Source organism: Rhincodon typus, chromosome 47 (assembly GCF_021869965.1).
Source record: "Rhincodon typus isolate 14 chromosome 47, sRhiTyp1.1, whole genome shotgun sequence".
NCBI lineage: Eukaryota > Metazoa > Chordata > Chondrichthyes > Orectolobiformes > Rhincodontidae > Rhincodon > Rhincodon typus.
In genome coordinates, this window is record NC_063378.1 from 5713237 (window position 1) to 5785325 (window position 72089).

At 43.9% G+C, this 72089-nt stretch overlaps 2 protein-coding genes and 1 long non-coding RNA gene across 3 annotated transcripts; 1 reads left to right on the forward strand and 2 right to left on the reverse strand.

Moving 5' to 3' along the window:
• Positions 1-10582: 10582 nt before the first annotated feature.
• On the reverse strand, positions 10583-24299 carry LOC125487901. The gene is made up of 4 exons (XR_007266149.1): positions 24193-24299; positions 18158-18286; positions 15150-15208; positions 10583-10743 (listed from the first exon to the last, which is right to left on the reverse strand). It is a non-coding gene; the product is annotated as an uncharacterized LOC125487901 (long non-coding RNA).
• A 3072-nt stretch (positions 24300-27371) lies between these two features.
• On the reverse strand, positions 27372-36525 carry LOC125487925 (carcinoembryonic antigen-related cell adhesion molecule 8-like). Its single transcript, XM_048620574.1, has 4 exons — positions 36474-36525; positions 35981-36298; positions 31194-31508; positions 27372-27694 (listed from the first exon to the last, which is right to left on the reverse strand). The coding sequence occupies exons 1-4, from the start codon at positions 36523-36525 to the stop codon at positions 27372-27374; spliced, it is 1008 nt and encodes a 335-aa protein (XP_048476531.1).
• Positions 36526-57259: 20734 nt separating this feature from the next.
• LOC125487926 (probable G-protein coupled receptor 139) lies at positions 57260-59804 on the forward strand. The gene is made up of 3 exons (XM_048620575.1): positions 57260-57322; positions 57742-57748; positions 58885-59804. Exons 1-3 carry the CDS (start codon positions 57260-57262, stop codon positions 59802-59804), a joined length of 990 nt encoding a protein of 329 aa, XP_048476532.1.
• Positions 59805-72089: the final 12285 nt, after the last annotated feature.

Genomic DNA, 72089 nt, shown 5'->3' on the forward strand with positions numbered 1-72089 from the left:
GGTACTTTACTCAGAGAGTAGTAAGGGCGTGGAATGCCCTGCCTGCAAAAGTAGTAGACTCGCCAACTTTAAGGGCATGTATATGGTCATTGGATAAACATATGGATGATAATGGAATAGTGTAGGTTAGATGGGCTTCAGATTGGTTTCTCAGGTCGGCGCAACATCGAGGGCCGAAGGGCCTGTACTGCGCTGTAATGTTCTATGGTCTACGTTCTATAAGTGTTGGATGTGATGATGACCAAGTCATGGTACAGTTTTTCCAGCATTAGTTCCAAAAATTTTGGCTCGGACGCTGGAGTGAACTCCCTTTTTTCTTTCAGTGCAGCACTTCCTTAACCATGGCACTGAAACACCAGCTCTGAGGTTTGGCTGCAGACTTGAGCCCAGTACTGTTTGACTCAGAAGTGAGAGAGTGCGCCCCATGTCGGAATGGCCTGCTCTGTCAGTTCAGTGCTAAAATGTGCTAAAAGAGTTAAATGGATTGAATTGGAAGCCCTGTCTTGCTGGGTTGAGGCCTGGAGGGCTACCTGTTTATAATGTGCCTTTCAGAAGAAGCGCGGTGTGTGAGAGAGAGAGAGAGAGAGGGGAAATGTGAGTGTGGGAAATGTACTCCATGTACTTGATCGTGGCTGCAGTCAATGAGCAGATCCTGTGCTGCTATTGACAAACATCCTCTGAGAGTTTGCAGGGTAATTCCTGTGAGAGTGCCACAAGGTCAAGTCGAGGTCCTGCATTATTGTTCTGGATGTACTCTGCAATCCAGCCCCTGCGTCCCTCCCTTCACTCTCAGGGATTGGCACCGAGCAATTGTGCTGGCTAGTCGCTGCCCCAGTGCCCCATTCAGATGTCCAACTGCCAATTGCGAGCCTTAACCAAGTCAGGCAGAATTACACTGGAGGAGAGGGCATGTTGGCAGGCCATCTCAGCCAGTCAGAGGAACTTTACAGTGAATGCAGATGGGTTGGATGACCAGGAGAGTGGCTGCAACTAAGCTGAGGAACATCGAGGGGCCGTGGATACTGACCATGGGCACCAGTCATAGAGAGTTGCACAGAACGAAAACAGACCCTTCAGTCCGACTTGTCCATGCGGAAAACATATTCTAAATTAAGCTGGTCCCATTTGACCTTCTGAGGAAGGGTCACTCAACCTGAAATGTTAACTGTGATTTCTTTTCACATATGCTGCCAACACTTGTTGAGCTTTTCTAGTAATTTCTAATTTTGTTTCCCATTTGACCCATATCCCTCTGAACACCTCCTATTCATGTACCCATCCAGGTGCCTTTTAAATGTTGTATCAGCCTCCACTACTTCCTCTGGCAGCTCGTTCTACACATGCACCACCCTCTGTGTGAAAAAGTTGCCCTTCAGTTCCCTTTTAAATCTTACCCCTCTCACCCTAAACCTATGCCCTCTGGTTTTGGACTCCCCTACTCTGGGAAAAAGACCTTAGCTATTCACCCTATCCATGCCCCTCATAATTTTATAAACCTCTATAAGGTCACCCCTCAGTCTCTGATGCTGCAAGGAAAACAGCCCCAGCTTATTCAGCCTGTCCCTATAACTCAAACCCTCTGAGTCCCACAATATCTTTGTAAATTTTTTATGAACCCTTTCAAGTTTCACCACATCTTTCCTGCAGCAGTATGACTAGAATTGAATGCAGTATTCAAAAAGTGGCCTAACCAATGTCCTGTACAGCCACAATATGGCATCCCAACTCCTACACTCAATGCACTGACTAATAAAGGCAAGTGCACCAAACACTGTCTTCACTACCCTATCCACCTGCGACTCCATTTTCAAGGAATTACGAACCTGCACCCCAAGGTCTCTTTGTTCAGCAACACTCCCCAGGACATTACCATTAAGTCCTGTCCTGATTTGCCATACCAAGATGCAACACCTCACATTTGTTCATATTTATCTAAATTAAATTCTGTCTCCCACTCTGCAGCCCATTTGATCAAAGTCACAAAAGGGCGATTCATGCTGGCCATATTATTAGATACTGCAAAGCAGACTGGGGCAGATATAAACAGCTCAGTGCCAAAGGAGTTCACCCCACTTTGGTTTTGGCTGGGAAGAGATGCTATGCTCCATCTGAACTCTCCTAAGTGTTGGGTGGGGGGGCTTGCTGGGATTGGGAGAGGAATCTAAATCAATAAACTAATCAGCGCAGCAGTGATCGCTGAACTACTTGCACACGAGGGAAGTACAAGATAAATCCTGTAAATGACTGACACCTCCTGGCAATGATCTCCAAACAACTGACACTCACCACCACAGCCCTGTGAGGGGCATGGATAAGGTGAATAGGCAAGGTCTTTTTCCCAGGGATGGGGAGTCCAAAACTAGAGGGCATAGGTTTAAGGTGAGAGGGGAAAGATTTATAACGGAAGTGAGGGGCAACTTTTTCACACAAAGCGTGGTGCGTGTATGGAATAAGTTGCCAGAGGAAGTGGTGGAGGCTGGTACAATTACAACATTTAAAAGACATCTGGATGGGTATATGAATAGGAAGGGTTTACAGGGATATGGACCAAATGCTGGCAAATGGGACTAGATTCATTTAGGACATCTGGTCGGCATGGATGAGTTGGACCGAAGGGTCTGGTTCCATGCTGTACAACTGCTCGACTCTATGGCAGGGTGAGGGAGATGTATAGACAGTTGAAGCAGGTAGAGTTTTAGTTGAATCCTTTTCAGACAAGACAGAATTTTCTCTGTCTGTAGTTTTGGAAGAGGGAAATGCTATATCCGACAGCCGCAGTCCACATCTACAGCCTCTGAAGAGATTGCTTTGTTCCCCAAACAAAAGACGACCTCTAATTTATTATGGACCATTTCTCACATCCTCTTCAGAAAGTGAAGCTCAGTTTCACTGACAGAAATGAATACACCAGCTTGCTGCATTTAAACCTTGCAAACAACCCGACATTATTCAAGAATGGGCTCTTAGATTGTCATGTCGAGCACAGATTTCTTCAAGCTCATTCGTCTTCAGAAGTGTTTTTGCAGTCAAGGGAATGTCATGTGAGGTTTTTTGTTATTAAGCTGAGCTTGGGGGAAGCTGACTTTTGAAAAATAATTGCTTCAGTGATGGTGTCAGCACTTTGCAAACCGTGCTGAGCTGGCAGTGGGGAAGGAGCTGTGAAAACCGCCAGCAAAGGCCAATGCTAATGCTCCCATTAGCGATCAGTAAGAATGACAGGAAGAGCCTTGTCGAGTGGAGATAGTGAGAGTGGCAAAAGATTGAGAGCCATCTCCAAAGATGTGAGCAAGGAACAAAGAAGCTTTCTAAAAGGGCACCGCAGTCTGTGAAAGGCAGAGTTTGAAGCTTTTGATCCTCAAATACAGGGGTTTTGGGGGAACAAAATGAGATTTCGTGCAGGGTCAGTGGGGGACGGGTGCGTAGGTAGAGTTAGGAGCCGAACCCCTTGGTCTGTACCTGATTTGTAAATTCCCGAATCCTGACTGGAAATGTTTTGGTGGGAGGAGGTGGTGCAATGGAGTCATTGCTTTTAAAACACGGTCTCAGGATAAGGCTCGATAATTTAGAATAGAACAGCAAATTATTGTCATGTGTATTTTTACAAAAACAGTCAGAAATTTTATAAATCACCATACCCATGGTGCCTAAATTAATGACAGAAGTCATAAATGAGAAGAAAGAAAAAGTAAAAGTTGGTCACAGTTCAAATAATGACTCCTGGGTTTGAGGCATGCTGGAAGACCAGGCCGAGACCACCATGCCATGCCAAAACAAGACCTCCATGCCGGGGCTAGACTTCCGCACGGGGCTGTTGAAAGACCCTGAAACCACTTCCAAAGCAAAGATGAGGCCTTCGCGCAGATACTAGGCCTTCACATCAGGCTACTCGAATACCCAGAAGCTGCCTCCAAAGCAATGGACGAGACTCCACGCCAGGCCGAGACCACCCCTCCTGGACGAGACCGCCACACTGGGAAACCGCCACACTGGGAGACTCCCTGGCCAGGCCTACACTGCCATTCTGTGCCGTTGGAAGCCACTAGGCCTGGGCCCGAAGAAGCTGCCTTCCACCAACGTCATTAAAAGAAGCTAAGGTACCACAATAAATGGAAACATTTTAAAAGTATAGAAAAAAAAAGTAAAGTGGATGGAGTAGATGGGATCCAGGCTGAGGAGCCCACACGTTGTACTGCTACTGTGCTGCCATCTTGAAAAAAGTTTAGGACCACTTGAGGATAAATGGCCACTCAAAGGAGTGAATCTTTAGAACTTTTATTCCAAATTTCTGGTTGAGGATGTTCCCTTGTTGATTGTTTCTCAGGCTGGTCAGGAAGACTTATAGTATCTGAGGGAATTGAAGAATACTGGGAGCAGACAGTGAACTATCTTTCTAATCAATGTTCACCAATGTTGTGACGAATCTCTGGAGCAGGTAGAACTGGAACCCAGGTCTCATGGCTCAGAGATACGGACATTACTGCTGAACCATGAGAGCCTCTCGCAGAGTAGAGATATTTTCTCATTAATCTGTTTGTAAATCTTTTGGCACAACTTCAGAGCAGTTGGGACTTGAAACCAGGCCCCCTGGCTCAGAGATAGGGACACTACCGCTGCACCATAATAGCCTGCGCAGTAAAATGGAGTAGATTTTTTTTTGTGTGAACCTACTCTGGCATGCTGCAACCAAAATGGAGTCAAAGTCTCTTACATCTTGTGAAGTGAGCTTGTTAAAAAAAAAACTGACAGAGACAATTTTGCAGGATTATGGGGTAAGAGAAGGAAATCAATAGTCCTTTCACAGTCACGATGAATGGAACAAGTCCTCCAGTCCTGGTTGATAATAAGATTGGAATGTACAGGGTTCAGAAATGCTTCAGAGGTTCAGGTACACTCACTTCCACCTTCACTAACTGCTTTAATTCAAATCAAACCACTTCTGCATGAGATTTTGCTTTGTAATAACCCTGTTAAGATTGACAAATAACTGCATCAAATTGCCCCAATCCAGATGGAAGATTAAAAGCTTTTGCACCATAGAGGAATTTTGCATTGGCACATGATTAGATGTTTTTCACTGAAGTATTTCTGAGTGCTCGTCACAAGATAACCAGTGCGAATGAGGAAATAATTGTCTTGGTATCATTAACCTCCACGTGCCACCCGTCTCTCAGAGAATTATGCACGTGAACCCTGAGGTCATAGAGTCATGCAGCAGGGACACAGACCCTTTGGTCCAACTCATCTGCACAAACCGGACATCCCAATCTGACCTGGCCCCACTTGCCAGCATTTGGCCCATATCCCTCTAAACTCTTCCTGTTCATGTACCCATCAAAACGCCTTTTAAATGTTATAATTGTACCAACATCAACCACTTCCTCTGGCAGCTCATTCCATACACACATCACCCTCTGGGTGAAAACGTTGTGCCTCAGGTCCCTTTTAAATCTTTCCCCTCTCACCTTAAATCTATGCCCTCTACTTTTGGATTTTCCCACCCTAGGTAAAAGACTTTGACTATTCACATTATCCATGCCTGTCATGATTTTATAAAACCTCTATAAAGTCACCCTTCAGCCTCCGATGCTCCAGGGAAGAAAGCCTCAGTCTCCCTGTAAGTCAAACCCTCCAACCCTGGCAACATGCTTTTCAATCTTTTCTCAACCTTTCTGAGTTGACCCACATTTTTCCTATAACAGGGAGACGAGAATTGAATGCGGTATTCCAAAAGTGGCCTGTACAGCCACAACATGACCTCCCAACTCCCATATCCAATGTTCTGGCCAAAGAAGTCAAGGGTGTGTATTGCACACAGATTCCTGCATGCTCTGAATATCCCTCTCCATCGTTTCCATTTCCTCTGTCACCCCAGCTGCCAACAGCAGAACGGCTTGCTTTGATCCATGTGCAGTAGTGTTTGTGACAGTGACTGCTTTGTCCTCAGATGTGAGGAGGGGTGTTATAGAGAGGGAGAGAGAGAGAAAGAAAATATAATAAACCCTCTGCTCCTGTACTCTCTTCAAAGTTGTACCATTGAGTCTGCGTTATCTCTGAGTTGCTTATGCCAAAATGCATCACCTTGCATTTCTGTACACTGAAACCCATCTGTCAGGCATAAGCCCATTTGGCCAACTTGTCAACCTCTCTCACTGTCATCCTCACAATTCACTATTCTTTCTAGCTTAGTATCATCTGAAAATTTGGAGATCCTGCCCTCAACACCCATCTCCAATTCATTTATATAAATCAGGGTCCCAACACTGATCCCTGGAAACACCAATTCCAACTCATCTCCAATCTGAGAATGCTGCCAAGCAACCCATCAATCCCAACCATTTCTAATTTGCTAACCACCTGCCATGTGGCACCATATCAAACGCTTTCTGAAAGTCCAACATCCACAATTTTACTCTCATTCACTGCCTGTCACCTCATCAAAGATCTAGTGAAATTTGAATGAGAAGTGAGATACCTGAGTTTGGTGGCCAGTAGGCAAGGTTGTGTATTAAGTTCATAGAATCCCTACAATGTGGAAGCAGGCTATTCGGCCCATTGAGTCCACACCAATCCTCCCTACTACTCTATAACCTTGTATTTCCCATGGCTAATCTTCCTAGCCTGCACCTCCCTGGATATTATGGGTCAATTTAACATTTCCAATCCACCTAACCTGCACATCATTGTGACTGTGGGAGGAAACTGAAGCATCCAGAGGAAACCCGGACAGGCATGGAAAGTGTGCAAACTACATCCAGACAGTTGCCCGAGGCTGGAATCGAATCCAGGTCCCTGGTGCTGTGAGGCGGCAGTGCTGACCACTAAGCCACCGCGCTGCCCAAATCCACTTCCTGAATTATTGTCTGTAGTTGATAAGGTTGACTTAGTCGATATGGTTTGAGATGGTTGGAGAACTCGGCCCCATAGAATGCTCCTCCTGCGATAGGTGGGAAATCAGGGGCACTTCCAGTCTCCATGGTGACCACGTATGCAGGAGTGTGTTCAGCTACGGTTCCTGATTTGCTGCAAGGAGCGTCAGGAGCTGTGATGGATTCACTATGGAACATTCATGAGCTTGAGAAGATCATGGATAGCACATACAGTGAGCTGCTCGCAATACCAGTAAGGTCTACACGGGCAGAGATGAATTGGGTGGCCACCAGGAAAATGGTTAAGTGTGAGCAAGCAGTCTGCTTTGACCATTTCCCCTCTCAAACAGGAATACCATTTTGTGAACAAAACAGAACGTAAGAAGTGCGAACACAGGAAATCCAAAGCAAAAGGAGAAATTGCTGGGAAAACTCAGCAGGTCTGGCAGCTTCTGCAGAGCGAATGCCCAGCCAACGTTTCAGGCCCAGCGACCAGTTCTGAAGAAGTGTCACTGGACCCGAAACGTCAGCTCCACCAACCCACCCCCCAAACAGATGCTGCCAGACCTGCTGAGCTTTACCAGCAATTTCTGTTTTGCATAGTATCGGGAGAAATCGCCTCTCAGGAGAAGGCAGCAGCAGTTGCCAGGTCACTGACCCTGTTGTACACCAGGAGGGGTCGACGTGTAGGCAGACAGTAGTGATAGTGGACTCTACACTCAGGGCACAGAGAGGCAAGTGAGATTCCAAGATTGTGTGTTACCTGCCCGGTGCCAGGGTGAAGGATGCCTTCCAGCAAACACTGGATATTCTGAAGGGGGAGGGTGAGCAGCTAGAGGTTGTGGTCCATAAAGACGTAGGCAGAAAGAGAAATGAGGTCCTGCAAAGGAAATTCAAGGAGTTAGGTAGGAAAGTAGGACCTCTAGGGTTATAATCTTGGGATTACTTCCTGTGCCATGTTCCAGTGAGGTTAGGAACAGAAAGATTATACACTTAAATACGTGGTTAAAGAGCTGGGAGAGAGGGTTTCAGGTATGTGGAACATTGGGATGTCTTCAGGGGCAGAGATAGTGAAACCTGTAAAAGAAGGACAGGATGCACTTAAACTAGACGGGCAACAATATCCTGGGACGGAGGTTTGCTAGTGCCACTCTGGAAGGTTGAAACTAGTGCCGCAGTGAGGTGGGAACCACAGCACTAGGTCAGCAAGTAAATGACTAACGAGGAGTCAGAGACTAAGGCCAGTAAGACTAAGAGGAAGAACAGACAAGGAAAGATTATTGAAGATGGCAGAACTAGGGGTCTGAGGTGTGTTTGTTTTAATGAAAGGAATATGAGGTAAGGCAGATGAACTTGGTCCATGGATTAAACATACAACTATAACATTGTAGCTATTACAGAGAGTTGGTTGAGAGAGGGACAAGACCAGCAGCTTAATGTTCCGGGATTTAAAAGTTTCAGGCAAGATAGAGTGTTGTAAAAGAGGTGGGGAAGTTACATTAGAGATGAGGGAGAATATCACAGCTGAACTGAATGAGGACACCTTAGAGGGTTCATCCAGCAACGTCATATGGGTAGAGCTCAGGAAAAGGAAAGGTGCAATTACTTTGATGGGATTGTACTACAGGCCTCCCAACAGCCAGCGGGTGATCGAGGAATAGATATGTGGACAGACTATGGGAAAATGTAAAAACAACAGGTTCGTTGTGGTGGGGGATTTTAACTTTCCCAAGATTGACTAGGACTCACTTAGTGCCAAGGGATTAGATTGTGGACAATTTATTATGTGTGTCCAGGACAGTTTTTTTCAAGCAATTTATACATAGTACAAATAGGGAAGGGGCTATACTAGACTTAGTACTGGGTGATGAGCCTGGTCAAGTGATCAAAGTTTCAGTGGGGGAGCATCTCGGGAACAGTGACCATAATTCTGTAAGTTTTAAGTTACTTATGGATAAGGATAAGAGCAGTCCCAGGTGAAAGTATGAAGTTGGAGAAGGATAACTGTGACAATATTAGGCAGGATCTGGGGAATGTAGATTGGGGATGGCTGTTTGACGGCAAATTCCCATCTGGCATGGGGGAGTCTTTTAAAGGTCATTTGATCAGTGTTCAGGACCAGCATGTTCCTGTGAAATCAAAGGATAAGGATGGCAAGATTCAGGAACCTTGGATGACAAGACAAATTGAGAGATTAGTCAAAAAGGAAAGGGCATACGTAAGGTTTAATAAACTGAAGACAGACACAAGAAGAATACAAAGAAAGCTGGAAAGAACTCAAACAAGGAATTAGGAGGGCTTAAAGTGGCCATGCAATGTCCCCAGAAAACAGCATTAAGAGAAACCCCAAGGCATTTCACTGGAGCAAGGGGACAACCAGGGAAAGGCAGGCTCACCCAGGCACACACTTGTGTGTGGAGCCAGAGGAAGTGAACAAAGCTTCCAATGAATAGCCTGCACTGGCAGCCACAAAGGAGAAAGTTATGTTGGATGGTGAGTTCTAACAGAGAGATGTTCATACTCTAGGGCATGTCAACATAAAAAAGGAAGTGGTGTTGGGTGTCCTGAAAAGCCAAGACAGACAAGTCCCTGGGATCCCTCCCAGAATGCTGAGGGGCAGGTGAGAAAACCGCTGGGGCTTCTTTCTTGTCAGAAATCCCTGCATCCTCCCCAGTCACAGGAGAGGCACCAGTGGACCGGAGAATAGCCAACACTGCCCTCTCCCCCACTCTATTCAAGAAGGGCAAATATGGACAATCCTACATCAGCAGTAGGGAAACTACTGGAGAAGACCCTTTGCGACAGGATCTACCCCAACCCCGAAAAGCATGACCCTACTAGTGATAGGCAGACCAGCTCTGCCTGGGGGAAGCCAGACCCCCAAGAACCTGACTGAGTTCCCTGGGGAAATAACAAAGACAAGGGCAGGGCAAAAATGCTGTCCACATGGACCCTAGCAAGGCCCTTGACAATTCACAGAATCCTTATAGTGGGAAAACAGGCCATTCAGCCTGATCCTCCAAAGAGCAGCCCACCAGACCCAAGCTGCTACCCTATCCCTGTAACCATACATTTCTCATCATTAATCTACCAAGCCTGCTAATCTCTGGGCACTATGGGACAATTTAGCATGGCCAATCCATCTAACCTGCACATCTTTGGACTTTAGGAGGAAACCAGAGCACCTGGTGGAAACCCATGAAGAGAATGTGCAAACTCTGCACAGACAGTCACCTGAGGGTGGAATTGAACCTGGGTCCCTGGCACTATGAGGCAGCAGTGCTAACCACTGTGCCACCTCAGGGCAAGCTAAAACCACAAAAGGTGAAGTCACATGGGATCCATGGTGCCATATTGATTCCATCAGACCCTCTCTGCAATTGGACAGAGGCAATTGTTCAAAAAAACCTTGACTGGCAAAACCCTTCTTAGTTTGATACCTCTCTGGCTTGTCCAAGTTTGGAATCCAGAGGTGTCCAGTGGATTAGGGTGAAGACGTGGCCACAGGTAAGCCGCTGGACAATTGGAGAATGGGGCAATAAATGCTGGCCTAACTAACAATGCCACTCCCTGGGAACGAATCATGAATTTAGGTTAAAGTACCAGGAAATCTCAATTGCACCAGCTCTTTTCCAAACAGACACTCCATTGTAATTAACTTGATCAGGTCTTGGCTGTGATTCCATTAGACTTTAATAATCGAGTGGTCCCCACAAGTTTGTAAAAAGATGAAAATTGAATCATGCTTTAAGATGTTGTGTGAAGGGAAATAATACTGTCGGGTAGAACAGATGGTTGTGCATTTTCTGTCAGTTCCGGTATAGATTCTGGCTTGTTTGGGGTACGGAGATGCGTTGGTAAAGCCATCAGCGTCCCTCTGAATGAAAACAAATAGGAGGTTAGCATTCTTGGCATGAAATGTACAATGCCTTAGTGAAGCTACATTAACCCTACAGTTACAGTGCTCTGTCAACACTCAAATAAAGAAAGCTAAAAAAAACACAAACACTTATCTCATCCAAAAGACAAACACTTATCTCATCCAAAATTGATGCAAAAGACTTGAGGAATGTTAGAATCACCTCAAAGAAGTGAATACAAGAAGCATTGGGACTTATATGGAATTTAATCACAGCCCTCTGGACTGCTGTTTTCTCTCTGGAACACTGCACCAGAGGAAGAATATATTGGCTTTTGAGAGGTTACAACACAGATTCATGATAATGATAACTTAAGGCAATAATTACAAATACCAATGACTGAAACATGGTTTAAACATGGCTTCTGGATGAGTGCAGCTCCAACAACGCTCAAGAAGCTTGACACCATCCAGGCCAAAGCAGCCCACTTGATTGGCACCACATCCACAAGCACCCACTCCCTCCACCTCTGACGCTCAGTAGCAGCAGCGTGTACGATCTACAAGATGTATTGCAGAAATTCAACAAAGATCCTTAGACAGCCAAACCCATGACCTCCGCCATCTGGAAGGGCAAGGGCAGCAGATACATGGGAACACCACCCCCTGAAGTTTCTGTCCAAGCCCCTCACCATCCTGACTTGGAAATATGTTGCCATTTCTTCAGCATTGCTGGGTCAAAATCCTGGAATTCCCTCCCTAAGTGGCTTTGTGGATTTACTTATAGCACTTGGACTGCAACGATGCAAAAAGGCAGCTCACCACCACCTTCTCAAGGGTTAACTACAGATGAATGATAAATGCTGGCCCAGCCAGGGACAGCCCTGTTCCATGAGTGAATTAAAAGAAAACGCTTTGAGTTGAGAAGTGTGGAGGGTGATCAAACTGAGCTGATTATAAATGATGAACATTGAGCCTCAGAAGTTAACATGCACAGTGAAGGTGTCCAAGGATAAGGGGTTCTGAATCTCATTTAGTCATTCATGGGTAAATCAGATGACAAGAAGGTGCTGAGATGTGGTTTGGAGGAACCAGAAACTGTGTCTTTTGGCTGGAAGGAGTAAATGGTAAAATGAGAATGTGGGAGCAGCTTTGCCTCTTCATGATGAGTAAGAATCTGGTGATCAGATATGAGCCACTCTCCCTGTTGATGTTAATAGCTTGAATCTGGCCCAGTCCTCATTCCTGCATGTGGTGAATACCAGGCCCAGTTTATCTGGAGGTGGAAAATGGATTGCATTTGCAGGGACACAATGTAAAACAAAAACTTCTAGATTAAGCTGGGGGTGGAAGAGGTAGTATGTAGCCAGCGTTACCTGATATCCAGCTTTGTCAACTATGCATAGACTATTACCAGTGTTGGGTTTGGTTCTATTAGATTAAGTTTGATTTAAGGCCTTTCTTAACAGCTTGTATGGGCTTTCTTTTTATTTTGTGCTTTCTCAAAAACAAAATTTTGAACTGAAGTGAAAAAGACGTGTTTTAAACAACAGCATTAGAAAGGGTGGCTGCGGGTATGGGAAAGCAAGTAACCACCCACCCATGCCAATTGTTTGAACAAGCAGTAATTGAAGAATTGATTTGGGTAAGGATGGCATGCACAGGCAACTCTGGCAACAGGAAGTTGATTTGTCTATGGACTACTGGTCAGTTATCAGTAAGAGATTTATTTTGCCTGCCAACACCTGTGTGATTGGTTTGCAGGTAGCTGAGCAGCTTTGAGCTGTGAATAAGTTACAGAGAGAGAGAGAAAAAAAAAAGTTCCATTCTTCCCCAGCTCAGGCGTCGTCTCTCTGTTCTCTGCAGTCAAAACTCACGGTAAGCCTGAAGAAAACCAGTTTATCTTTCCTGCAACAGTTGTTGTAAGCTGTGACTTTTAACATGTAAATCAGTGACTTTTTAATCAGAGAACTGACCATTTTGAGTTTCTCACCAACCAATAGAAGAAACTGGAGTATGACTGCAGGTTCTTTGAGGACTTGACAGAGTAGGTGTAGTGAGGTTTATTCCCCTTGTCGAAGAGTCTAGAACCAAAGGGCATAAGCTAAGAATAAGACAGAGGAAGAATATAAACTCCCAGAGGGCAGTAAATCTCTGGAATTCTTCAGCATAGTGACCTGTTGAGGCTCGGTTGTTGAGTATAAGCAAGACTGCAATAGAGAGATTTTAATCAATAAGGGAATCAAGAGTTATGGTGTGAAGGGCAGGAAAGTGGAGCTGAAGACTATCAGATCAGCCATGATCTCATTGAATGACAGAGCAGAATCAATGGGCTGAATGGCCTATTTCTGCCCCTGTAACTTATGATCTAAAGTACTGAAGAAATGTGATGGCCAGGAGAAAGTCATAGCAGGTCATAAAAAGTCATTGCAACAATAGAGTCTGGGAACAAAAACTAATGAAATATCCTTCCAGTGTTTCCCCCCTAAACCATAACCTGTTTTATTCTCAATAAAAACTGAAAGAACTGTGGATGCTGTAAATCAGGAGCAAAAACAGAAGTTGTTGGAAAAGCTCAGAACATCGGGCAGCATCTGTGAAGAAAAAAATCAGAGTTGGCGTTTCGAGTCTGGTGACCCTTCCTCAGAACTGCTGTTTTATCCTGTCAGGACCTATTTTCTTGTGTGTGTGTGTGTGTGTGTGTGTGTGTGTGTGTGTGTGTGTGTGCGCGCGCACACACACGTGTGCATGCACATGCATGTGTGACAGAGAAAGAGAAAGGGGAAGCTCATAAGGTGCTGTATTGATGCATTTTTTGCTGGCAACACAAAGTTGATAGTCTATGCACGAGTGACCTGTCGTCGATTACAGAGACCTTTTCCACCTGCCAACAAGTGTGTGATTGGTCCTCAGGCAACTGAACAGCATGGAGCTTGGGGAACAAGTTATAGACAGAGAGACAGAGAGAAAAGTGTTCTGTTCTTTCCCAGCTCAGAAGTGGTCTTTCTGCTCTCCACACTCAAAACCAACTTTAAACCTAAAGATAACCAGGTTAATCCTTTCTTCAGTCGTCGTTGTAAGCTGTGACATTTAACTGCTAAGCCAGAGACCTTTTAGAAGACACAGCCATCTGTGTCGCTTACCAAACAATGGAAGCATCCAGAGAAAGAGCATTGAACCAACGCATTAGCCAGCAGGAGAGTCGTAAGGATCATTTCAATAACAGTGCCTGGCAACAATTCTATTCAATCAGAGATAGTAGGAACTGCAGATGCTGGAGAATCCGAGACAACAAGGTGCAGGGCTGGATGAACACAGCAGGCCAAGCAGCATCATAGGAGCAGAGAGGCTGACGTTTCGGGCCTAGACCCTTCATCAGAAAAGGGGGAGGGGAAGGGGGTTCTGAAATAAATAGGGAGAGAGTGGGAGGCGGATAGAAGATGGATAGAGGAGAGGATAGGTGGAGAGGAAATAGACAGTTCGAAGAGGCAGGGATAAGCCAGTAAAGGTGAGTGTAGGTGGGGAGTTAGGAAGGGGATAGGTCAGTCCAGGGAGGACGGACAGGTCAAGGGGCTCATATTCCGCTTGGGAACCCTGCAGCCCAATGGTATCAATGTGGATTTCACAAGTTTCAAAATCTCCCCTCCCCCGACCGCATCCCAAAACCAGTCCAGCTCGTCCCTGCCTCCCTAACCTGTTCTTCCTCCCACCTATCCCCTCCTCCCACCTCAAGCCGGACCTCCATCTCCTACCGACCAACCTCATCCCGCCCCCTTGACCTGTCCGTCCTCCCTGGACTGACCTATCCCCTTCCTAACTCCCCACCTACACTCACCTTTACTGGCTTATCCCTGCCTCTTCGAACTGTCTATTTCCTCTCCACCTATCCTCTCCTCTATCCATCTTCTATCCGCCTCCCACTCTCTCCCTATTTATTTCAGAACCCCCTTCCCCTCCCCCTTTTCTGATGAAGGGTCTAGGCCCGAAACGTCAGCCTCTCTGCTCCTATGATGCTGCTTGGCCTGCTGTGTTCATCCAGCCCTGCACCTTGTTGTCAACTCTATTGAACTGTATTTCCTGCATTTTCCCTCTGCCAACAGTCTATGTTATGTCTGTCAGCGTGTAAGTGAAAGTTTATAAGAGGATTGAAGTTTTGATTAATTGTGTATGCGCCAATGGTTTATGACTCTTTAATTATAGCAAGAGTCCAATTATTTGTAACAAATAGTGATTCCTATTCCGTTCAGAAACCTGGTCCATGCTTTCTATCAGTCTGAAAGGCTTTGAAAGGCAAGTAGATTGGAAACCTTTTAAACTTTTGTGATAACTTCGGGAATCAAAGGGCTGAATTTCTAGTGTACTCCTCCGTGAGTTGTCATAAGTCGAAGACTTGTCTTACCCCTTGGTATGGTTCAGACACTCACCTATTAAAGGGCCCATGTCGAAGTATCTGGATAAAACTATTCAGCAATAAAGTCTAGAGCTGCAACAGGACAGAGAAAAAACATAAACTTAGTCTTAATCATTTTGATGAGGCTTCAATATCCTTAAATTATTTATGTTGATTCATGTACATACATTCAGAATGCAACACAATGACCGTCTATCCATACAGTATCCAAAAAATATCCTTGCATGTTCATCATCTCAAAAATAGTACTGTCCATTTGTTACATGTCTGAGTCAGTCATAAATTTCAATGTCCATCCATCAATGTAAACTATAGGGTAGTGAAGACGATGTTTGGTACATTTGTCTTTATTGGCCAGTGCATTGAGTTTAGAATTTGTGGCTGTACAGGACATTGGTTAGGCCACTCTTGGAATATTGCGTTCAATCCTGGTCTCTCTGCTTTAAGAAAGATGTTGTGAAACTTGAAAGGGTTCAGAAGAGATTTACAAGAACATTGCCGGGGTTGGAGGGTTTGAGCTACAGAGAGAAGCTGAATAGGCTGGGGCTATTTTCCCTGGAGCATCGGAGGCTGAGGAATGGCCTTATAAAGGTTTCTAAAATCATGAGGTACATGGATAAAGGTGAATAGCTAAGGTCTTTTCCCCAGTGTGGGGAGTCCAAAACTAGAGAGCACAGGTTAAGCTGAGAGGGGAAAAATTTAAAAGGGACCTAAGAAGCAACTATTTCACACATGTGTATGGAATGAGCTGCCAGAAGAGGTGGTAGAGGCTGGTACAATTACAACATTTAAAGGGCATCTGGTTGGGAATATGAATAGGAAGGGTTTGGTGTAATATGGGCCAAATGCTGGCAAATCAGACTAGATTAATCTAGGATATCTGGTTGGCATGAACGAGTTGGACCGAAGAGTCTGTTTCCATGCTGCACAACTCTATGACTATGTAGTATGCTTATACCCTCACATAGGAACACGAGGAGGCCATTCATGCCCACGTGCCAGTTTCATTATTTGCTGGGACTCAGAATAATACATACTCTTATTTCTCTCTATCTGACTTGGCTGCATATCTTTAAATACACTGACCTTGCAAAGATTGTTCAATCCTTAGCTCTTGAGTTCTCATAAAAGTGCTGGAAAGTGGGGCTACTGTAGATTTAAAGCAGTTTCTGATGTGATGAGCTGAAGGGCCTCTTCTGCACTATATGATTGTATAATTGAGTTACTACTTTTTGTGGATGAAGTTTCCATATAACTGCTACTCATTATGTGAAGATGTGTTCCTCCAAACCTGGAGATTTGGGGTAATTCTGATGTGGGGGTTACACCCTTCCTCCTCGTCTCTGTCACCCACACTAAATCTGTCCCTATCCACTTTTTATTTTCCTTTAAAACGTTCTGCTGTATTTTTGTGCTGCTTCTATCAATCCCATGTAGATTGACCTGATCAGTGGGCTGTGTATTACTGGCCATAGCGTGCGATATGACAGATGAATGAGCAGTCAGACCCTGGATGTACCGAGGATCAGAGGGGCCTTGGCATGCTGTACTCTGGTCCCTTAAGGTAGCAGAACAGTTGGATAAAGTGGGTTAAGAAGGCAATGTGAGATACTTGGCATATGAGGCAGAGAGTTTAAGAACAGGGAGGTGATGCTGGAACCATATAAATCATCGATTAGGCCACAGTGAGAGTATTGTGTGCGGTTCTGGAATCCACACTTTAGGAAGGACGTGATAACACTGCAGACGGTGCAGGGAAATTTGCCAGGATGTTGCCTGGGCTGGAGAGGTTTGGTTATGAAGAGTGATTGGACAGACTGGGATTGTTTTTCTTAGAGCAGAGGAATTGTAGGGAGAACATGTTTGAGATGTATAAAATGATGAGGGGCATAGACAAGTAGACAGGAAGAAACATTTCACCTTAATAGAGGGATCAGTGACCAGAGGGATAGATTGAAGGTAAGGAACAGGAGGTTTAAAGGAGATGTAAGGATAAAAAATATTCACCCAGAGGCTGGTGGGAATCTGGAACCTACTGCATGTAAGGGTGGTAGAGACAGAAACTCTCATCACATTGAAGAAGTACTTCGATGTGCACTTGTGATTCCAAGGCGAACAAGGCTATGGGCCAAGCTGTCTTTTATGTTTAATAACTATCTTTTAACATAAGTTTCAGATACCCTCTAATTGCAGCTGTAGCTGAGTGATTGATTGTCTTTACTGTCACAGGTAGACAGTGGTAAAGAAGGCATCTGGCATGCTTGCCTGCATTGTTCAGACCATTGAGTATAGGAATTGGGACATAATGTTATGGTTGTACAGGACATTGGTGAGGCCACTTTTGGAGTACAGTGTACAGTTCTGGTCAACCTGCTACATGAAGGATATTATTAAATTGAAGAGGGTGCAGGAAAGATTTACAAGATGTTATCAAGGCAGGAGGATTCGATTTATATGGAGAGGTTGGAGAGGTTGGATAGGCTGGGACGTTTTCCACTGGGGTGTCGGAGTTTGAACCTTGTAAAGGTTTATAAAATCAGAGGCATAGACAAGGTGAATAGCAAAGGTCTTTTCCCTAGGGTGAGGGATTTCAAAACTAGAGGACATATTTTTAAGGTGAGAGGAGAAATCCCTATGAGGGATAATGTTTTCACACACAGGGTGGCTCCTATGTTGAATGAACTGTCAGAGGAAGTGATACATGTGGGTACAGTTACAACATTTAAAAGACATTTGGATAGATACACGGATAGGAAAGGTTGAGAGTGATATGGACCAAATGCAGGCAAATGGGACTAGTTTAGTTTGGGAAACTTGGTCCGCATGGACGAGTTGAACCAGAAGGCCTGTTTCCATGCTGTATGACTTCAAGTGCTGGAAAGCTGGATTTGAATAATTAAGTGATTCTTTCTGACAGGTAAAATGAGCCTAAGGGTGTTTCTCTGTGCTGTAGCCATCAATGATTCTATGAATGTAATGTTACTACCTTTGGGAATGACAATGTTGAATGAAGCATCTTACCTGGCCGGGTTCTGGGGCTGCACCAATGCTTGTGTATTATGATGGAAAAGGCAATGATGAAGCAGAATGCCAAGGACATCATTAACGTCAGGCCGGCCCTATATCCTTTACAGAATATAGTCAGGAGATCTGGAAGATAGAAATCAGGCATGCAAATGATGGTTTGCCCAGTGAAAGACACCTTTATTCCCTCTGCCCAAAACTTGCTGGTATTTGAGTGCAAGGACTTATCCTTGATTGAGTGTTGCAGACTGGTACATTCCAAAGTCCAACAGGACTGCATGCTGAGTGACGCATTAATGTTTGGGGGCATCTGGTGCAGAGGAACAATGGGAAAATATCACTGTCTAAGGCAGTTGCTCCCAAACTTTCTAGCACATGTTAAAGATGTATAGGATCCATGGTGACTTGGCCGCTAGGATTCAGAATTGGCTTGACCATAGAAGGCAGTGGGTAGTGGTGGAAGGATGTTCTTCTGGCTTGAGGTCAGTGACTAGTGGTGTTCCTCAGGGATCCGTGCTGGGACATCTTTTTGATGTACATAACTGACAACATGGTCGGGTGGCTTAGAAAGTTCATAGACGATACGAAGATTGGTGGAGTTGTGGGTAGTGTAGAAGGTCACAGCGGGATATAGATCAGTTGCAGATATGGGCGGAGAAATGGCAGATGGAGTTTAATCTGAGTAAGTGTGAGGTGCTGCACTTTGGGAGATCAAATGTTAAGATAAAGTATACAGTTAATGGCAGGATCCTGAACAGCATTGATATACAGAGTGATCTTGGGGTCCGAGTCCACAGGTCCCTAAAAGTGGCCACACAATCAGATAGGGTGGTAAGGAAGGCATATGGCATGCTTGCCTTTATTGGACAGGGAATCGAGTACAAGAGTCAGGATGTCATGTTGCTACTTTATAAGACTTTGTTTAGTTCATACTTGGAGTATTGCATTCAATTCTGTTCGCCACAATACAGGAAGGATGTGGAGGCTTTGGAAAGGGTGCAGAAGAGGTTTTCCAGGATGCTGCCTGGATTAATGGGTTCGAGCTATAAGGAGAGTCTAGAAAAACTTAGGTATTTTTTATCTGGAGCGGCACTAGATGAGGGGAGTCTTGATAGAGGCCTATAAAATTATGAGATGCACAGATTGGGTTGACAGTCAGAATCATTTTCCCGGAGTTGAAATGTCTAATACTAGGGGGCATGCATTTAAGGTGTTGGCGGGGGGCATGTTCAAAGGAGATGTGAGGGGCAAATATTTTACAGAGAGAGTGGTAGGAGTCTAGAATATGCTGGCAGGTGGTGGAGGAGGCAAATACAATAGGACTGTCAAAGGAACTTTTAGATAAGCACATGAATATGCAAGGAATGGAGGGATATGGACCAAGGACTGGCAGATTAGTTAAATTTGGCGTCATGTTCGGCGCAACATTGTGAGCCAAAGGGCCCAATCCTGTGCTGTACTGTTCTAAGGTGGATTGTTTGTTCATAAATGTTTCATCTACTTGCATTTAGTTACGGTCTTACTGGAGAGGTTTGCAACATAATTCACACAACAAGCTAAAGAAGGATCAAATGCATTTGTGCCCTAATAACTACCGAATAGAATATTGCTTAAGATATATTTAAGGTAGGACTGGTATTGGTGGGGGAGGGCACAGTCTCAGAGTAAAGTGGTGCAAATTTAAGATTGAGACAAGGTGTAATTTCATCTCTCAGAGGGTTGAGAGTCTTTGGAACTCCTTGCCACAAAGAGCTGTGGGGGCAGAGTCCTTGTGTATATTTAAGGCTGAGATAGACAGATTCTTGATCAGCTGGGGAATCAAGCATTACCGGGAAAAGGTGGGCAAGTGGACGTGAGAAATGTCAGATCAGCCACGATTCTATTGAATGGCAGAAGAGGCTTGAGGGACCAAGCAGCGAAAATAACATTCAAATAAGATAACACTGAACGGGACAACATTAAATGAGAGCGATTGGTAGTCAGGACCTCTTATTCTCCCATTCTTTCTCCCTCTCAGTAGTGCATTTAACTATTAATGACTGCCTCACCCTGTTTCATTCTCCCATCTGTTCTCAAATTGCCATGAGCACCAGTCATTTTACAAATAGACTGAAGTGACATGTTTGGGTATCTGCACATTAACGTGCAGGTGAAATGGAAGAAATCTCGGGATCAGGAGCTTGGTGAGTGAAGACTAGTCCCAGAAACTTGGAGGATTGTAAATATAACCCAGCTATTTAAAAAAATGGGAGGGATGGAAGAAACCAAGACTGGTTAGCCTAACTCCTGTACTGGGAAAAATGGTGGAGTTTATCGTAAAGGATGTGACAACAGTGCACTGAGAAAAATATCAATAGTATTATACAAAGTCGACACAGATTTACTAAAAGGAAATCATTTTTCATAGAACTCATACAGTGTGGAAGCAGGCCATTCAGCCCATTGAGTCCGCACTGACCCTTTGAAGAGCATCCCACCCAGACCCAACCTCTACCCTACATATCCCATCGCCAATCCACCTAACCTGCACATCTTTGGACTGTGGGAGGAAACCGGAGCACCCAAAGGAAACCCACACAGACAAGTGGGGGAATGTGCAACTCCACACAGACAGTCACCTGAGGGTGGAATTGAACCCATGTCCCTAGCTTTGTGAGACAGTACTGACTGCTGACCTACCATGCCACCCAAACCTATCGGAGTTTTTTCAGGATGTACAATAGGCATGGAGAACTAGTGGAAGTAGTCTATTTAGATTTTCAGAAGGCTTCTGACAAAGTCCAACATAAGAAGCTCTTATGCAGAATCAAGGTACATGGGATTAGGTGTAATATACTCACATGGATTGAGAATTAGTTAGTAGATAGGAAACAGACAGTGGGAATAAATGAACTGTATTTGGATGAGAAAATGTTGACAAATTGGAGTTTGCACATTCTCCCTGTGTCTGCCTAGGTTTCCTCTGGGTGCTTATGCTTTCTCTCACAGCCCAAAGGTGCACAGATTGGGTGGATTAGCTATAGAAAATACAGGGTTACTGGGCTAGTGTAGGAGGGGATGGGTCTGGGTGGGATGCGCTTCAGAGGGTTGGTGTGGACTCACTGGTTCGAAAGGCCTGTTTCCACACTGTAGGGAATTCTGAATTTCTTCTAAGAAATGTGGTTTCACAGGGATCAGTGCTTAAGACACAGTTTTTCGCACTGTATATCATATATGTCACAATATGTACAGTAAACAGTTCTTTAACTGGCAGCTGTGGGACCAGAATTGTACTGGTTGATAAAAATTCCAGATAATCAAACGGTCTCATAATCAAGGTAAAAACACAGAATAAGTGATACAAATGTAATGCAAGGAGTATATACGTCACTGTTACACATTATTTAGAGCACAATTCACTTAAATAATAATGCAACTTTGCCTTAAATTAAAATTAACAGCAGAGAGCCTTTCACTCGCACCCTCAACTGATTACTCGGAGATTGCGGTAATTCAGGAGAAATTAACTCAAAATTAAATCAACTGTTGATATTTGATATGAACAAACAAGCATATTTACTTTGAGGTAAATAAACCAAAACTTTAATAACTGGACAGAATAATACTGTAAAGTGGGTGGTATTGGGAGGCTGACAGTTTATTGAGAGTAATAGTTAAAACAGAGTTTGCTGGAAATATGTATGACGGAATCGAGTCTAATATTTCCAAGTTTTCTGATGACATTAAACCAGGTGAGAATGTGAATGGTGAGGAAGGTGGAAAGAGGCTTCAGAGTGATTTAGGTAAATTCAGTGAGTGGGCAAATTTGTAGCAGATGCAGTATAATGTGTGTCAATGAAATGGTTGTCCATTTTATTGGGAAAAACCAATTAGGAGAGTTTAATTTAAATGTTGACAGATTGTGAAACATCAATTTACAAAGGGTCTTGGGCTTGGATGGGCTGTTGGTCTTGCATTTCAAGGGGTTTTGAGTTCGGGAGCCAGTCGTACTGCAACTTTACAGAGCCCGGGATGGCAGGTTTAATGTTTGAGGAGAGATTGGGTTGCCTGGGCTCTTTATTCATTCATGGGATGAGCTGGCTAGTCCAGCATTTATTGCCCATCCCTAATTGCCCAGAGTTATGAGTCAACCACATTGTTGTGCGTCTGGAGTCACATATAGGCCAGACAAGGTAAGGATGGCAGTTTCTTTCCCTAAAGGACATCAGTGAACCAGATGGGTTTTTCCTGACAACCGGCGATGGATTCACAATCATCATTAGACTCAATTCCAGTATTTATTGAATTCAGATTCCACCAGCTGCCATGGCGGGATCGAACCCAGGTCCCCAGAACATTGCCTGGGTCTCTGGATTAACAAAATAAAAATCAAAGGAGCTGCAGATGCTGTAAATCAGGAACAAAGTTTGAAGGAAGGGTCACTGGATGTGAAATGTTAACTCTGATTATTTTCCTTCTCAGATGCTGCCAGACCTGCTGAGCTTTTCCAGCAACTTGTGTTCTTGTCTCTGGATTAACAGTCCAGTGATAATACCACTAGGCCATTTGCCTCCCTTAAATTTCACTGGAGTTTAGAAGAATGAGAGAGGATCTTATTGAAATGTATAGAATTCAAACAGCACTGTACAGACTGGATGCAGGGACGATGTGTCCCATGGTTGGAGGTTCCAGAACAAGGGGTCACGTTCTCAGGATACATGGTAACAGTTTTGCACCAAAATGAGGAGAAATTTCTTCACTGAGGAAGGTGCTGAACCTGTGAAATCTTCTAGCGCAGAGAGCAGTTACTAATTTTTTTAAAAAAATTCATTCACAGCTTGCAGACACCACTGGTTAGATCAGCATTTGTTGGCTATCACTAATTGCCCAGAGGGCATTTAAGAGCCAACCACCTCGCTGTGGGTCTGGAGTCATGTGTAGATCAAACCAGGTAAGGATGGCAGTTTTGTTCTCTAAAGGACATTAGTGAACCAGATGGGTTTTTCTGACAATTGATTCATGATCTTCATTAGACTCTTAATTCCAGACTTTTATTAAATTCAAATTTCACTATCTGCCATAGCAGGATTTGAACCCAGGACATTGTCTCGGTCTCTGAATTAACAGTCCAGCGATAATAACACTAGGCTATCACCTTCCCAGATGTATTTGTGAAAGAAAGAAATAGGTTTCTGTTCACAGAACACAGAAAGCGAACACACACATGTTGCAAGTATTCACGAAGGCTAATGGTATATCAGCCATTATTCCAAGGGAGTTGGAATAAAAGTTTTAAGGAAGTCTTAATTAAACTGTACATAACGTTGGTGGGGGCCACAAATGAAGTACCGTGAGCAGTTTTGGTCCCCTTATTTAAGGAAAGATATTATTTCATTGGAGGACATTCAGAGAAGGTTCACTAGGATGATTCTCAATATGGAGGGATTGTCTTATGAGCAAAGGCTAAACAGGTTGTGTGTTCACTGGATTTAGAGGAATGAGAGGTGATCTCATTGCATATATAGAATATTTATGGGGCTTGACCGAGTTAATGCCAAGAGGATGTTTCTTCTCATGAAAAGTCTAGGACTAGTGGATATAGTCTCAGAATAAAGGGACAATGACTGAAATGAGGAATTTCTTCTCTCAGAAGGTTGTGAGCCTTTAGAACTCTTGCCACAGAGAACTGTGAGGGCAGAGTCCTTGCATTTATTTAAGGCTGAGATAGATAGGTTCTTGATCAGTTGGGGAATCAAGGATTATGGGAAAAGGGCAAGAAAGTGAATGGGAGCAGTATTGGATCAACCATGATCCTACTGAATGGTGTTGCTGGTTCAAGGGGCTGAATGGCCTACTCCTGTTCCTATTTCTTGTGGTCTTATAGTCTTCAAAGCTGAAGGTATCAAAGGAGACAGGGAGAGATTGGGAGTGTGGCACTGAGATAGAGGATCAATCACGATCGTGTTGAGTGATGGCACAGGCTCAATGGGCTGAATGGCCTACTCTTGTTCCTATTTTCTGTGCTTGGTCGATATGTGGGATCTGACACTTACCATGGATTTCACCCATAGCTCTTTGTTGCTTCTCGTAGATGTGCTTGCCAATGAAGAAAATGCAAACCAAAACCAGAAGAATTGAGATGGTCAGACTAACATTGTAGGCTGTACAATCTGCAAAGAAGCCTGTCAAGAATGGAATTCATGGATCAGTTTTGCAAAAGAAAAATGAATACAATCTTGAACTCAATTTATTTGACAATGAAAATCTGAAAGCTTGGGTTACCTCTCCTGCCCACCTGTTCCACACTGGTTGGTGTACAATACAATGGTAAGGGCAGATGTGGAGTACTACATGCAGTTCAGGTTGCCTTCCTATAGAAAAGATATTATTAAACTAGAAAGTGTGCAAGGAAGATTTGCTAGGATGCTACCTAGACTGGAGGGTTTGAGTTATAAGGACAGACTAGGACTTTTTTTCCCTGGAGCGTGGGAAACAGAGGGGTGACCTTGTAGAGGTTGAGAAAGTCATAAGAAGCATAGATAAGGTGGACAATGGACAGCTTTTCTCAATGGTAGGGGAGTCTAAAACTGGAGGGCATAGGTTTAAAGTGAGAGGGGAGAGATACAAAAGGGACAATTTTTTCATACAGAGGGTCTGGAATGGGCTGCCAGAGATAGTGGTGGAGGCAAATACAATTTTGTCACTTAAGAAACATTTTGACAGGTACATGGAGAGGATAGGCATGGAGTGGTATGGACCATATGTAGGCAAACAGGGCTGGTTTAATTGTGAAAACTGGGCCAAAATTAGGCCAAAGAGCTTGTTTTCATGCTGTAAACCTCTATGATTCTATGACTGACCATTCTGTTAACATTTGTGAGATCTTGCAGGACATAAAGTAGTTATACCAATACATACATTACAACAGGGCGGTACAAAAAGGCTTAACTGACTAAAACATTCTGGAACAAGCTAAGGCTGTGAAAAGGATATAGACCTACAAATACTTTATGCCTCTACTCGGGTGGGAGGAGGTCTTGCATCAATGAAATAAAGAAATGTGTTGACTTCTGGTGCGAAAATTAGGAATGTTGTCATTTATTAGAAGTAGAATGCAATATAAAAGTAGGGAAAAAGGCAGGGGTATAGATATGAGAAGTAACGAATCAGCCATCATCCTATTGAATGCAGGCTTGAAGGGCTGAATGGTCACCTCCTGTTTCTATTCCATATGGTCTTAGGGAAGTTTTACTGCAGTTGTACAAGGCATTTTGGGGCCTTATCAGTAACACTGTGCACAGTGTAAGTCTCCTTATTTGAAAAATTATATAATTGTGTTGGAAATAGTTCCACTCAACTGATTCATGGGATGAGGAAGGATTATATAGTCATAGAGTCATACAGCATGGAATAAGACCTTTCAATTCAACTCATACATGCCAACCAAGTTTCCCAAACTAAACTCACCCCACTTGCCTGCGTTTGGCCCATATCCCTCTCAACCTTTCCTGACTATGTATCTTTTATGTCCAAATGTCTTTTAGATGTTGTAACTGTACCAGCATCTACCATTTTCTCTGACAGATCAATCCACATATGAACCAACCTCTGCATGCAAAAGTTGGCCCTTCAGTTCCTTTTAAATCTTTCTCCTCTCACCTGAAAACCCAAGTTTTGAAATCCCGCAGCCTAGGGAAAATTCACCTTATCTATAGTACTCATGATTTTATAAACCTCCATAAAGTCACCCCTCAACCTCCTATGCTCCAGTGAAAAACGTCCCAGCCCATCCAGCCTATCCTTAACTCATACCCTCCTGGCAACATCCTTGTAAATCTTTTCTGAACCCTCCCCAATCTAATAGTATCCTTCCTGTAGCAGGGCAACCAGAATGGACACAATATTCCAAAAGTGGCCTCACCAATGTCCTGCCCAACCACAACATGTCGTCCCAACCCTATACTCAATGGTCTGAGCATTGAAGGAAAACATGCTAAATGCCTTCTTAACCACCTTGTCTAATTATGATGCAACTTTCAAATAACTATGTACCCGAACCCCTAGGTCTCTCTGTTCTACAACACTACCAGGACCCTACTATTAACTGTATAAGTCCTACCCTTGTTAGTTTTACCAAAATGTGATACCTTGCATTTATGCATGTTAAACTCCATCTGCCATACTTCAGCCCATTGGCCCAACTGATTAAGATCCACTTGAAATCTCAGATAACCTTCTTCACTGTCCACTATACCGCCAAATTTGGTGTCATCCCTAAACTTACTTTGGGCAAATGGGAGGTGGCATTACTGACACATAGACGTATAGTCCTGATAGCCCCAGAGGGCCCCTCCCTCGCTCAAGAAAGACAATGAGTCTAACCTGAGGATCACTGCACCTCAGCTGAGAGGTGAGGTTGAGAAAACAAGACCTTCATGGGAACCTCAGCTGCTAAGGGAACTGAACCGAGAGTGGGGGTGTCACTCTACATTGCAAACCAGCCGACTGAGCTAACTACCATCCCAATGAAACCTGAAGTCCCCTGAGGCATCTTAGTTATTGGGAGGGGTGTTTCCTCTAGTGAGGAAGCTGGTAAATAAATAAGAGGTCTCCCTTTTAAGATGGAATATGAAGCGTTTTTGTTTTATCTCTTAGAAGGTTGTGAGTCTATTATTCTGTCCAACAGAGGAAATCCTCTATATTTTGACTGAGAATATACATATTTACATTGAGTCACACAGCACGGAAACAGACTCTTCAGTCCGACTTATCCATGCTGACCAAATTTCTCGAATTAAACTGGCCTCATTTGCCTGCATTTGGCCCATATCCTTCCAAACCTTTCCTAGTCATGTACCTGTCCAAATACCTATTAAGTGTTGTAACTATTCCTGCACCTACTATATTCCCTGGCAATTCATTCCACATGTGAGCCACCCTGTGTGAAAAAGTTGCCCCTCACGTCCCTTTTAAATCTTTTTCCTCTCACCTTAAACTATGACCCATGGTTTTGAACTTCCCCACCCTAGGCAGTTCAATAGCGGGAACAAAACAGCCATCACTTCCAGACCCATTGCAAATGCTGTCACCCTAATCTAATTAAACTGGATTAGCTGGGGATGGAAACCTCACTGGAGGGACAAGATATTCTAGATAATTTGGTTCGTAATCAAATGTGCAAAGTAAGTGCAAATTTTTGGCAAATAATTTTTTAATCCAACAATTGTAGCAGCTACTCACTGAATACTTGAAGACTGATATTGGCTGATGCTTTGGTACCAGAGGGGGACTCCAGAGTGATAGTAAACTCTGAGAAGCTGTAAGTGTAAACAGAGATTAGAAGGAGGGAGGCATTTGGTAAGAGGTCCATATCCCGGAACTTGTGCTGTGTCATATTCTGAGTGGTGCTGTTCCACTGGAAAAGTGTGTAGCCATTGGCACTCCAGCTTCCGTTCTTCACTTCCCCAGATATACGTACTGAAAGGATGACACTGGCTCCAGCTTCTGCATTGATGCTGCTGAGCACTGGAGAGACGCTGAGAGGCTGTGGTTTCTCTGTGAGACACGACAATGGTTCAGTAAACTACATTAAACTTATTCCAACTGATCATTTCTACAGAGGGTCAACTTGCTGTTTCTATATGTGGCCGAGAGAGATGGACCTAAATCCAATGACCAATTCAGGTCTCGTTGTTTTTAATCATCTTTTTAGTCATTCATGGGATGAGGGCTTTGCTGGCTGGCCCAGAATTTATTGCCTGTCCCTAAATGCCCCTTGAGAAGGTGGTGGTGAACTGCTGTCTTGAACTGCTGCAGTCCATGTGCTGTATATTGACCCACAGTAGCATTTGGGAGGGAATTCCAGGATTTTGACCCAGTGACAGTGAAGGATCAGCAATATATTTCCAAGTCAGAATGGTGAGTGGCTTGGAGGGGACCTTGTAAGGGGTGGTTTTCACATGTATTGCTGCCCTTGTCCTTCTAATTAGGAGTGCTTGTGTGTTTGGAAGATGCTGTCTAAGGATTTTTGGTGAACTTCTGCAGTGCTTCTTGTTGATGGTACGCACTGCTGCTACTAACCGTCAGTAGTGGAGGAAGTGAATGATTGTGGATGTGGTGCCAACCAAGCGGGCTGCTTTGTCCTGGATGACGTCAAACTTCTTGAGTGTTGCTGAAGCTGCACTCATCCAGGCAAGGGGGCAGTATTCCATCACACTCCTGACTTGTGCCTTGTAGATCATGGACAGGCTTTCAGGAATCAGGAGATGCGTTAGTTAGTGCTAGATTCCTAACCTCTGACCTGCTCTTGTAGCCACGGTATTTATATGGATGGTCCCATTCAGTTTCTGGTCAATGATAATGGATGTTGATAGTAGGGGGATTCAGTTATGGTGATGCCCTTGAATGTCAAAGGGCAGTGGTTAGATTCTCTCTCGTTAATTATTGCATGGTATGTGGGAGTTGCTGAGAAAGACAGCATTTATTGCCCAAGCCTAACTACCTTTCAAGTAAGCAGTTCAGTGGATTATTTCAGTGGGCAGTTAAGGTTCAACCACGTTGCTGTGGGTCTGGAGTCAGACCAGGTAAGGACAGCTGATTTCCTTCCTGGAAGAAACATGAGGCAACACGGTAGATTTTTATGATAATTGTTTCATTGAGGATTCAATTTATGAATGAATCTAGAGTCTGCAGGCTGAGTTTAACCCACATCCCCAGAATATTGGTCATGATACTCAGTCTATCAGTTGAACCACATTAATGTTACGCTACTGCATCTTCTCGTGCAGATTGTGCAATTTAAGTTATCTATTGTGTTTTTGGCAAATGCTACGCTTGTGAAAGACTGTAATGACCAGCGTGGATTGAAGAAAGTGATTTCCATCCCTTTACACCCTCCAGTTGCTGTGCTCCAACAGATGTATGGCAACTCTAAAGGGGTTACAGGAGCAGCTGGATCTGGGTGGATATATGCACACATCTTTCAAGGTGGCAGGTCAGATTCAGAGGGTGGATAGAAAAGAATACAGTACCCTCAGCTTTATTAGTACCGGCATAGAGTACAAGAGTGAGGGGGTGATGTTGATTTTACAGAAGAGATTAGGTTGGTATCAAGTGAAGTACTGCAACCCGTTCTGGGCACAATACTGCAGGCATTAGAGAAGGTGCAGAAAACATTCAGGAACATGAATGCACTGAAGTTCCTTCAATAGCATATTCTGAACTCAGGACCACGTCCATCTAGAAGGATAAGGGCAACAGATACATGGGAACACCAACCCTTGCAATTTCCCCTCCAGACACTCACTGTCTTGACTTGGAAACATATCACTGTTCCTTCAGTGCCAGTGGGTCACAAATCCTGTCACCCTGAAATAGTGCTGTGGCTGTATTTTATTTCAAATTCATTTTTGTGGGATGTGGGCATCGCTGGCTGAGCCAGCATTTATTGCCCATCCCTAGATGTCCCTTGAGAAGGTGATGGTGAGCTGCCTTCTTGAACTGCTGCAGCACACCTGCTATAGGTTGACCCACAATGCCCTTAGGGAGAGAAATCCAGGATTTTAACCCAGTGACAGTGAAGGAATGTGATATATTTCCAAGTCAGGATGTTGAGTGGCTTGGAGGGGAACTTGAAGGTAGTGGTGTTCCCATGTATCTGCTACCCTTGTCCTTCCAGATGGAAGTGGTCGTGGGTTTGACAGGTGCTGTCTGAGGATCTTTGGTTACTTTCTGCAGTGCATCTTGTGGATAGTACACACTGCTGTGACTGAGTGTCAGTGGTGGAAGGAATGGATGCTGGTGGATGTAGGCCCAATCAAGTGAGCTGCTTTATCCTGGATGGTGTAGAGCTTCTTGAGTGTTGTTGGAGCTGCACCCATCCAGGGAAGTGGAGACTATTCCATCACACTCCTGACTTGTGCCTTTTAGATGGTGGACAGACTTTGCAAAGTCAGGAGGTGCAGTATTCTTAGTCTCTGACCTGCTCTTGTAGCCATTGTGTTTATGTGATAAGTCTAGTTGAGTTTCTGGTCAATGGTAACCACGAGGCATGCACACTCCAAAGATTGCCACTGTTCTCAAAAGCAGTTCACCACTAACTTTGCCAGGGCAATTAAGGACGGGCAACAAATATGTTCTGAGTGAGTAACACCCACATGCCACGTACAAATAAATAAAAACACTCCCGCCATGATTTGCCTCAAAAGTACTTGACACAGCTGATGTTTAACAGCCAATTGGAGAATTAGAAAGAATATTCAACCTGTAACAAAAACAGAAATTGCTGTTGAAACTCAGCAGGTCTAGTAGCATTTGTGCGAGAGAAAGCTGAGTTGGGTCCAGTTCTGAGCTCCTTTCCATAGGAAGGATGTTGTGAAACTTGAAAGGATTTAGAAAAAAATTGCAAGAATATTGCCAGGGTTGGAGGGTTTGAGCAACAAGTAGAGGCTGAATGGGCTGGGACTATTTTCCCTGGAGCATTGGAGGCTGAGAGGTGACCTTATAGAGGTTTATAAAATCATAAGGGGCATGGATAGGGTGAACAGACAAGGTCTTTCCCCCTGAGTGGGGGAGTCCAAAACCAGAGGGCATAGGCTTAAGGTGAGAGGGGAAAGATTTAAAAGGGACCTAAGGGGCAATTGCTTCATGCAGAGGATGGTGTGCGTAGAATGAGCTGCCAGAGGAAGTAGTGGAGGCTGGTACAATTACAACATTTAAAAGGCAACTGGATATGAATAGGAAGTGTTTGGAGGGATACGGGCCAAATGTTGGCAAATGTGACTAGATTTATTTAGGATATCTGACTGGCATGGACGAGTTGGACCAAAGTATCTGTTTCCGCGCTATACAGCTCTATGAGTCTATGACCCTTCCTCAGAACACTGCCAAACCTGCTGAGCTTCACCAACAATTACTGTTTTTGTTTCAGATTTCCAGCATCTGCAGTTCTTTGTTCCACTTCATATTCAACTTGTAGTTGATAATTCTGGAAAATGATGAGCAATATTAGAAAGGCAACCTGCTTTTCTTCATTTTGAAAATTGCAGCAACTTACTGAAGACATTCAGTTCAACCTTAGCTGTCCTTGTGTCGCCAGATGCTGTACTCATGGTCACATCATATTCTCCAGTGTCCAAAACGCTCACAGACTTTAGTTTCAGAGAAGTCTTGGAAGATATTGCTGCCCGTCCGCTGTAATCGGGGCTGATCTCTGGGAATGTGTCACACCACCAGGCAACTACATTACCCCCAAACATCCAGCTCCCATTCTTCACCTCCTCTGAGGGGCTCACAGACAGGATGACTGTGTCCCCGACAACTGCATTAATCTTCCTGCTTTTGACACTGATGATAAAAGGAGTAGACTTTGCTAGGTGAAAGCAAAAAAAAATCAGTGATATTTTCCATTGATGGAACTGATAATACTCCAGATTCTGCAGTTGTAATGACAGCGAGACTGCCAATGTCTTACCCACTTACAACTGTGAGGTATCTTGGATCTTCTGGCATTCAATCATGGATAATCGCACATATTAATCCTTACTTACTCAACCATGTTATTTGTTGGGGGTCAACCAGCTCAGTTGGCTGGATGGCTAGTGAGTGATGGCAACAGTATGGGTTCAATTCTCACACCAGCTGAGGTTACCATGAAGTACTTTCCTTCTCAAACCATTGACTTAACAGCAGGAGACAGAGAGTGGTGATGGAGGGTGGTTTTTCGAACTGGAGGCCTGTCAGTAGCGGTGTTCCGCAGAGATCAGTGCTGCGTCCTCTTTATTTGTCATTTATATGAATGATTTGGATGATTATATAGAAAGCATGGTTAGTAAGTTTGCAGATGACATCAAAATTGGTGGCATAGTAGACAGTGAAGAAGGTTTTCTAAGATCACAAAGAGATCTTGATCAAATCGGTCAATGGGCTGGAAAATGGCAGATGGAGTTCAGTCTGAGTAAATGTGAGGTATTGCATTTTGGTAGGGCTTATACAATTAATGGTTGGACCTTGGGTATTATTGTAGAACAGAGGTAACTAGGGGATTGGGCACATAACATATTGACAGGATGGTTAAAAAGTTGTTTGGCCTTCTTGCCTTCATTGCTCAATCCTTTGAGCATAGGAGTTGGAAAGTCATGTTGAGGTTGTACAGGACATTGATGGGGCCTCTTCTGGAATACTGTGTCCAGTTCTGGTCGCCCAGTTATAGGAAGAATATTATCAAGCTGGAGAAGGTTCAAAGGAGATTTACCAGGATGTTGACAGGTACAGAAGGTTTGAGTTAAAAAAAATTCTGAATTGGCTGGGACTATTTTCACTGGAGCATAGAAGATTGAGAGGTGACCTTATAGAAGTTTATAAAATCATGAGGGCTTTTAATAGGGTTAATGGGAGGTGTCTTTTCCCTAAGATGGGGTATTTCAAGACTAGGGGCACATTTTTAAGGTGAGAAAACAGAGATTTGAAAAAGACATGAGGGACAAATTTTTTATGTCGAGGGTGGTTCATGTGTGGAATGAACCTCCTGAGGAAGTGTTGGATGTGGGCACAATTACAATGTTTAAAAGACATTTGGATAAGTACATGAATAGGAAAAGTTTGTAGGGATATGGGCCAGGAGTAGGCAGGTGGGGCTAATTTAGTTTGGGAGAATAGTCGGCATGGACTGTTTGGACCAAAGGGTCTGTTTCCATGTTGTACGACTCTATGATTCTCTGCTTGTGTGAGGTGTAGTGACTTTCAGGTTAAACCACCACCAGTTCTCTCTCTCTCTCTCTCTCACTCTGGTTGGACTATTGAGACTTTACATTATTTGTTTATTAGGGCATCGTATCAAGCAGGACTGAGGGGACAATCAATTCAATTGAGGTAGTGCCTGAAAGCTGCATGTCTTGCAATGCATGAGCTGCCTGTGACTAAGTGTCACAATGCCAGAACTATGTGCTGAGGGATGCACAAGATATCAGGCTCGCTTTGGCAGCAAAAAATGGCTGAATTGAATCTTACAGAGTGGACTGTTTGGAACCTCTCAGGCTGTATAGGTTACAAAGATAAGTTCTGTGTGAATATTAAGAGCATTGAAACACTACTGAGGCGACTCAAAGTCAAATAAACTCTGGAGAAAAGTTGAAATTACTTACAATCTCTGTTATACTCATTGTGGCATGTTTTGGAATGTAACAAATTTCACCAAAAATGCATGTTTTTTGAGGGAACATAAAGTGACTGTAAACTGACAGTTTTGGTCATCCTATTTAAGAAATGATATTATTTCATTGGCGGCAGCTCAGAGAAGGTTCACTTGAATGATCCCTTGTGCAGAGAAATTGTTTTATGAGCAAAGGGGCACACGGTAGCTCAGTGGTTAGCACTGCTGTCTCACAGTGCCAGGGGCCTGGGTTTGATTCCACTCTCGGGCAACTGTCTGTGTGGAGTTTGCCCAACCTCCCTGCATTTGCGTGGGCTTCCTTTGGGTGCTCTGGTTTCCTCCCACAGTCCAAAGATGTGTAGGTTAGGGTGGATTGGCCATGGGAAATGTAGGGGGAGTGGGTCCGGGTGGGATGCTCTTTGGAGGGTCGGTGTGGAATCGATGGGCTGAATGGCCTGCTTGCACATTATAGGGATTCTGTGAATCAAAGGTTAAACAGATTGGGACTTTCCTCACTGTAGTTTAGAAGAATGAGAGGTGATCTCATTGAAAGATTCTTAAGGGGCTTGACAGGGTAGATTATCTTTCCCCTTATGAGAGAGTCTAGGACCAGAGGGCACAGTCTCAGAATAAAGGAGTGCCAATTTAAGACTGAAAGAGTAGGAATTTCTTACTTCTGAGCATTGGGAGTCTTTGGAACTCCTTGCCACAGAGAGTTGTGGGGGCAGAGTCCTTGTGTATATTTAAGGTTGAGGTAGATAGATTCTTGATCAGTCGGAGAATCAAGGGTTATGGGGAAAGGGCCGGGAAGTGGATGTGAGAAATGTCAGATGAGCGATGAAATGGTGGAGCAGGCTTGAGGGGCCGAATGGTCTACTCCTGCTCCTATTTCTTATGGTCTTCTGGACAGAATTCAAATCTTTTAGTTTATAGAGTTTGACTGAATCACAGAGTCTCAAGTATACGTTTGACACAGAATAAAATCCTGGTACCAGACCACGATGAACAGAAAGAAGCAAGAACAGGAAATAACTGGAGAAACTCAGCATGTCTGACAGCAATCACCAAGAGAGAAAATGTAATGTCAATGTTTCGGGTCCAGTGTGATCTGAAGAAGGGTCACTGGACTCAAGTGTTAAGTCTGCTTTTTATCTTCACAAATGCAGCCAGACCTGCTGAGTTCCTCCAGCAATTTCTGCCTTTCATCTCAGATCTTAAGCATCTACAGTTCTTTGTTTTATGAACAGAAATGTCTTTTCACACACATATATGCATATATCACAACATCCCCAATTCAAGTTTTGGTCATAGAGCCATACAGCACAGAAACAGACCCTTCAGTCTAACCAGTCCATGCTGACCATAATCCCAAACTAAACTAGTCCCACCTGCCCCGTATCCCTCCAAACATTTCCTATTCATGTACTTATCTAAATGTCTTTTCAACATTGTAACTGTACCCACATCCACCACTTCCTCAGGAAGTTCATTCCACACGCAAGCCACTCTCTGTATAAAAAAATTGCCTCTCATCTCTTTTTTAAATCTTTCTCCTCTCACCTTAAAAATATGCCCCCTAGCCTCGACATCCCCCACCCTAGTGAAAGGACACCTGCCATTCACCTTATCCATGTCCCTCATTATTATAAAGTATTATTATAAAGACCTCTATAAGGTCACCTCTCAACATCCTACACTTTAGTGAAAGGAGCCCCAGCCTATTTAGAGTTTAAAGGTGTGAGGCTGGAAAAGCACAGCAGGTCATACAGTATCCAAGGAGCAGGAAAGTCAATGTTTCGGCCTGAAACCGTTTGTCAGGACATCTCACCCATAGACCCTGGCTTCCAGCATCTGCAGTCCTTATTGTTTCCCAGCCTATCCAGCCTCTCTTTATCACTCCAACCCTCCATTCACAACAACATCCTGGTAAATCTCTTCTGATACCCCTCTAGCATGATAATATCCCTCCTACAGCAAATCGATCAGAACTGGTCACTGTACTCCAGAAGAGGCCTCACCAATGCCCTGTACATCCTCAACAGAACATCGCAACTTCTATATTCAAAGGTCTGACCAATGAAGGCAAACATGCTAAATTGCTTCTTAACCACCTTATCTATATGTGATGCAGATTTCAAAGAATTATGTACCTGAACCTCTAGTTGTCTCTTTTCTACAACACTCCCCAAGGCCCTACTTTTAATTGTATGTCTTGTCTTTATTTATTTTACCAAAATGTAGTACGTCACATTTATCCAAATTAAACTCCATTTGCCACTTGTCAGCCCATTGAACCAATTGATCAAGATGTCTTTGTAATCTTAGATAACCTTTGTCACTGCCCGCTATCCCACCAAAGTTGGTGTCACCCTTAAACTTACTGACTATGCTTTCTGTTTTCTGATCTAAATCATTTATATAAATGACAAACAAAAGCAGACCCAGCACCGATCCCTGTGGAACATTTTTGTCACAGGTCTCCAGCATGAGAAACAACCATCCACCATCACTCTCTGTCTCCTACTGTCAAGCCAATTTTGTATCCAATTGGAAAGCTCACCCTGAATCCTATGTGATATAACTTTAATAATTAGTCTACTGTGTGGAACCTTTACTAAAGTCCAAGTAAACAATGTTTACAGCTCTGCCCTCTCAATCTAATCATTGTTGATTACAAGAGATGAGGAACTTACGGAATACGTTCAAAGTGACCTTGGCTTTGGCCTCTTGTCCAGTAGGGGAATCCATTGTCACCCAATAATCTCCAGTGTCTTTGAGGGCCACAGAATGGAGGAGAAGGGAAGTGTTGTCCAAGAGAAGCACATTGCGTTTGGTGTAGGCGACATTGAGGTTGGGGGGCTCGACAGTCCAGAGGACAATTGACTCACCACCAAACTTCCAGAAGCCACTCGAGACGGGAGAGGAAGGTCTCACTGGGAGGATGGCTGTATCACCCACAGTTGCATTCACTTCTGTCTTGTACACAAGGACACTGAAAGGCTGCAGTTCAGCTGCGGGAATAATTCCATGGCATCAGTGTTAGGAAGGAACCCAAAGCAGAACACAACATGCAGAGACTGCCTTTTTCTTTAACCCATGGGATTACAGTTCTGTCTCTGTACCCCAAAATATTGTAAGTTTCGCCCTCTCTGACCCAGCCTGATTGTTACCCAAAGAGATTCTCACCGTATGATATTAACAAGCACACCACAGAAGCGACGAGTCTAGCTCTCTCCATCCTGGCAGAAGTATTTCTGATCCAAGTGCTCTCTGGATTCCTGTTCCCAGGCACGTCACATGAGCAGTTTAAGAAGACTAGGAAAAGAAAAGCGACTGACTGCTGCCTGTTGATCAAACACTTGTCAACGAGCTCAGAGTGCAATCATTGTCAAATCCATTGTTCTGCGGTTTCCCATCCACTTACAATTTCTTCTGACTGGACTGGAGACTGTGTTAATTTCACCCTGCTTGCTTTCTCCAGATGAAAGGGATATTGGACTGAGACATTCCCATTGAGGAGATGGCATATTCTGAGCCTATTTCTGTTCATGTCCCATCGCTGACAACGCAACGCCACTGTGAAAAATGTTGCATTGTGAAGCTCACAGCTCAGAAAGAAAGCCAATATCAATGTAGAAGTGTTGGTGTTGATGCAGCTAGTCAGTGACAATTCAGTTAGTCAGTGATAATTCAGTTAGTGGGTGATAATTCAGTCAGTGCATGATCCTCTTGCATTCAATCCTTCCACAAATGGGAATATGCTCTCCCATTCTATTCCATCCAAGCCCATCATGATTTTGATTACCTCAAACAAATCTCATTTTAGGCTTGTTTTCCCTGATAACAGTCCTTGGTTCTCCAATCTACCTTCATAACTGATGTTTCTCGTCCCTGGAAGTGTTCCTGTGAATCATTGCTTTGTATCCATTCTAAAGTGTACCACTGGTCATCATATTCTAACTGAGGCTAAACTAATGTTATATACCATAGTTCAGGATTGGAGTACAGGAGCAGGGATGTCTTGTTGAAATTCTACAAGGCTTTGGTGAGACCACCCCTGGAGTATGGTGTGCGGTTTTGATTTCGTTATCTGAGGAAGGATGTGCTGGCTATGGAGGGAGTGTAATGAAGACTTACCAGACTGATTCCTGGGATGGCAGGACTGACAAATGAAGGGAGACTGGATCAGTTAGGATTGTATTCACTGGAGTTCAGAAGAATGGGGGGTGGTGGGATTTCATAGAAACCTATAAAATTCTAACAGAATAGACAGAATAAACACAGGAAGGATGTTCCAGATGACCAGGAAGTCCAGAAGCAGGAGATCACAGTCTAAGGATGCAGGGTAGGCCTTTAGAACTGAGGTGAGGAGAAATTTCTTCAATCAGCGGGTGGGCCTATGGAATTGTCTGCCACAGAAAATGTAGCAATTGTAATGAGGTAGACCAGATAGACCTCATAGAATATGAGTTACCTGACTGGGCATGGAAACCTGGTACAATCAGGGAGATCTGGCTGACATAAAAGGGTGAATGTCAGGAATATTGGGGCTCTGAATGCCTGACTCAATGAGAGACAGCAATATTTTCAAAGGCGATGCATTTGAATACAGGGTGATTGGTGATGGGATGCTGAGTTATTTCAGAAAGCAGTTGAGGCCAAAACATTGAAGACTTTCAAGAAAGATGTTGTTGTAGTTTGTCAGATGGAAGGGATCAAAGGATATGGGGAGGGGAGAGGACAGGGGACTGAGTTGGATGATCAGCCATGACCATACTGAATGGCAGAGTTGACTGGAAGGGCTGAATGGTCTAATTCTTTGATTTGATTTGATTTATTATTGTCATGTACAGCACAGGCAGCCCATAGCATACAAAGTGTATAAGGGTAATAGAACAGAGCAAGGAATACAATGATACAATGGAGCACAAAGAGAAACATCAACACTAAATTTAAAATTTCAGAGGTCCATTCAGAAGTCTTATAACAGCAGGGAAGAAGCTGTTCTTGAATCTGTTGCTATGTGCGTTTAAGCTTTTATATCTTCTGCCCGGTGGAAGAGGTTGGAAGAGAGTATAACTGGGGTGGGAGGGGTCTTTGATGATGTTGGCTGCTTTGCAAGGTGGCAGGAATTGTAGATGGAGTCAATAGAGGGAAGGTCGACATGATTGGTTGTGTTCACAACTCCCTGTAGTTTCTTACGGTCCTGGGAAGAGCAGTTGCTGTACCATGCTGTGATGTATCCAGATAGAATGCTTTCTATGGTGCATCTGTAAAAATTGTTAAGAGTCTTTGTGAATATGCCAAGTTTCCTTATCTGCCTGAGGAAGAAGAGGGGCTGTTGTGCCTCCTTGACTGTCACAAGAACTTGACACTCTCAACCATCTCCACCTCAGCTCCATTGATACAGATAGGGGTGTGCCCTCCACTCCGCTTACTGAAGTCAATGACCAGCTCCTTCATTTTGCTGATCATAGAATCCCTACAGTGTGGAAACAGGCCCTTCGGCCCAACAAGTCCACACTAACCCTCAGAGCATCCCACCCAGACCCATTCCGCTGTAACCCACCTAATCTACACATCCCTGAACACTACGGGCAATTTAGCATGGCCATTCCACCTAGCATGCACATCTTTGGGCTGTGGAAGGAAACTGGAGTACCCGGCGGGAACCCACACAGACACAGGGACAATGTGCAAACTCCACACAGACAGTCACCCGAGGGTGGAATCGAACCCATATTCCTGGTGCTGTGAAGTAGCAGTGCTAACCTCTGAGCCACCGTGCTGCCCCAAATGTTGATGGGAGGGAGAGATTGTTATCTTTACACCACACCACCAAGCACTCTAACTCCTTTCCCTATATTCTATGTTTCGAGCCCATAGTAACAAAGCCTCATGCATTTTGCTCTTTCTTAATTTCTGTCTAAAGCAGTCCTGCCATACGTGCGGACATTGAATTCCAGTCCCTCCTCTCCCGCTCTCGTTTGGGGATAGCCACTGCAAACTTCCTCAGGTCTGAAAAAAAAAGCATCTACCAGTTATTCGTTTCCTGCGCAACCCCATCCCCCCAACCAAGTTTTTCATGGAGATATAAACAGCTGACTGTTGCTTTTTTGGTCACATCTCCTTTTAAGCAACCATTTCAACCAAAGCTCAGAGAGTTCCTGAGTTTATTCACTGCTCATTCCATTGTTTTCTCCCTTCCCCAGAAAACGCTTGCTGCTCAACACTGGACAATCTATTCCTTTTCCTCTGCTAACTCTTCCCATTTCAAAAACAGGGGGAGGCTTAGGGACACTATAGAATGCCTACAGTGAGGAAATAGGCCCTTCGGTCCAACAAGTCCACACCCACCCTCAGAGCATCCCACCCAGACCCATCCCCCAATAACCCACCTAATCTACACATCCCTGAACACTACGGGCAATTTAGCATGGCCCAACCGCCTAGCATGCACATCTTCGGACCGTGGGAGGAAACCCGCACAGACACAGGGAGAATGTGCAAACTCCGCACAGACAATCACCAGAAGGTGGAATTGAACGCAGGTCCCTGGTGCTGTGAGGCAGCAGTGCTAACCACTGAGCTACCGTGCTGCCAATATGTGGCTAGATGGCCCCCTAGCATTCCCTACCTACTTTGGGAACACATTGACATTGGCTACGGTCCTACTCAGACCCATCTCTGACTTACCCACCCCTGGACGCTGATACCTTTTACTGTTGCTGATGTCTGCTCTGGTTCCAATCTCTGGAAAATGGGAGGCAGAAGTTTGGGCAGGGAGTTTGGAGGGTCTGTTCGAGCAGAAAGTGACAGGACAGCTACAGGTACAAATAAATAGTAGGAAAAACAGAAGCAGAATGAGATAAAGAGTAAGACGGACAGAAAAAAAAGAGATAGAAAGCCACCAGGAGATATGAAGAGGGATAAAATGTCATGGAAACTGAAGAGATAGACAATAAAGCAGGTAAAGATGGAGAGAAAGACAGAGAGACGGATTATAGAGAGAGAGAATGGTGAAGACACTGACAAAGGGATAAAAAGACAGATAAACAGCTAAAAAGTGGGAGACAGGGAACACAGCAGATAATAAGATGAATAGGAAGAGATAGCAAAAGTGAAAGGAGTTGTGAAGGGATGGAGAAACTCCTCAAGCCTGTTTCTCTATTATTTTTGAGGTGTTGAAATGCTACCCTCTGTTGGTGACTGGACGCTAGTACACAAAGGGAGGTCAGCTTGTGTCAGTGAGGGGTGTGGGTGTGTGGGTGTGTGTGTATGTGTGTGTGTGTGTGTGGGCGGGTGGGGGGTGGTATTGGGGGATTGTGAGAGTGAGTACTGTGTGCTTGTGTGGAGATTATTGTGGGGACTGTGTGTGTGTGTGTGTGTGAGTGTGTGTGTGTGTGTGTATGGGTGTAAGGGTATCAGGGACACTGTGGGTGGGAGGGGACACTATGTGTATAGGTGGGGAGGGGGTGGTAGGATGTGCACATGGGCAAGAGGCTGTTTGGGAGTGTTGGTACGTGAAGGGGGTTAGAAGGATTGTGTATGGGGGAAAGCAGAGTTGTGTTGGTGTATTGCAGTTGTTTGAGGGGGAGGAGGGTATTAGAGCATATGACGGGGAGAGGTCACATTGGACATGTGTGTGGGGGTGGTGCCTGTGTGGGAGTGGGGTGTGTGTGGGATGGGTGTGGGTGGGTAAGTGTGTGGGGGTATATGTGTGGGGGTCGTATGTGTGGGGACGAAGGGTGTGTGTGGGGTGGGGGATGTGTGGGGGTGGGGAGTGTGGAGTTGTTTGTGGTAATAGGGGTTGTGTGTGGGAGGGTGTGTGGGGGTGGGGGGATGTGTGTGGGTGTGGAGATTGGGTGTGTGTGGGTGTGTCTGTGTGGGGGTGTGGGTATGTGTGTTGGGTTGGGTGTGTGTGTGTTGGAGTGTGTGTGTGGGTATGCGGGTAAGTGTGTAGATGTGTTAGGTGGTGGGTTGTGTGGGGGTGTTAGGGGTATGTGTGGGGTGTAGACGTTGGGATGTCATGTTGCAGTTGTACAGATTTTGGTAAGGTCACTTCAGGAGTACTGTGTACAGTTCTGGTTGCCCTGTTGTAAGAAGGATATTATTAAACTGGAAAGGGCGCAGAAAAGATTTGCAAGGACAGGAAGAGTTGAGTTTGAAGGAGAGGCTGGATAGGCTGGGACTTTTCTCTTTGGAGTGTAGGAGGTTGAGGGTGGCCTTATAAAGGTCTATAAAATCATGAGGGGCATGGCTAATATGAATAGCAAATGTATTTTTCCCATGGTTGGGGAGTTCAAAACTAGGGGGCATAGGTTTAAGAGGAGAGGAGAAAGATTTAAAAAGGACATGAATGAAATCTTGTCTCACAAGCTTGATTGTAATTTTTGAGGAAGTAACCAAAAAGTTTGATGAGGGCAGAGCAGTAAATGTTGTTTACTTCGACTTTAGTAAAGCCTTTGACAAGGTTCCACACAGTAGACTAATTAGTAAAGTTAGATCATGTGGGATTCAGGATGAGCTTGCCAATTGGATACAAAATCGGCTTAATGGCAAGAGACAGAGGGAGGCGGTTGAGGGTTCTTTTTCAGACTGGACATCTGTCAGCAATGGTGTTCCACAGGGATCGGTGCTGGGTCCACTTTTATTTGTCATTTATATAAAGAAGATGGTCAGCGTGGACGGGTTTTGTTTTCTTTATTCGTTCACAGGAGGAGGGTGTTGCTGGCGAAGCAATAATTTTTGTCCATCCCTAATTGCTCAGGGGAGGTTTAAGAGTCAACCACATTGCTGTGGATCTGGAGTCGCATGTAGGCCAGACCAGGTAAAGAACATTAGAGAACCAGATGGGTTTTTCCCACATTCAACAATGGTTTCATGGTCATCATTGGACTCTTAATTCTGGATATTTTATTGAATTCAAATTCTACCATCTGCTATGGCAGGATTTGAACCCAGGTCCCCAGATCATTATCTGGGATCTCTGGATTAACAGCCCAGAGATAATACCATTAGGCCATTAGGAGTTGGACCAAAAGATCTGTTTCCACGCTCTGTGACTCTCTAACAGTGATAACACAAGGAGTGGGTACTTTGCAGAAGCTGACAGCTCGAACACCTTTGTATAGTGATTGTAACAAGGTCAGCCAGAGGTATTTCATAGAATAGGAGTTCCCTGATTGGGGCTGTTAATCTGGTCCATTCAGGGAGCCGGGGCTGATATAAAAAGATTGAGTGTCAGGGGATACTGACACTCTAGTGCCTAACTCTGTGTGAGGCAGTACTATAGTCAAGGATTGTTCATGTGTACATAAAGGGTGACTTGGTGACAGGATACCAGCCTCTGCAGAGTTATTTCACTTTGGATATCACCTTCTTAGTGATTCAATGAACTTCAGTTGAAAAATCCTTTGACTTTTTTAAAATCTTCATTCACAGAATGGAGAGGCATTTATTATTAGACGGCATTTGGGGATCACATGTAGGCCACTCCAGGTCAGGGCAGCACAGTCTCTACTCCACAGGGACATTAGTGAAGTCAATGGGATTTTCCAACCATCATCATTTGATTCTTACTTTCTGATTTTTTTCTCCCTCCCAATTGAATTCAAATTCCACCATCTGCTGTAGTGGGACTCGAACCCCAGCTGGGTCACTTGGATTAATAGACCAGTGATAATACACTAGACCATCAGCACCCCTCAGCAAGCTTGTACTTGCTGCAGATATCTCAATCGCATTGTTTTTGATCTGTGAGGGAGATTGGAGAAAGATTTCCTCCAGAATTTGGAACTTAATGATAATAAACTTCGGGAAATTCAAATAGAAGAAGACTGCTCTGCCTAATGATTCAAACATTGGAGGAATGTCCGCATTATCCCACAATCAAACAGCCCACTGAACCCTGTAATTATACCGACAAACAGGACACCTTATTGAGTACTACCTAGAGGCAGTAGCAACTGAACTCACTTGAGTTGTACATCTCCAATATTTATCTCTTAGGCACTGCTTAAAGTGACATATGCCTGAAATGTGAAGAGTAGTTATTGCGAACACAGACAGATCCCTTGTGTTGCAGACTGTGGAATAACATGCCCGTAAATCTGCACATTCGGGCTATTTATTACTTCTTTTTCAAGAAACAAATGGTTCTGAGTTAAGTGCTGCTTGCTAATTATTGGGAGTACCAGAAAATCAGACACAGGGACACAGTGGGAGAGCAGTTGAGGTGGGATACCTTGCAGCTTTAAAAAGCATGTGGATGAGCACTTGAAATGTCTTAACGTTCAAGGCCAATGGCCAAGTGATGGAAAGTGAGATTAGTGTAGATAGGTGGGTGCAGACTTGCTGGGCTGAATGGCCTCTACTGTGCTGTACAACTGTAAAACAAAGAGCATATGTAAGCTCAGTCAGGAGCCTAACACACTGAACTAGGTAAATAAGTAAGCAATTTTTTGACACAATTGTTTGATAATGAATATCACACCATGCTCATCGACTGATTTGGTGATTAAAACAGCTCAGCATGTCACAAGGAGGAAGTACACAGTAATTCTGAGGCTCTTAATTGTGGGACTGACCATTTTGACAGTAACATGGGAAACCACTCAGCAACGTTACAAACTGAAAAGATGAAAATGTGATTTCCAAAAGATTCTTTCTCAAACTTTTATCAACTGTTCACATGCACAGTCGCAACATTGAATTAAACTAAATGTGCACTATCTCCTGTTATTACAGGCAATCTATTACACATTCAGCTCATGACAAACTAATTCTGGACAAATTGTGTGATTGTGGAGATAGGTTGGAGAGGTTACAACTGTTTGGTGTGGATTTGAGATTTGAGGAAGTGCCCACAATCATGAGGGGTCAGTACACTCAACAAAGGGTCAGAGAATCCTACAGTGTGGAAGCATGCCATTCGGCCCATCAAATCTCACACCAACCCTTGGAAGACCATCCTACCTGGACCTAACCCCTGTAGCTAACATACTTAGCCTGCACATCCCTGTGACACTATGGAATAATTTAGCATGGCCAATTCACCTAACCTGCATATTTTTGGGTTGTGGGAGGAAACCGACACAGGGAGAATGTGCAAATTCCATACCGACAGTCGCCCGAGGGTGGAATTGAGCCCAGGTTCCTGGTGCCATGAGGCAGCAGTGCTAGTCACTGAGCCATCATGCTACCTCGATTGTAAAGGAGAAAACATGGACTTAGTGGTTGGTGAAGAAAGCAGGAAGGAAAGGGTTCACTCGTTGGGAAAATGATTAGCCTCTGGGATGCACTGCCCCAGAGAGTAGTGGAGGCAGATTCCACTGAGGGTTTTGGAAGTGGATGGGACTGTTCGAGAAGAAATGTGCAGATCACAGGGCGAAGGGAAGGGAAGGAAACAGCAGTGAAGGAAATGCTCGTCAGGACAGCAGATGCAGATGGGCTTAATAGCCTCTGTTGTGATGTATTAATTTCCTGATACTCTGGCATGTTTCACCATCCAAGTAACTGATAACTCCCATTCTACGAAATCTGAGGGCAATTAAAGTACAGCCAAAGAACAGAATAAGCAGCAACAGCATCTAATCTCAGTCATAAATCTCCATCTTTAGCGGGAGGTGATGGCCTGGTGGTACTATCGCTCGACTATTAATCCAGAACCTCAGCTAATCCCCTGGGGACCTCGTTTCAAATCCTGCCAAGGCAGATGGTAGAATTTGAATTAATAATAATCTGGAATTAAAGAATCTACCAATGACCATGAAATGATTGTCAGGAAGACCCCATGTGGTTCATTAATGCCTTTCAGGGAAGGAATTCTGCCATCTTTACCTGGTCTGGCTTACATGTGTCTCCAGACCCACAGCAATGTGGTTGACTCTCAATTGCCGTCTGAAGTGGCCTAACAAGCCACTCACTTCAAAGGCAACTGGATATGGCAATAAATGCTGGCCAGCCAGCAACACCCATGTCTCATGAACAAACAAAATAAAAATCGCTTCAAAAAAGTGATGTACTTGGGAGATGCTTGAATGTTCAAGAGTCCTGGCCTCACCCATTGTGAACATTCTGCAGAGAAACCACTGCATATTTACAGTTGTGGTTGTGTTTTGATGGAGAAAGGGCAAGGTGTCTGGATTCATTTCAGACCAAACCATTGGCCAACATTTCAGGACTTTTCTGATGAAGGGTCTAGGCCCGAAACGTCAGCCTTTTTGCTCCTATGATGCTGCTTGGCCTGCTGTGTTCATCCAGCCCTGCACCTTGTCTCGGATTCTCCAGCATCTGCAGTTCCTACTACCTCTGATTCAATCTCCCCCTCAATCTTTTCTGCTCCAAAGAAAACAACCCAAACTTATCCAGCCTCTCTTAATCGCTGAACTGCCCCATCGCCAGCAACATCCTGGTGAATCTCCTCTGAACCCCATGCAGTGCAATCACAATTGCATCCAAATGGTGGCATGGTGGCTCAGTGATTAGCATTGCTGCCTCACAGTGCCAAGGACCCAGATTCGATCCCAGCCTCTGCTGACTGTCTGTGTGGAGTTTGCACATTCTGTTTATGTCTGCGTGGGTTTCCTCTGGTTAGGTGGATTGACTGTGATGAATTCCCCCTAGTGCTAGGTGGATTAGCCATGGGAAATGCAGGGTTAAGGAGATAGGGTGGGTCTGGGTGAGATACTCTTTGGAGGGTTAGTATGGATTTAATGAGCCACACTGTAGGGAATCTATAATTCCCTTAGCATTGTGACCAGAACTGCACAAAGTACTCCATCAGTGACCTAATCAAAGTTCTGTACAACTCCAACATAACCTCCCTGATCTTATAATCTATGCCATGACTGATAAAGGCAAGCATCCCATATGATTTTTTTTTAAGTGCCCAATAAATCTGTCCTGATGCCTTCAGTTAAATGTGGACAATCACCCCAAGATCCCTCTAATCTTCTGAGCTTCCTAGTGGCTTGCTATTCCTTGAGTACTCCCTTGTCTTGTTCCTTCTTCCAAAGTGTTTCACCTCACACTTTTCAGGGTGAAATTCCACCAGCCACTGATCTGTCCATCTGACCAATCTGTTTATATCCTCCTCTAACTTAACCCCTTTCTCCTCACTGTCAATCATCGGGCCAATCTTTGTGTGATTTGCAAACTTACTTATCAAGCCCCAACATTCTCATCAATATTATTTAGGAAGATCACAGAGAAGAGGTAGGTCACTGCACACTGGGCTCCAGTCATACAAACAGCCTTTTACCACCAAGCTCTGTCTCCTATCACCAAGCCAATATTGGATCCAACTTGCCAACTTACCCTGAATCCCATGAGTTTTTAACTTCTTTCTCAGTCTCCCATGTGGGACCTTCTCAAAGGCAGTACTGAAATCCATATAAACTACATCAACCTCCCTACCCTCATCCAAACACACGGTCACCTCCTTGAAAAGTTCCACCAGATTTGTTAGGCATGGCCTCCCAATGACAAAGCCACATTGATTATCCCTGACCAAACCTTGCCTCTCTAAAGGGAGATTAATTCTGTCCTTGTTTTAAAAGTTGGTGTTGCAAATTATATGGAATAAGTCAGGACCAAGTTGTGTTCGATGCAAAAATTGCTTCCTAGTCCAATTGCTTCACAGATCATGAACAATTTTTAAATTTAGCCACATGGATGATACGGCAAATTCCAAAGGTTTGGGACCTTATCTTATTTAGCATTAAAAAAAGTGAGGTTTCTTCATTAAACAAAGTTTAATTAATTTATTCCAAAGAAAACTTACTCAAAAAGACAATCAAAATGAGAGATTAACATGATACATGATCTACCATTTCAAAATTAACACGCGACAAACATGAGTAACAGATAAATCACAGTAACAACCAAATCACACAATGCCTCAGGTAGGAAATGCTGTCAAGACAGATCCCACTGATTTTTTAGCAAAACCCTTCCCTACCCCACAGCTCCCTCCAGATGTTAGTGACACTGTGAATTACCACATGCCTTGTCAACTTCACAAGGTATTCAAATTGTTCAGTTTTTTGATGTTGCGAAGACTAGTCACTTCAGACTCGATGTTAACTCTGTTTCTCTCTCCACAGATGCTGCTACATCTGCTGGCTTTCTGCGGTGTTTTCTGTGTTTGTTTCAGTTTTTGATTATCTGGCCTTGAAACTGTAGGGAGAATTTGATATAACATGTACATTACATGTATATATTGATGGTGCATAAAACTGTTAGCAAATCCTTACCGCCATTTCTACAGCTGAAAATGTTTGTTTTTGTTGTCCAAAATCTCAATTCATTTTTTTTAAAGCAGCATTCCCTCAGGGAATTATTATTGGCAATTATGAATCTGGCCAAGTGAGAGGTGTAGGAGGGCTAGCATAGTGTAGCACCAAACATACTTAAAACAAGGAGTCAACCTAGTAATATCACAACACAGGATGCTCAACAGTGGAAAATCAACTTGCAATAGGCAGATCTAAGTATTCCTACAGTCCTTCCGCAAACAGCCAACTAGGGGAACACTGACTTCCATCCTCAATGACTGGGGAATCCCAGCCCATCAGTCCAAAAGACAAGGCAGATACATCATCAACAATTTCAGCCAGAAGCGCCAAGTGGGTGATCCACCTTCGTCTCCATGAGATTCCCAGCATCATGAACGCCAACCATTAGCCAATTCCATTCACTCTACGTGAGACCAAGGAATGATTGAAGTCACAGAATGTTGCAATAATCATGAACTCATCTGTCATGCCCGCAATAGAACTGGGACAAGATGCAATGCAGTACCAAAGCAAGAATTATTTGGAAACACCTCCCAAACCCATGACCTAGACTGTCAGGGTAAGTTGGCAAGTTGGATCCAATATTGGCATGGTGATAGGAGACAGAGCTTGGTGGTAAAAGGCTGTTTGTGTGACTGGAGCACAGTGTGCAATGACCTACCACAGGGATCAGTACAGGGTTAATATCAAATGAATAGGCACACAATAAGCTACAAGCTCTAATCCCAGCCACTTAACACCCTCACTTGGAACTATATCACCATTCGTAGAGTCATAAAGTTGTCCAGCACAGAAACAGACCCTGCTGACCAGATATCCTGAATCAATCTAGTCCTTTTTTGCTAACATTTAGCCCATATCCCTCCAAACCCCATTTCTGAAGAAGGGTCTAGGCCCGAAACGTCAGCTTTCCTGCTCCTCTGATGCTGCTTGGCCTGCTGTGTTCATCCAGCTCTACACCTTGTTATCGCTCCCTCCAAACCCTTCCTGTTCATGTACCCATCCAGATGCCTTTTAAATGTTGTAATTGTACTAGCCTCCATCACTTCCTCTAGCAAGGCATTCCATACAAGCACCACCCTCTGTGTGAAAAAGTTGCCCTTGTCAAAAAAGGTCCCTTTTAAACTTTTTCCCCTCACTTTAAATGTATGCCCTCTAGTTCTGGACTCCCCTAACCTTGGAATTGAATGCAGTATTCCAAAAGTGACCTAACCAATGTCCTTTACAGCTGCAACATTACATGCCAGCTCCTGCACTTAATACACCGATCTATAAAGACAAGCATACCAAACGCTTTCTTCACTACCCTGTCTGCATGCAACTCCGCCTTCAAGGAACTACGAACGTGCACTCCAAGCTCTCTATGTTCAGCAATACTCCCTGGGACCATATCATTTAGTGTATAAGTCCTGCCCTGATTTGCCTTACCAAAATGCAATACCTCATGGTGACAAGCCTACAGGCCCACAAGAATGTGGATGACTCTGAACAGCTCTATGGAAAATTACGTATGGGCAACAAGTGCTGGTATTGCAAATAATAAGTTCCGAGTGGGATGTTTGTGTCAGGAAATTAATATTACAGGAGTTGTGATTCAAGCTCCGACATATTCAAGAAATGTATTGCAGACCAACACATTTCTGACAGGAAAGAATCACACATCAGGAAGTATGTCCAAAAAAGGAACAAGAGTAGGTCAATTGGCTCTTTGAGCCTTCTGTGGCCTCCATGGAGGTCATGGCTGATCTGATTTTAACCTCAACTCTGCATTCCTGTGTCTTCCCAACAATCCCACCCACCATGGTAATTATGAATCTATCTACTTCTGCATTCAAAATATTTTGGGGAAGGGAATTCCGATGTCACAACCCTCTGAGATTAAAACATGTTATCTCATCTCTGTTTCAAACGGGTGCCCACTTAGTTTTAAACCGTGACCCCCTAGTTCTGGATTCTCCCACAAGAGGAAACATCCTTTCAAGACCCCTCAGGATTTTGTACATTTCAACAAAAGCACTTCTGACTACATGGAGAGGCTGACTAGGCTGGGGATTTTTACCTTGGAGTGTTGGAGGCTGAGGAGTGACCCGATAGAGGTTTATAAAATCCCGAGAGGCCTGCATAGGTTGAATAGCCAAGATCTTTTTCCCAGGTTAGGGGGTCCAAAATTAGAGGTCATGGGTTTAAGGTGAGAGAGGAAAGATATATCAGGGACCTAAGGAGCTCCAAGATAGCAAGAACTGCAGATGCTGGAGTCACAGTCAATACAGTGTGAAGCTGGAGGAACACGGCAGGCCAGGCAGCATCAGAGGAGCAAGAGATTCGATGTTTTGGGCCTGAACCCTTTGTCAGGACTGATGAAGTGTTCAGGCCCGAAACGTCAACTCTCCTGCTTCTCTGTTGCTGCCTGACTTGCTGCATCCCTCCAGCTCCACACTATGTTGACAAGGACCTAAAGGGAAACGTTTTAATGCAGAAGGTGGTGTGTGTGTGGAATGAGCTACCAGAGGAAGTGGTTAGGCAGGTAAAATTACAACATTTAAAAGGCATCTGGATGGGTACATGAATAGGAAAGGTTGAGAGGGATATGGACCAAATGCTGGCAACTGGGACTAGATCAGTCTTGGAAATCTGGTCAGCATGGACGAGTTGGACTGAAGGGTTTGTGTTTGTGCTGCATAACTCTATAACTTTTGACTCTTGTGAACTCCAGAGGATACAGGCCCAGCCTGCCTTGCATTTCCTCGTAAGGTGACCCACTTATTACAGGGATAACAAGGTGTAGAGCTGGATGAACACAGCAAGCCAAGCAGCATCAGAGGAGCAGGAAAGCTGACATTTCGGGCCTAGACCCTTCTTCAGAAATCTTCAGAAACTGGCCTAGAATCAACTAGACCCGAAACGTCAGCTTTCCTGCTCCTCTGATGCTGCTTGGCCTGCTGTGTTCATCCAGCTCTACACCTTGTTATCTCAGATTCTCCAGCATCAGCAGTTCCTACTATCTCTGTAACTACTTATTACAGGTTTTGGTCTGGTAAACTTCTCTGAACTGCTACTAATATATTAACATCTTTCCATCAGTACCAGGACAAATATTGTTTTGTCAGAATCAATGGCTCAATAATTATTTCAGTTTTTAATTCATAATGATTCTGAGACTGCACCATTGTTGTAGGCTAAATATGGATCTATCTAATGAAATCTGGCAAATGTCACTCGACCATTAGCAGGATCATTGAACAAAGTATGATCGACAAAGGTGTCTGAGGCGATTTTTGCTGTTCTGGCTTGCTGTACTGAATCAACATATTCAGATCAATTGTTCAGCTGTAGATTACTGAGGAAGGAAATGTGCTTTCAAAGATTTTGGTCTTGCAGTCATCAGGACAGAATCACAAGAAAGCCAATTTTCAAAGGGAGCACGAATTTATCCTACGTGTGAAATGGGCGCTGCTTGGATGGCAAATGGACTCAGAGTGGTCAGGGCAATATGGTGGTGGGGGCCAGGGTGGGGAGGCAGAGATTCACCACGGAGCAGTTAACTGCAAAGCTTTTGTTTATATTTGAACCAGGACAGTCGACTCTGACTGTTCAAAGTATTGACCTGAGGAATGTACCAAAGGCTGGAAGATTCTCACCATCTCCTCATTTAAAACCACCTTTCTTTTCTATTCTGTATCATTCAGTGCCCTAAGACCAAAAGGCAGAGGAGCAAGAGTAGGCCATTCAGCCCCTCGAGCCTGCTCTGCCATTCAATATGATCATGGCTGATCTCATCTCAGTCTCAACACCACTTTCCTGCTGCTCTCCAAAGCCCTTTAACCTATTACTAATTAAAAACATGTCTACCTGCTCCTTAAATTTATTCAGTGTCCAGCTTTCACTGCACTGTAGGGTCAAAATCCTTTGAGGGAAGTAATTCTTCCTCATCTCTGCTTTAAACCTGCTACCACTTATCCTAAAACTATAGCCTCTCACTCTAGATTGCCTCACAAGGTGAATTATCTGTTCTATGTCTACTTTGTCAGTCTCCTTTTGTATCTTGTTTACGTCAATTAAATTACTTCTAGTCTGTCCAAACTCTACTGAGAATTGGCCTAAACTGCTCAGAAGGCAAACCTTTCATGTCTGGAATTAATCCAGAGAACCTTCTCGAAAATGCCTCCAGTACAATTACATCCTGTCCTGTCCAAACTCCATTGGCTGTTACCACAGGAGAATTATCCAGAAGATTGACTAATCGTATGATTTCATTCACATGTAATTTGGCAGGAATTTTGAGGTTGTTCGAGCTATTTGTCACATCACATGTCATGGTTCTGTTTCAATATAAAACAGACACTGGGTGAGTATCTGCGCTGAGGAGTGGAGAGCTGTGATCAGGAAGACAGCACCAGCTCATTAACAGAGACAGAAGTGACTGATCTGTGTGTTCGACATCAAAACTCAACAATGAAGCTGTTTCTTGCTTTCACTATTGTCTGCATATGCATTGCCGAAGGTAAGTTCGTGCTGTTTTAACTTGTCCTTGGGATTTCTCTGATGCTGAGCCCAATCCTGAGTTACCCCAAAAACACTAAGTGTCCAACAAGTAGCTATTCACAGCCTACATGGGGGCTCCAACACCCGTTTTCTTCCTGGAATCAGTTTGATAACCAGTCAACGGCAACAAACTGATATATAGAATCATAGGATGCCTACAGTGTGGAAAGAGACCATTCGACCCATTGAGCCCTGCACCGACTCTCTGAAGAGGATCCCACACAGACACAGCACACTACCCTATCCCTGTGACCCAGCATTTCCCATGGCTCATCCAACTAGTTTGCATATCCCTAGACACCACAGACAATTTAGCAGGGTCAATCCACCTAGCTTGCACATCTTTGAACTGTGGGAGGAAATCAGAGCACCCGGAGGAAACCTATACAGGCACGGGGAGAACGTGCAAACTCCACAAAGACAGTCACTCCTGTCTGGAATTGAAACTGAGTCCCTGGTGCTGTGCTAACCACTGAGCCACCATGCCACCCCAAGTGCCTCTTCTCGCAAATGAAAAGGCCCCAAGATAATGAAAAGAAAAGGTGACTCCAAGTTCTTAAGAGATTTGCGGTCAGATGTTCCAAAGCTTAGTTTTGATAAGTATCTTCAATAAGAAAAGCAAAGTCAAGACAATTTGGAGGAGGAAGGGATTTCCAGACCTCAGGCAGTTGAAAACATGGCCACTGCTGATGGAACGATGGTAATGGACACTCCTCAGGATGTTCAGTAGAGTGCTGCCTATTTCTTCTGAGGACTTCCAGTGATGGGTCGGATCACCAGTCTGCTCCCATTTAGGAGATATATGCTCATTTGATGCTGATCCACATTTCCATAAAAATGGTGTGCAGGGATATAGGACAGGAGATTTGGCACTCAGTAGCAGAACCTGTACAGGCACGATGGGCTGAATGGTCTCCTTCTGCACCGTCACAGTCCTGCGATTTTGTGGTTTCTTCTGCGGCTTTCCAAGATGTAAGAAACGTGGAAGGCAGACTAGATGTGAAGCTGAGTGGAGTTGGGGAACACATTTTCTTTCAATACAATAGCTACTGCAAGTTTAAATGTGTGAATGGGTGGATGGATGAGGTATGTGGGGAAGTGGGCAGCTGGTTTGGGTAGGTTGCCATAGTTATTCTGTCATTGTCATAGGGTATTACAGAATAGAAAGAGGCCCTTCGGCCCATAGAATCCATGCTAGTCATCAAGCTACTCTACCCTAATCCTGTTTCCTGGCACTTGGTCCATAGCCTTGTATGTTACAGCATTTCAAGTGATCACCTAAATATTTCTTGAAGGTTGCAATGCTTCCCACTTCCATCACCATGGAGATGGAAAATACGGCTCTTGCTCAGAGCCCAAGGCATTCTGGGAAGATGTTGGGGAGCACTGAAATTCCCCACGGGACGTTGCAAATCCTACAACTACCCAGGGTGCAAGAACGTCAAAATCGACAAGGAAATAAGTACGCACTGCCAATATGATGCCACACAGCATGTATAGAGTTTACATTGTGGCCTTTTCTGGCACGTTGGTAACATTCAGACCTCTGGCCCAGAAGACCAGGGCTTGGGTCCCACCTGCTCTGCTCCAAAGGTATATTATAGCACTTCTGAATTAGCTGAGTAAAATGATAGTATCCTTATGGTCCAGAGATAAGGTCCATAAGCCAGGAGGTCTAGGTTCAAGTCCCACCTGCACCTATGGTATCTGAAGAGGTTGATTCAAAATGTCTACAGAAAACATTGTTCTATTAATATCAGGCTGAACTTTGCTTTTATGCCTAAACCTGTTCTTTCATCCTCTTAATAAAGCATAAATGAATCCTGTTGTTACAAAGTTGATGAAACCTTGAACTCAACTCAAATGGTTTACACTAATCTCTAATTTGCTCTTTGTATTTTGGTTTTCACTCTCAATGCCATATGACATTGGAGTTTTGTTGTTTATCAAGGAAGGAGCCATAGCCCCTGAAGGGGCCATAGTTATCTTTCTATTTCAGAGAAGGATAACAGTCAGAAATGAGAAGCACCACTCCACATCGATGTGTGGGCGAAGGCTGGGAGGCAGAGCTGGCTGAACCAGCACAGCCAGGAGGGGAATAGAACCTGTGCTGTTGGTATCAGTCCACACTGCAATCCAGCCACCAAACTGGTTTATCAGTAAAAGACGGGCTGGATTCTCTCAGAATCACAATGGCCTGAATTTCCTGGTCAGAGACCTGATGCGTGATGAGAGATGTTGTTGGGATATCGCCCAAGACCAGGGCACTCACCAGCACAGACCTTCTGATACATGAGAATTGCTCAGATTGTTTAAACATCAAATGGACACAAGCTGCAGGACCTTGCAAAAAACACTCTGAGCAAGAGTCAGACATTGAAATCGAAAAGTGACATTGTGCTCACTTGAATACATATACTAGACAGTAAAAATAAGTTTGTCTCACTATTGTTTCATGACTGACACACTGATCACGCATACTGAACACCCCAGTCCCAACATTCTCCTTGACCCCACAGCAATTCCACCCCTCCCACCCTGAGGCCTCAACACCCTCCGCTGATCACCTAACACAGCAGCTCAATCTCCCTCCTACCCGCAGAAGCCCAGACTGCACCCCTACAAACCTGACCATGATGATATGACCCAACCACCTCCCCAATGAGACTTGACTAGCTCCACAACCGACTAACTCCAGGCAGAACTGACTAGCCCCAGACTTAACCAAGCCTCCCATCTTGACTATCCGCCTTACACCTCACCTACCTGCCACTCCATCAACCTACACTCCCACCTACCTCTCAACTAGGCCACCCACCTGCCCCTTGAGCTTCCTACCAACTCAATCAATCCTCAGCCTAGACATGTACCAACTCACCTGTCAGCCTATCACTCTACCCACTTACACATTTGCTGATAGAATCCTTACGATGCAGATAGAGGCCATGTGGCCCATCAGGTCTGCACTGACCCTCCAAAGAGCGCCCCACCTCCCAACCCTATCCCCAACATTTGCCATGGCTAATCCATCTAGCCTGTACATCCCTGGACACTATGGGACAATTTAGCATGGCCAATCCATCTAAATTGCATGTCTTTGGATTGTGGGAGGAAACCAGAGCCCTAGAGGAAACCCATGCAGACACAGGGAGAACATGCAAAATCCACATAGACTGTCACCCAAGGATGCAATTGAACCCGTGCCTCTGATGCAGTGAGCCACTGAGCCACCCAAAAGTACAGAATTTAGTCTTGTTTAACTCCTTCATTGAAGTCATTGCTGTCTAGGCCAGGTTTATTGCCCGTCCCTCATTGCCCAGAGGGGCAGCTAAGTGTGTTTTGATAAGTAGGCCAGACCAGATAAGGATGGCAGTTTCCTGCCATAAAGGATATTTGTGAATCAGTTGAGGTTATTTCCTCCTGACAATGAATTGGTCATCATTAGACTCTTACTTCCAGATTTCTTTTAAAATATAAATTCAAATTCTACCATCAGCCGCAGTGGAGATTTGAACTTGGGTCCCCAGAATACTACCTGGATCTGTGAATTAACAGTCCAGCAATAAAACCACCAAGTTGTCACCCCCACTTAAGGTACTCACTCATTTCCCACACCCAATTACCTATATTCCTCAAATACTTACCCACACCATCACCCTACCCTTTCATCCATTCACCCATTTCCTCGCACTGACAGCAGATACTTAAGATTACCAAGTGCAGTTAGCATCCTAAAAGACGAAGGGATTTCTGTCTTAACCCTGACTCTCGGCCAGGCCAAATGAGTTCTTTTTGATGAGTGCTGCACTCTGGATTTTAGGGGACAACTACCTTAGATGACCCAGCAGCATGTGCGGAGCAGAGCTGAAATTGGGAAAGATCCCAATGCAATCTGATGAGGCCAATGTTTTCAAAATCAAAAAATGTGTGTCAAATAAACATCGCTATCCAGTGCTGATCTCCTGCTTATCGTCCCAAGCCCTCACACACTATTACTATCCAAATAACTATGCTCTGCCCCCTTGAAAGCTTCAATTGAACCTGACTCCATCACATTTCTAGGTAACAAGGTGTAGAGCTGGATGAACACAGCAGGCCAAGCAGCATCAGAGGAGCATTTCTAGGTAATGGGTTCCACAGCCTAACTACTCGTGGTTTGAAAAATCTTTTCCTCAGATCGCTCTTGTTACTTTTGCTTACCATTTTTTAAACAAAAAAATCTTTAACATTATATGGAATCAATTTTCACTGTTACCAAATGTAACTTTATAAAAGTTTTGAATAAAATAGACCATGAAAAATATACAGTGATTTTTATCCAAAATATAAACATTTTGAATGTAAAGTATGTGGCAACTTGAAAATTATGGATTTCAGTGATTCTTATGGAGAGGTGGGAGTGGGAATTAGTGAACCTGACCTTGGACAGCAGAGTTTTGGATCAATTGACATGGATGGGAGGTGGACATAGGGTCACCAGCCAGTACTGAGAAGAAGAAACAGAGCCAGGAGATAAGAGATTTCTGATTTGACTGTAATAGTCGATGTAGAATGAACAGGTGATTACTTTCAGAGAAACAGCCTTGAGCAGGAGGGAAAAAGGTAATATTGTCAATCCTCCAATACTACACTCAGCTCTTCATAGGCTGCAAGCTGAATGTGGCATTAATCTGTTCCCATTGCAGGGACTCAGTATTGTAAATGGAAAACTGTAGCACAAAGAGAAGCACTAATGTTGGGGTCCCTGGTAAAGGTAAAGAGTGGAGAAATCTATAACATTATAATTGTATCAACAGTATTGACTTTGCTCAGTATAATTACATGAAATTGGTAAATGAAAGTGTTCATTGCTGTTTGGAACTGATTCCAGTTTCATTACTGCGATAGCCCCAAGCAATAGCTTCTGAACCGTGAAATGTTTGTGCTTTATCAACCACACCACTTACACCAGAGACAAATGTGGTGAGATAATGTGTTTGTTCAATTTCTTTGCAAATAATTTCAATGACCGGGGTATAACAACATCAGTGACGAATTATTCTTTGTATAAAAACCTATCAGAATGGATCAGCTTAGAGAACTTGTAAGAGCCTTGAATGCAAAGCAACAGAAATCACTGTCTTTCACAGAATGGGTGATTCTCTATTATTGCAGATAAGATGCATTTATTATCCTTTAATTTCAGCTGTTGGAGTTCCAGATAAGATGTTATCACAGTTAATAGTAATGTGAACCTTTCCCAACATTACCTGTTTTAGACAGCCACCTGTCCAGTTCTAACAGTTGCATGATAACCTGTTCACAACTATTTCAATATTGACAGCACAGTGTCATATCTGTAGTGGTCATTGCTGATCAAATATTAATGCTTAATACAGGGTCATTCTTTTTCAAAGAAAATATTGCGATTGGATGTGTGTTAAGAGCAGGAATCAGACCACCAGAAAGTGTTGATAATTTCACTATGTGGGATTAACCTGCATTGTAATGTTTTTATAAACACTCATTCAGAGATTGTTGAGGCACCATGTGTAACATGGATTTATCAAATCTCCCATCCTTTGCAATAAAGGGTATTTAGAAGTAAATCTTCTGCTGCTTATGAGGAGGAGGTGGATGGTATTGTCTAGCTGGACATTTGATCGGAGTAATTCTGGGAAAATGTAGAAATATTTCTCTTATTTTGAGGAGAAGGTTTGTCCTGATTTGTGGAACTGCGGTGATGGATAACTTTGATCATGGATTGTATTGCAGGTTGTGTAGGTGTCAGTAAGAAAGTTGGATTGGAAGATTCACAGGCCTGGGCATGTATGAGTTAAGAACTATGGGTCTGAAAACTTAACATTCCTGACCAAGGGAGGGGATGTAAGATGGATCCATGAAGTTTGATTTTTGTGAGCCAAGAAGATGGTGATGTCGTTGGAAAATGAGAATCAAAGGCTGGATATTAGATAGTGATATGCAAATAGAAGTTTTTAACTGTTTCTGTTACTTTAAAACTAATGAGTGATGTGAATTGGCTCACAGTGCACAATATCTCTACTGAGAGTTCAGATAAGGGAGGTCCTGATTGACACATATAGCTAATAATAACTAGGAGCAGACCCACAAGCCTCTGTGAAATGCACCATTGTGTCATACACATGAAACATTATTTAACTTATACTGCTCTTTGACATGAATGGGAAATCATATCTTCCCAGGAAAGGAGCCAGAATTATTCCTGAGGGAAGTTGGAGTCTTGGCAGGCATTATGGCTCTAACTGGTCCCCTATATGTTGAGTGGTCTACTTGGTAACTTTTAACTTGCTGCAAATTTCCATGAATTCAGATTTAATTTATGTTGACTTTACTTTGAATGTTAGTATTAAAGTTATAAAAGGAAATTTTATCCATTGATTCTGCCCCACCACCCTTGCATTGTTCATTGGTTTGGTTCTTTGTTTTTGTTTCTTCTCAGCAGGGGTCATAACACAGCACGGTTTAAAATTCAAGGTGAGGAGGTTTATTGGGAATATTTCTAGAAGAGGCTTCAGATTGTTTTCACTATATGCAGTGAAATGCACTCCATTAAGTGAAAAGTGTGCAGGAACAGGTGGAAACTTGGAATATCTGGAGAAGAACTGAAATATTAACAGAGATTTCACTGTTGGCAATGTTTGGATATTGTGCTAATGGATAGGGTGCAGGATGTGAAGACTAAATTAAATGTGCAGCTGCTGATTTAACTTTTCCTCTCTCCTTCACTCTGCTAGTAAACCTGGTGGCAATTGTGATCCTTTACCGAGGAAAGTGTGGCCTCTCGCAATGTATCACTTGCTATCTTGTGGCAATGGCAGCCTCTGATCTATTTGTTGTCATCACTGATCCTTTATTGAGGTGGTCAGCCTCAATTTATTTTGCAGATTCCTCCATATTCGTTACTTCTGTTTGTATTGTCATTTATTTTTCGGCTATGGCAGCCATTGTTGTTTCTGTGTGGCTCACAGTTGCTTTCACCATGGATCGATTTGTGGCCATTTGTTGTGAGGAGCTGAAAACAAAATATTGCACCAAAAAAACTGCGACTGTAGTGATAGCAATGGTGAGCTTGCTGGGCTGTTTGGAGTCTGTCCCATGCTGCTTTGTAAAGGAACCAGAATATGTAATTGGTAATGTTCCCTGGAATTGTGTCACAAAAAAGAGCTTGTATACATCCCCTGGATGGGCTGCATTAGAAATGATTCATTACATTTTAACACCTTGTATCCCGTTCTTAATTTTGCTACTCAATGTTTTAACAGTCAGACATATTTCCGTGGCAAATAAAATACGAAGAGGGCTTCGGGGCAAAAGCTGCATAGATGAACACAAGGATCCAGAGATGGAGAGTCGCAGGAAATCCATTATTTTGCTTTTGAGCATTTCTGGCAGTTTCATCCTGTTATGGGTGTTACACATGGTGTACATCATCTACTGGCGAATTGCAGATATGCTAACATATTACACATACACTGACCCTAACTTCACCATAAACTGCACATCAAAGATGTTGCAAGTACTCAGTACCTGCACTAACATGGGTATTTATGTTGTAACCCAGAGTAAATTCAGAGAGGAGCTGAAGAATGGGGTGAAATACCCTTTCAATCTCATTGTTAAACATCTGTCAACAGTCACACGGACGCATTTATAACCTTCTCTCTTTTTCTCCCTCTCAGCATCAAACAGTCTAGACCTACACATCGATTATAATTTCCCTCAATTGGAATCTCTCTCAATTGTGTATACACACCCATACGCACACATCAACCTTCTCTTTGCAGGATTCTCTCAGCATCATCTCACACTGCAGACCTACAACAGAAAACATATGGTTTACCACAAACAGAAAGTGCTGGAGAAACTCAACTGGTTTGGCAGCATCTGTGCAGACAGAAACAGAGCTACAGTTTCAAGTCCTGAATCACTCTTTATTCGCTTTAGATGGTTACCTGTTCAATTATTTCTGGGTTACACATGTATACACAATTATGTACACTCATTCACTCTCCATCCATCTCACTCTCACATGTGCAGACTAAACAATAACCCCTCTACTGGACTGTGTATGAAATACTGCACTGTACATTCACAGAAACCTTCAGTATTCTTCTCTCTGGTTGACTCTCTGTAGGAGACATTCTGTCCATACATACACAGGGGCAGGAACAAACAGACAGACACATTCTATTTCTCACATATGCACACACACTCATTCACTCACACACACAAATACACACGTGCACATACTTACTCTCACATTCTCTCTCCTACACACATGTGCCCACTCACTCTCACACTCTCTCTCCTGCAAACATGCCCACTCTTTCTCTCTCACACGCACTCTCTCTCACACTCACACATGCACACACACTCACACACACACACACACACACACACTCTCTCACATCCATGCTCTCACATTCACATGCACTCTCTTTCTTTCATACGCACACTCTGTCACACACACACTCTCTCTCACACATACACTCTCTCACACGCACTCTCTCTCACACTCACACATGCACACACACACACACACACACACTCTCTCTCACATCCATGCTCTCACATTCACATGCACTCTCTTTCTTTCATACGCACACACTCTGTCACACACACACACACACACACACCCTCTCACACACTCTCTGTCACATACACACTCCCTCTCTCTCACACATTTTCTCTCTCTCACATGCACACACTCACACACTCTCTCTCTCACACACACACATACACACACACATGGACACACACACTCTCGCACACACTGTCTCTCTCACATCACACTCTCTCACATATACACAATCACACACAATATTGCAGAATAACATACAGATTGAACACAGCAGAAATATAAACATAAAAAAATAGGAACAGAAGGAGGCCATTCAGCACTTCAAGTCCACTCTACCATTCATCACTATCATGGCTGGTCATCCAATTCAGTCCCCCTGTTCCAACTTTCTTCCCAATAGCCTTTGATTCCTTTAACCCTAAACCTATGTCTATCCCCTCTTGAAAACAGTCAATATTTTGGTCTTGACTGCTTTCTGTGGTAGCAAACTCTGCAGGCTCACTACTCTCTGGGGGAAGAATTTTCTTCTTATCTCAGGATGAAATTATGAAGAAAGTTAGGAAAACAAAGAGTGAAAGATATTTCCATTTAACATTAAGAATAACGCAAAGATATCTCCTCAACATCAGGGGCCAAATCTTCCAGTTTTAAGTTTGCTAGATTGGGTGTTCGCTGGAGATAGGCAAAGTAATCCTGTGGACATTCTGACATTTATAAGAACAATGACAATCTGGGGATCATTGTTGCTGCTAGAAGATCGCGGTGATTGTCCTAAATCTTTCACTCTTAGGATCATTGGAAATCAGATACGTGACTCAAAATTTGAATTGGATCAAATTGGAATTGTTTTTGCGCTGACCTCCACGGTAATCCTCAGGAGGTTTCAAGTTCCAGTGAGGAACTTGTTGCTTCTTGTGGCCAAAATCTCCAAACCTCAGTTCAAGGCATTGAGTTGCAACAATTTTGTGGGAGATCCCTGAATGGTGACTCAGGCAAATGAAGGATGGGAAAGCTGAGTCTCACATTGGGGTAGCTACAGAACAGCACACTCCACCCAGCATTATATCCAAACCCACTCAAACCCCTAATGTGACAATGATTACCCCTCCACAGAAGGTGATGGGCCAATGAGGGTGTGTGCGTGTGCATGCGCATGTGTATGAGTGTGTGTGTAAACCAAGCCGTATGTTATTCTGCAATATTGTGAGTGATTGAGTGTGGATGGACCAATGATGGTTTGAAAATCCACCAGCAATTAAAACTCATGAATAAATTGAACAATAGCAAAAAATAAAATTCTACACAAGTGAATACAATAACCTACTGAACAGCAAAAGAGTTAAGATGGATAATGTGTACAACAGCAAGAGTAAGGGTAGAATAGAATTAGGGACAGGTTTCCATATATTATCAGGAACAGTAGTAGAGGAGGGGAGGGGAAGGGGTTTCTGAAACAAATAGGGAGAGGGGGGAGGCGGATAGAAGATGGATAGAGGAAAAGATAGGTGGAGAGGAGACAAACAGGTTAAAGAGGCGGGGATGGAGCCAGTAAAGGTGAGTGTAGGATCGTATGTGTATATTAGGGGATAAATTATTTGATACACCATGCTCCATGTGAAGAATCAAGAACTTCTGTAATTTATTGTATTTTCTATCTGTCTGCACACGATGGCAATTTGCTTATTTCTTTTTTATCCCCAAGCAATATCTCAGCTGAGGTAATTACTGAGTGTATCTCATTAGTCACAGACACTAGTTTCCAATGAATAAACACTTCTAATAAATGGAAAGACCGTGTCTCTTTTATTTTATTATTTTGTTCCTTTTTAAAATTGTGGGATGATATGAGAAGGAACTGTTTTCAAAACAAAACCCAGTGTTTTAAAGGATGGCTGCATATTTGGAAAAGCAAGTAATTTGATATTCAGAGATAACAAGGTGTAGAGCTGGATGAACACAGCAGGCCAAGCAGCATCAGAGGAGCAGGAAGGCTGACGTTTCGGGCCTAGACCCTTCTTCAGAAATGGGGGAGGGGAAGGGGTTTCTGAAATAAATAGGGAGAGCGGGGAGGCGGATAGAACATGGATAGAGAAAAAGATAGGTGGAGAGGAGACAGACAGGTTAAAGAGGCGGGGATGGAGCCAGTAAAGGTGAGTGTAGGTGGGGAAGTAGGGAGGAGATAGGTCTGTCTAGAGAGGACGGACAGGTCAAGGGGTTGGGATGAGGTTAGTAGGTAGGAGATGGGGGTGGGGCTTGAGGTGGGAGGAAGGGATAGGTGGGAGGAAGGACAGGTTAGGGAGGCGGGGATGAGCTGGGCTGGTTTTGGGATGCGGTAGGGGGAGGGGAGATTTTGAAGCTTGTGAAGTCCACATTGATACCATTGGGCTGCGATAGGGTTAGGGTTAGGGTTAGGGCTAGGGTTAGGGTTAGCTGTGTTCATCCAGCTCTACACCTTGTTATCTCAGATTCTCCAGCATCTGCAGTTCCTACAATCTCTGAAACAATCTGATATTCATGTGCATTGTTGATTGAGCAAATGACAATTGAGGTTTGGATTGGATATGAGTTAAAGTCGAGGGGTTCTGTGTACAGAACCAAAGCTCAGGGAATTCCTGAGTTCAGACACTGCTCGGTCCATTGTTCTCCCGTTTCCACAGGAGACACTTGCTGCCCTACACTGGACAATCTATTCCTTTTCCCCTGCTCCCTCTCCCCATTTAAAAAGCAGGCGGAGGTGTAAGTGAAGGACACTATATGACCCTCTAAAATTCCCTACCTACTTTAGGAATACATTGACATTGGCTGCAGTTCTACCCAGAACCATCTCTGACTTATCCATCACAGACACTGACGGCTTTTGCTATTGCTGATGTCTGCTTTGGTTCCAAACTCTGGAAAATGGGAGGCAGAGGTTTGGGTGGAGACTTTGGAGGGTCTGTTCAGGCAGAAAGTGAGAGGATAAGAGGACAACCGGAGCTAGAAATATACAGCAGGAAAGATAGAGGCAGAAAGAGAGATAAGGAGTGATAGAAAGACAGATAAGAGAAATAGAATAGAGGAGAGACAGGTAAAGAGAGATACGATGGCACAGAGACTGGTAAAGAGAGAGAGAAAGGCAGAAAGACTGATTTAGAGAGATGGAATGGCAGACAAACGGATAGTGAGAGATAGAAAGGCAGAAAGACAGATGAAGAGACAGAAATGCACATATACTGATAGAGAGAGAGAAAGGGAGAAAAACTGATAAAAAGAGAGAAAGGAGAGATAGAAAAACAAAGAGACTCAAAGAGAGATAGAATGTCAGAGAGACTGTTAAACAGACAGATAAAGCAGAGACAGGTAAAGAGATAGGAATGCATTGGGATAGGTATGGGGAGATAGAAAGGCAGAGAGATAGGTAAAGAAAGAAGGACAGAGAGACAGATAAATAGACAAAGCAATGTAAAGAGACAGGGAATACAGAATATAATGGAATGAACAGAGAGAGAGAGATGACAAAACCAAAAGGAGCTGAGTTGTGAAGGGATGGAGAAACTTCTCAAACTTTGTTTCTTTCCTATTTTGGAAGTGTTGAAATGCTGCCCTCTGTTGGCGACTGGACGCAGCTCCCTAGTGGAGAACAGCGTCACCTCATGTTCAATCCACAATGGTACATGCAGCCTCAAGCCCAATGTGTACATTGAGAAATGAGAGGTAATAATCAACAAGACGTATTGCCAGAATCTTAACATTGTTTTTAAACGTTTGCTTTTACATGGGCAGCTTCATGCAGTTGTTTTCTTTTCCCTCCGGAATGAGAAGCTTTGCTTGTATTACTTCGTGTAATAAAAGTGTGACTTGAAATCTTAAGTAAAATCCCACTGGAAATCCTAAACGCCCATTTTCTCAGCTTAAATGATTAAATGTTGTTTTGATCACAGAAACATACAGTACAGAGTATGGCCTTGGATTTCTGTTTTTCTATCTCTGCTTTTGTGTGTCTCTCTTTCTACCTTTCTATCTTTTTTATCAGTCTCTCTGCCTTTCCATCTCTCCTATTACCTCTCTTTTTCTGTCTATCTGTCTTTCTATCTATCCTTATTAATCTCTCTGCATTTCTATCTTCCTTTATCAGTCTTTCTGCTGTTCTCTCTCTCCTTTCCAACTTGATTTATTGGTTTCTCCGCCTTTATCTCTCCTTCCATATATTTATCACTCAGGCTGTCCTCTCTCTCTTTCTCTCTCCCTCTATCTGCCAGAACAGACCATCGAGTCTGTTCTGACAAAATACACGACTACCTATATTAGTCCCACTCCCATAGCATTGAATGTTGTGACACTTCAAGTGCTAATCCAAATGTTATTTTGAAGGTTGTGAGATCCCCCACCTCAAATCCCCTCCCAGGTAGTGTATTCCAGACCCCCCACTACACTTTGGATGAAAAAGGTTCCTGAAGCTCTCTTTCCACGCCCTTTCAAACGTAAGCTTGGATTTAGGATTCTAAACGACATTTTCCCACAATGAGATTTTACCATGTTAACTATTAATAAAAGATGAACATTCCAACAACACTTTCAGGTCAATAAAGTTTCTGTCCCAAGTTGTGAAACTACTCTGTGTTCAGCTCTGGATCAGTTCCATTTCCATGAATTTTGTGAATCAACCTTGATCTCCTTTCAATTTAATTGAAGCATATTCACTGGGCTCCTCTTCCTGGGCTGGAAGGTCAGGTTTGCGAACATTGAAGACACAGACTGCTGAATACAGAACCTCCTCGCTGTCATCTGACCTGGTCTGTGACAGAAAACCATGCGTTAGATATGGATCTGGTGGGACCGATAGTAGTGTATCTTGCAAATGGTACAACTAACACAAGGAGGAACCAGAGATAGTAGGAACTGCTGATGCTGGAGTCTGAGATAACAAGGTGTGGAGCTGTATGAACACAGCAGGCCAGGAAGCATCAGAGGAGAAGGAAAGCTGACGTTTTAGGTCTGGACCCTTCTTCAGAAATGGGGGAGGGGAAGGGGGCTCTGAAATAAATAAAGAGAGGGGGAGGCAATGATAGAAGGTAGATAGTGGAGCAAATAGGTGGAGAGAAGATGGACAGGTCAAGGAGGCGGGGATGAAGCTAGTAAAGGCGAGTGTAGGTAGAGAGTTGGGATGGGGGTTGGTCAGTGAGGAGGGAGGAGCGGGTAGGTGGGAGGGAAGACGGGCAGGTCAAGGAGGCAGGGACGAGAGGGGGGGGGCTGGTCATGGGATGAGGTCGAGGGTGGGGAGATTTTGAAGCTCGTAAAGTCCACATTGAGACCATTGGGTTGTAGGTTCCAAGGCGGAATATGAGATGCTGTTCCTCCAGTTTTCGGCTGGCATTGTTGTGACACTGGAGGAGGCCCAGGATGGACATGTCATCCAGGGAGTGGGAGGGGGAGTTGAAGTGGTTCGCGACTGGGAGGTGTTGTCGTTTGTCATGAACTGAGCGTCGGTGCTCCACAAAGTGGTCTCCGAGCCTCCGCTTGGTCTCCCCAATGTAAAGGAGGCCACATCGGGAACAACAGATACAATAGACCACATTAGCAGATGTGCAGGTGAACATCTGTTTAACGTGGAAGGCTTTCTTGGGGCCTGGGATGGAGGTGAGGGGGGAGGTGTGGGGGCAGGTGTAGCACCTCCTGCTGTTGCAGGGAAAAGTGCTAGGGGTGGTGAGGCTGGTGGGGAGTGTGGAGCGGAAAAGGGAGTCACAGAGCGGTCCCTCTGGAAGCAGGTAAGGATGGGGAGGGAAATATATCCCTGGTAGTGGGGTCAGATTGCAGGTGGCGGAAGTGGTGGAGAATGATGCGTGGAGGAGCCATGTGTACAATGTACATTACCAACTGCAGTCACTCACCAAAGCTCCTCTGGCAGCACCTTCCAAACCCATGGACTCTACCACCCAGAAGGACAAAGGCAGCACGAGCATGGGAACACCGTCCTCTGCAAGTTCCCTGCCAAACCACACACAATCCTAGCTTGCTATTACATCAGCATCCCTTCCTTGTCTTTCAATTGCAAGTCTGGATCTGTCTTCTTCATAGCACTGTGTCTCACAAGTTTTACTCCCATTGTCGTCCAGACTGTGGGTGTGGGTGGGTGGGAGAACGGAGCTGCTGAGGGGGTGGGGGAATGTCCCTGTTCCTGAGGGAGAGAGAGTTTGACCAGGAGTTCACAAGGAGGATGTGAGAGAGGCTGAGACAGCGGGGGCTGAGCAAGGGGACAGAGATTCACAGGGAGGGCGTGGTGTGGGTTGGAGACAGAGAAAGGGAGGAGAGATGGGCCGAGGGGCAGAGACTGTGGCATGGGGTGGGGTATCACGGAGCGGCGACCTCATGTAAGAAATGTATGAAACGAGGATTTTCAGTGGCAAATCCCAAGGGACTCTCTCTCTCTTTCTCTGTTTGTCTCGCTGAGATTTCCCTCCCTCTCTGTCCTTCTGTCTCACTCTCTCTATTTGTCTTCTTGGGTTCTCTCCCTCACTTATACTGGTGTTATCGGTCTTTCTCTCTCTTCCTCTGTCTGTCTGTCTCACTCTCTCTCGCTTTCTGTCAAAAGTGTCTCTCTCTCTCTTTCTGTCTCGATCCCTCCCTCTTGTCTGACCCACTCCCTCTCTTGGTAATCTTGGCCATTTTATTGTAGGATAAATATTTATAACAAACAGAGTAACTTGTCCTTTTCATGATGAAACAAAGGATATATTCTGAACTGTAGTTAGTCACGTATATTGGTTTCTGCGGTATACACACTAGACACACATGTTCCTGTTTGTGGAATAGCGGGGCTACTCAATGATGAGTCTAAGGTGAGTCGTAACAAACCAGAAGACATTTGATATGAAAACCACATCACAAGGCTAACTTGTTTGTAACTGCTTTGAAGTACTGCAGGGTGTTGCAGACTGGAGGCAAAGTAACTGAGCAACATTTGCATTTTCCGTGATGTTGAACTGGGGCTATTGTGAAACGCATGTAGCGTATGCATTTTTTAAGAAAAAACTAAGAAAATGCTTAATCTTGTTATTATGTGCATGTGGAAGATAAGTCTAATCTTGGGCCATTTTAAAGTTTGTGACACAGAAGAAGTCTGTGACTAATTTCCCAGAACAATAGCGCAGTGAGTCACCTCCAAGCTGTGGACTGAGGTGGACGGTCCCTGAAGTGTAAGTTCCATCAAACTGGGACAATACTTGTTGGGTTTTTCCACTGAGTTGGTCAGAACCAGAATCTAAAATGATGTGACAGCTCCTTCCGACCGGACTATCTTCTTTATTCTCACTTACCTCCGTGTTCGATGGGTGCTGTGTCAAATGGGCTATGGGAGCGACAACGACTGTATCACGTTCCTTCTTCCTGATAATAACAAAAATTGTTAAAGGTTTTCAAATGAGATGTGTTGAAAAGTAATATAGTGCGGGAGATAATCAATAGAAGCAAGTCCTGCAGGGGGTTGACATTCTCTGTGGATAGTCGGCTTTGTGAAGCCAGGAAGACAAAATCTAAAACACAATTATTTCTCGCTTGTTACTGCGGCTGAGAGAAACGATGGATTAGCAAACGGCCAGTGGTATGCCCACCAGGGGGCGTAAGTTTCAGTCATTCCCCTATTGTCAGAAGCTCAGAATATTGGCTCCTGTGGTTCAGTTGCTGCGTCCCTCTACCTCTGGGTTAGAGGATTTGAGGTTCAAGTTCCACTTATGCCTAGAGTATAGGACAATACACTGGAAAAGCTTGATTTAACTTGTAACCCATACATTCACAAGTTGTACCACCCCTTCTTTATGAGGCTCCTATGACCGATGTGGTAGCGTCTCTAACTTTGGGACAGAAGGCTTAAGCCCCTTCTGCTCCAGAGAGGTGTAACGATAGGTTGATTAGAAATATTGAGAAATAATCTCTCCATCATTAAATTGCTTCCTTTTTAATTCTCAATTGAGTTGCAGTCTCAGGAATCTCAGAGTAAATTATTTTACCTGAGAGCTCTAAATATGTGGTCATCTGATGTTATTAGCCTTAAAAGGCAGACTGTGATACCTGAGTTTAAACATACCATAGGATAAACACATACCTCTGCACTTTCACTGCAATCAGAATCAGAATGATAATGGCCAAACTTGTTCCTACAGGGATTCCAATTATCCAGGGAAGCATTCCTAGGAATATTCAAAACAGGCAGTGCTCTAAGATTATGATTTGGCAGCGACATAACATTTATCTGAATGAAAATATACCTTCCTACATATTGACATAAAAACATATGGTTAAAGTTGCTCTATTTTACAAAGATGAGATGGCCTAGCAATCCTGAAATTGTAGATAATGCTTTGGAGATATGAATTAAAATCCCAATTAGGCTGGAATTCAAATATAAATATTATATTTAGGATTGAAATGTAGTCTCAGTAACGCTGAGTGTGACAACACGCACATACAGATGGAGAAAAGAAACATTGAAGACATGGGAGTGAAAACTTCAGTCCCAACCCTGACTTGCCAATATGTGATTTCAGACAGTAACATGTTTAACTCTTGTCTTCCCTCTGAAATAGACCACGGGGGTTGCTCTCTTCAGTTCAAGGGATTAGATTCAGGTAGGAGTGCTGATGTAAGAAGAGGGACCGGAATGGTTAGTAATATAGTCATTGGACTTTAAAAGAATGAAGTGGGAGGATCTCAAAGAAAGCTGCAAAATTCTAACAAGTCTAGACAGAGCAAATGCAGGAAATATGCTCCCAATGACTGGGGAGTCCAGAACTGGCGGGGGTCATTGTTTAAGGGTGTGGGGTAGGCTATTTAGGGCTGAAATGAGGCGACATGAGGTGAACCTGTGGAATTTCCGCCACAGAAGTGCTTGTGGCCAAACACTGGATGTTTTCAAGGAGGAGCTAGATAAAGTTCTTAGGGCTAAAAGGATCAACTGATATGGTCGAAAGTCCAAGGGGGCTGAGTAACTTCTCTCTCTCTGTCAGAGGAACACACAGTAACCGGCAGAACCCTTAAGAGTATTGATAGGCAGAGGGATTTGGGTGTACAAATACCAGGTCACTGAAAGCGGGTGGTCAACAAGGCATGCTTGCCTTCATCGGCCAGGGCATTGAGTTTAAAAATTGGCAGGTAATGTTGCAGCTTTATACAACCTTAGTTAGGCCACATTTGGAATATTATGTTCAATTCTGGTCACCACATTACCAGAAGAACGTGGTGGCTTTGGAGAGGGTGCAGGAAAGGTTTACCAGGATGTTGCCTGGTATGGACGGCATTAGCTATGAGGAGAGGTTGGAGAAACTTGGGTTGTTCTCACTGGAATGACGGAGGTTGAGGGGAGACCTGATAGAGGTCTGCAAGATTATGAAGGGAATGGACAGAAAGGACAGTCAGAAGCTTTTTCCCAGGGTGGAAGAGTCAGTTACTATGGGGCAGAGGTTTAGGGTACGAGGGGCAAAGTTTAAACGTGATGTACAAGGCAAGTTTTTTTAATACAGAGGGTGGTGGGTGCCTGGTACTCGCTGTCGGGGGAGGTAGTGGAAGCAAATATGATAGTGATTTTTAAAGGGCGTCTTGACAAATACATGAATAGGATGGGAATAGAGGGATATGGTCACCAGAAGAGTAGGGGGTTTTAGGTGTGACAGGCAGCATGTTGGTGCAGGCCTGAAGGGCTGAAGGATCTGTTCCTGTGTTGTAATTTTTTTTGTTCTTTTGTTCTTTGTTCTTATTCAAATTCACCAGCGAGCAGTGGGACTTTGAATAAATTAAAACATTTAGAAAATTTCTGCTCAACAAATGAGACATGGTCTACGGTGTGAACAGGCAGAAAAGTGGAGTTCAGTTCAAACCCAGAATGACCATGGTGTAATTAAATGGTACAGGCGTTTTGATGGGCCAAATAGCCTACTCCTGCTGTAATTCATTAAATTAACTGAACTACAGCCAGGAACACGGTCTGTAAGGTTGAGAGGAGTTTCTGACATCAAAGAGAACCAAATTAACACAATGGTTCCTGTCATTTGAATGGTCACAGCATCAGAGCAAACCACATTGCATTGGGTAAGGAGTCACATGTAGGACAGATCAGGTAAGGATGGCAGTTTCCTTTCCGAAAAGACATTAGTGAACAAGATGGATTTTTCCTACAATTGACAATAGATTCACGGTCATCATTAGACTCTTAATTCCAGATATTTATTGGATTCAAATTCCACCATCTGCCATGGTGGGATTCGAACCTGGGTTCCCCAGAATGTTATCTGGGTCTCTGGATTGAGAGTCCAGCGATACTAGTGGTATTACCGCTGAACATTACACGGCAAGTAAGCATGGTCAGTCCACCTCACCTGCACATTTCCTTCAAGAAACTGGAGCACCCAAAGGAAACCCAGAGAGACATGAGGAGAATGTGCAAACTCCACACAGTCATCCAAGGCTGGATTCCAACTGGGTCCCTGACACCATGAAGCAGAAGTGCTAAACACTGAACTACCGTGCCACCCTATTCACTGACAACAATATATTTATTGAAATGGCTAGAGTGAAATGTCCCAAATCATTTCTGATCCATGCTGATCAGTCGAATTTGAGACCAGCTTCAGAGGCTACTGGGCACAAGAATACGTTCCCAATTAACTCGATGCAGAACACTGTATTTAAACCATTTTCTGAGGCCAGTGGAAGTCACAGACTCTGGAAGGAAGAGCCATTCATCTACCAGAATCTCTATTGGCATTCAGACAAGTCATCCCTGTATATCACTTTAATGTTGTGTCCACATGACATCATTGGTACATGTACTTGAAAAATGATTTGGATCATAACAATCTCAGTTTTGAGATGTTCCCTTTTCCAGTTGAGCTCTTACTACGATGAAATGAAAGAGCGAAGGGGTCAGCTGCCAAGATGGTTAAGTCAAGCAGAGTGCAGATACTTACAAAGCATGTACAACTATCATGCACTAAGTGGCTGGAAACTGTTGAAAACCACTCAGAATGCAAGCTTGACATTGAAAGTATAGCGTAAATATAATGTTGTACCTGCATTGAACATGCGGCAGGGCGCATTTCATGAGTTTTGTTTCATTATCAAGGAGAAATATTTTGTTACGCATTCATTTTATGGAAAATTCATCTTTGGAAAATAATATCAGTCTCAGCAGAGAGGGTTTTTGCAATGAAAGAGCCAATTGTCTTAGTAATGGAGTAAATTTTCTCCAGCATTAAATTTCAGGACATTTCAGAAGTAGTCAATACCAAAATGCATTAAGAAATAAACATGCAGGCTCAGACTGACAAGTGGTAGTAAACAATCATAGAATCCCTGCAGTGTGGAAACAGGCCACAAGTCCACACTGATCTG

Excerpts from the sequence above, each read along its gene's own strand:
- LOC125487925 (XM_048620574.1), bottom strand. The coding sequence starts at position 36,525 with ATGGAGAGAGCTAGACTCGTCGCTTCTGTGGTGTGCTTGTTAATATCA. Across the intron at positions 36,299-36,473 it reads GTGCTTGTTAATATCATACG|CTGAACTGCAGCCTTTCAGT; the intron begins GTGAGAATCTCT and ends TTATTCCCGCAG. Across the intron at positions 27,695-31,193 it reads GGTTGAACTGAATGTCTTCA|AGAAACCACAGCCTCTCAGC; the intron begins GTAAGTTGCTGC and ends CGTGTCTCACAG.
- LOC125487926 (XM_048620575.1), top strand. The coding sequence starts at position 57,260 with ATGGGTGATTCTCTATTATTGCAGATAAGATGCATTTATTATCCTTTA.